This window comes from Tetrao urogallus, assembly GCF_951394365.1.
Source record: "Tetrao urogallus genome assembly, chromosome: 8".
Classification (NCBI taxonomy): Eukaryota; Metazoa; Chordata; class Aves; order Galliformes; family Phasianidae; genus Tetrao; species Tetrao urogallus.
In genome coordinates, this window is record NC_136821.1 from 35,497,538 (window position 1) to 35,568,842 (window position 71,305).

At 44.6% G+C, this 71,305-nt stretch overlaps 2 protein-coding genes across 2 annotated transcripts in view; both read left to right on the top strand.

Moving 5' to 3' along the window:
- Positions 1-8,926: 8,926 nt before the first annotated feature.
- Positions 8,927-45,860, top strand: TRAF3IP1 (TRAF3 interacting protein 1; the record flags this gene model as incomplete). Its single annotated transcript, XM_079539107.1, has 15 exons — positions 8,927-9,079; positions 9,386-9,454; positions 12,829-12,990; positions 13,789-13,929; positions 14,073-14,543; positions 15,156-15,233; positions 22,566-22,641; positions 27,726-27,824; positions 30,300-30,390; positions 31,404-31,490; positions 31,982-32,102; positions 32,250-32,286; positions 32,894-32,970; positions 43,287-43,510; positions 45,695-45,860. Exons 1-15 carry the CDS (start codon positions 8,957-8,959, stop codon positions 45,858-45,860), a joined length of 2,022 nt encoding a protein of 673 aa, XP_079395233.1. The 5' UTR covers positions 8,927-8,956.
- Positions 45,861-70,346: 24,486 nt separating this feature from the next.
- Positions 70,347-71,305, top strand: part of ASB1 (ankyrin repeat and SOCS box containing 1) — a gene marked incomplete at both ends in the record, with an annotated part of 9,835 nt that continues 8,876 nt past the window's right edge. Inside the window, 2 exons of the mRNA XM_079539304.1 lie at positions 70,347-70,428; positions 70,550-70,691. Of these exons, the coding sequence (XP_079395430.1) occupies positions 70,347-70,428; positions 70,550-70,691 (224 nt within the window). The remainder of the gene's footprint in view (positions 70,429-70,549; positions 70,692-71,305) is intronic.

Sequence of the window (71,305 nt, forward strand, 5' to 3'; positions counted from 1 at the left end):
AGTGCTCGTAAGAATGGACCTCGTAGCTGATGGGAGACCTGCCTCTCTTACCCCTGGGGCTGGGAATCAGGGTTTGTCAAGAGCAGATGTTTCAGCACCTTGAGATAAACTGTAGTGCTCACAGTACTTAGGCTGTGTTTCCCCACTGCATGTGCGTATTCGTTACCCAATTTCTCATCAGGTTCAGAATGTTTGTTGAGTACAACTAGTGCTGACAAACTCACCAGAATTCTTAATGGAGTTCATTGGTTGTAATCAAATTCTAAGCATATTTTCAATGATGAGGTGAAGGTGGAATAGTGGAAGGTTAACAGAAGCCTTTCCACGCAGTAGTGGAGAGCTCGTGGTGTGCGGTGTGCTTGCCTTGCACTGCTGGAAATCTCTGCAAATTGACTGCTGTATGAATGAAATCTGCCATGAGACTCTATGAAGCCTTGCTGAACTGCACAAATGTCTGGAAAGCTGTTTTGAGATGAGCAAAGCAGTGTTCAAATGTAACTACTGAACACAGCCTGAAGTATCCTTAATTAAAACTGTGATAATGAGGGAACAAATGCAGTTCATCTGGGGGCACTGCTGTGCTTGATCTGTTATCTGTGTGGAGAGGATTTCGAAGAAGTTGCCAAAACAGCAAGCTGCTAAAATTTGGGCTAATGTGAGAAGGTCTTCTGATTTACTTTTTGTAGATTAACAGGATTCTGGTATTGAGGACAATTTAAAGACAAAAACTGATGTTCTTAGTTATGAACAAAAGCAAGCAAAAAAAGTCAAAACCACATGCATTAGTCTTCATTTTTCTTAGGTATCTTTGAAATTCAGCAGATGCTTCTGGGCTTTCTTAGGCTGTTTCCACCCAGGAGCTATTTTAATTTTAACTTTCCCCCTCATTTCTGGTTGTAGGTATGCTGTACTCGAATCTTGAAATCCTTGTTTTGATAGATTTCTTTTTTCTGATTGAGATGAGAGCAGCCATTTTATTTCCTTTCCAGCTCTGCTTGCTTGCCCTAACTTACTTTGCAGAGCCTTCTTCCGTATCAACAAGCATTCTTCTGAGCCAGGTTTACAAGAAATTATGACTATGCTGATTACAAAGGTAAAGGAGAAAGCGTTATGTCTGCAGGCTGTTCCATTGCAATGCACCTACTTTGCTGTCACTTTAACTCCTCCAGTTCCACGCTGGACAGCTGTTTTGAGCTTAACCTGACTGCTTTGTAATAACTCTGATCTGCTCTTGAAGATGTGAGCTTTGGAGAAAGTCAGATAGGGGTTACAAAGTATGGACGTGGGAATCCTAGTATGTGCCTTTGTTGAAGTGTGATGTAGCAGCTCCTGCACTGAACCAATCTTGAGTTATTTCTAACGTTGCCTCAAAATGCACATTTTTTTTCCTTAAAACTGTTGTGGATTGCTCCACAACGGAAGAGTTAATTGAAAAGAGGGTGGGGAAAGGGAACACCTTTTAAAAATGGAGTTTTTGTGATTCCGCGCTTTGTGATGGTTATATTCCAAAGCCTGGAAAAACTTCCGTCTTTATTTTTCAAGTGATCTTTGCAAAATAAAGAGTGACTTACAGATGTCTGTTTGACTTGACTCTTTTTGTTTCACTGATACAAACACCAAGAAGGAAGAAAGGTCACAAAGGCACTTACTTAGAAAGCCAGCAGTTGAACTGTTCTTGTTTTTGCTGACCAAAACGTGGTCAGTAGTGAATGGGCAGAACAGCTCTGCATGCTGGTGAATGCAAAGGATGCAGGCCTTGTCAGGGATCTTTATCATTACTGTATTGCAGCCTTTCGTGAATATTCAACTCTTTTTTTTTTTTCCCAGAAGATGCTTGTCCTGGACTTCTTTGATGTTCATAAAGTGCTGGGAGCAGATTTTACTACAGAAATAGATCCAGTATTTCCCAAAAGTCTCTTAGCAGCTGTCCTTTACCCATGTTTGCTTTATATAAACCTGAGATGGTTTAAAAAAAAAAATCAGTGAAGTGCCTGTTTTACTTACGGATCAAAACATCTTCTGGTTTGTAAGCATGTATCCTGTTCCCATATTTGCTGCTTAGATCAGCTCAAACTGGCATAGAAGGATCTTGAGAGGAAAAAACAGAAGAATTTAGCAGCTCAGCATTTGTGATGTGAGGCAATAGCAAATAATGGCGAACAGTTCTGCAGGGTGGCCTTTTAAAATGGCGTTGATTTGCCTTTCTGTGGGTGGAAAGTTCACCTTGAGGCATCAGACTCTCAGCAGTAACTTTATGAAGAAAATCCACTTCTGAAGCCCCTGTATGGATGAGCCTGGTGTGGTGGCTCAGAAGAATTGTCCCGTTTGTTTGTGGCAGTTTGATGATAAGCTTAACTTTGTACAGTTACAGGTCACAGCTGGTGATGGGCCTTTCCTCTGCCCTTGGGCAGTGTCTGTCATTGAGCTGAGCGCAGGCCATAGCAGTGTATTCAGGTGTGGCTGTTCATTTCCACCACTGGAATGAAGCTGTCCTCCTTTGAAAAGAGATGGAAGTGGTTTTGGATGTCCAACTGCAGTTCTGGTTGCCATACAAGTACTCTGCAATAATAATTGGGGTTTCTCTTCATAAGCTGTTCTTGGAAGTCTGGGTATTAACTGTGGTTACTTTCTGTACCGATAAGTGTGTGTATGGAAGCCTTGCCGACAGTTAAGCCACTGAGTAGCCCCAGGATCATATTTATGTTGCCAGGAGCAATAGCAACCAAGCAGGAAGACGCAAACAGTCACAAACCGAGGAAGCAGATCAGTGAGAAGGTAATGCTGGAGGCACAGGAGCAGTTGAACAGACAACACCCTCAGATCTGACCCACAAAGGGGGGCTGTGCTCTTTGTGCTGCGCTCAGCTGACTGCACTTATGTCCATTGAAGGAGGGAAAAGTGAGGCACTGCACAAGGCCATAGCCCACCCCTCTCTCCCTCTACTTTTGTTATGGATGTTGAAGTCAAGGGAGGAAATGATTTCCTGTAATTTGACCAGGAGTTCTTTGTGGCTTGTAAGCTCTTACCAGTGTGGCTAATAGGGAAGCAAGCTAGAAAAGATTTGGAGAGCAGGGTGAGACTGGATCCTAAAAGATGCTTATCTCTCAGAAGGTGAGCTCCCACCAAAGTCTTGTTCAGCATCTGTACCATACAGGTAAACACTGCTTACAAAGCACAACGTGCAGTCCGAGCATCGTGCTGCAGCACTGCTTTGTTCTGTGCATTCCCAGAATTGAGGATTACCTGTGTTTTGATCATGCTGGACGTTCTTCATATGTCTGCACTCAATGTCATCTGCCCAGCCTGCTGAGAAGGCTTTTAATTTACTGCTCAGTATGGGTTCTGAATGGGCAGCTGGAGCCACGTGTACTCACGTCCCACAAACTGCACACCTGCATAACCCAAAGAAAAACCCAGGAGAAGGAGGATGTTCCCAAGCACGTGGTGTGAGGACTTCTCTCCTTTTGAGCACAATGCTGCTCTTAGCCATGATAGAAATCTTACCTGTGAAAGGCAGCTGTGGGCTCCTGCTTCTGCCTGGTAACACGAAGGCATGCAGCCACTGATCTCAGACTATAAATGGGTACAAATGAGCCAACGAGGAAAATAAGGCCAAGCTCTTGTTTTACCATCCCTCGGTAGAGCTGATCCAGGATCTTCATGGCCTCCTCAGTGCAAAAGGAAGGGCTGTAATCACTACAAGAGATGGAAAAAGAGAGATCCTTTCTTCACTTTGATTTTTCTTCTGTTCTCTCGTTTTCACCGAGCCAGTGAGCCCAGTCCCAGGTGTGGAAGGTTGCACATACACTCACATACATCATCAGTGGTTTTCTGCTCCCTCCAGTTCACTTATCAGACGTGGAACGTCACAAAGCAAGTTCAGGAGCACAGCCTGGACTTCACGCAGTGTTTCCACCACCAGCAGCTTACAGCACAGTGATAGACTGAGGCAGAGGATTACAGGAAATAGGGAGCTGGTGAAAGGTGTAAATATTAGACGTTTTCTTGAACCAGAGGGGTACTGTGTGACATCTGGATATAAGTTACATAGGGAAGTTGAATTGTGCAGAAGAAGGGGTGTGTGTGCATCCAGAGAATGAAGGGACACTGTTGAGAATCAGCTCTCATCAAAGTTACTGCTTTCAATTCTAATTATGGCAGGGCAGCTAGAACAGAACCGCATGATAATTGCAACCATGTGAGGCCACTGCTTCAACAGACTGAGAAGGAACTATTTCAGCTGATAAAACATGCCTGAATGTTTAATATATGGCGATTAATTGCAAAATTCATTTTATTTGATTTAGCAAAGAAAGCAAACAAGCCTTGCCATTAACGCTCAATGGAGCAAACTAGCTGCATCTGGCAGGCTTCCTATTGTGATTCGGGTCTTATTGGGTCTTCTTATTGGGTTTTGGTCAATAGACCAAACTGGACAAACCAAACCTCTGCTAGAGTTCTGAATAGAGCCTCCATTAAATATCCTAGGCAGGTAAAGATAAGAAAAACAAAGTATCTTAAAAAGTTCTGCGCGCACTCTGTACTGAAATGATTGAAAAAGGCAGGAGGGATTTATCTCTATCTAGTTACACAAAAAGTGTTTAAGGCTTGTTGCTTTCATACCTGAAAAAATAACTCCCAAAGGCAATTCGCCTCCTTGCTCTCTACAGCCAGCCCTCCTAAGTCACAGCATTTTTGGGTCACCTCAAGCAGGCAGTGAGGTGGCTGCTGGATGGCAGAGGCAGGGCAGCAGAGCCTCTAGAGATGGAAGCCCTATCCACATGTCCCATGGCAAGTAAAAAGTTGATTCCCTCTTTTTTACAATCTCCTAAATACTGCAAGGCTGTCATTGAAGTCTCCTTGCAGCCTTCTCTTTCAGATCAAGATGTCCACACTGAGGGCCACGACTTGAGAGTGGTTTTGTGTCTCACCATTTCCTGCTGGCATTCAGAAGCAAACTGTCATCACGGTGGTTCGAACTCCACATTTGATCTTTATTTACCTGATAGGCTGGGAGTAATTTCAAGAGTTGACAGGAATCTGAGATGTGTGAGATTACTGGTCCAAATTCTACCCTGAGTAGTAGCTCAAAAGGCAAAACGTGACTTTGAGGGGTGGTAGTAATTTAAAAAGCAAACAAACTCACAGCTGCTTAAAAGAGAAGGAATTAAAGAGTTTGAGAGAATGTTCAGAGGAAGGCTGTTTCCCAAGCAAATGCTCTTGTCTCCACATCTGTTTTTCAGTGGACTTGGTTTGGTTGCTGTTCCCGATGTCAGGGTAAGGGATACTGCGTGCAGGTTTGTTTCTGCTTCAGGGACTGATTTTAGGGTAAACTTCCCAACTCCTTCCCATGGAGAACTCTGGAGAAACCCCCATTTGTTTTAGAATTCTGCACAACTGCAAACTGTTTGATTTCCAGTTGCCTTTTCAAAAAGACTTAAAACTGAGAGACCTGCAAATATATGTCATAGAGTCACCAGCAAAATCTACGAGGATTTCTGATTCCCAAATACCATGTCTGGATCTGTTTAACTTCAGCAATATTTAGTTGTTAGGAAATGGGAACACCAGCTCCCCATACGTTAAGAAGATATTGCAGGCCATCAGTCTGGTGCAGCAAAAACAGTGGGATCTTCTCCACCTCTCTAACAGGCAAAACCGGAACTATGCAGCAAAGACATTTTGAACTCTTATCTTCAAGAGACTGCACAAAGATTTGGACAGGAGAACCCCTGTTCTGCTGTCTGCCCTTACTTAAGGTGCTGCACATGTTAGAGGTCTGTGAATCCTTCCTCAAGCCATTTGACAAGCTGAATTGTCCCTTCTTGATACTATATGGCCAGCTGAATTTCTTACTGACATCTTTGGGAGCACTGAGATTCTGGGAGTCTGAGAGTCAGATTTGGGAGTCTGAGATTCTTAACGCAGCTATTTAAAGATGTGTAAGCAATCCTATGGCTTCCACAGGCCATCGCTGTGTCTGTGCTGGGTTTACTGAGTCTTAAGGTACTCCCTTTTTTGCCATGCGTGACCGGGTCTCAACTTGGTCAGCCTCAAATAATAATTCTAGTGCAAGGTCCTCAAAAGGACTGCATCTCCAGACTAAATTTCAAGCTATCTGTTTTGCAGTGTTAGGATACTTTTTAAAGTACCACAGGGACTCGTGGAGTCTTTGTGAGTTGCCAGCTTTTGATTCCTCAGTTAATTGTGCTGTGCTTCCTTGGGGTACCACCTCTCCAGCAAACCGAGCATGCCGAAGGTCAAGCTGAACAAAACCCTCAAGATTCATTCTCAGGCATTACAGACGCTTCATGCAGCTGGTGGCAGAAGTCCAGATAAACCATACGATTCCAAAATAAACAACCCTCTTCCCTAGAGCAGCTTCTTCCCAGTCTTCTCGTTTCCTGTGAGACTTCTTCTGATGCCCTTGGATGTAGAAGCTGTCAATACCTTTTCTTCTTCCCAGGATTACAAGGTCCTGTAGTCACAGCCTGTCTGGGAACCTCATCAATTTCTGAGTGTGTCAGGCTGGCGGAAGAGACAAATTGCTTCCATGCAACTTCCTCCTCGTGATCTACCTGTTCTCAGGAGCCTGAGTGCAATTAGTCTGTCAGTGTGGAAGCTGTCCACCTGTGTTCCTCTGCAGAACAACCTCTTTCCCCTGCACGAACTAATACCAGATACATCTGTTCTGCAATGTGCCTCTTCTTGTTCCTAAACCCGATTCATCTTTCTTACTCAGCATATACTTTGCTTTATTTGGCATCTGCAGCTGGAATGGGAGATCTTGTAACAATTCCATTTACGACCAAGGTAAGAAGCACAAATGCTGCTTTAGCAGATCAGGTGGGTTGCAGATTTGGGTTAAGAAATGGGTAGGCAATCACAACGCACAGCAACTGTGTGCACTTCTATCAAAGTTTCGATTTCAAACCTTCTTTGTCATGGCTGGCCAAGCAGAAAAGCAGTATTTTCTTTCTTAGGATTCCAAACATTCCAAACAACTGGTATTTGTTTGCACGAACACTGGAGAATAGCCAACTTTTTGCTTTTTGATAAGGACTGTAATGTGTCTAGGACAAAGGGGAGTATGTAGCATGCTACCTGGTGGGCAGACAGCGATGTCTCTCACCTGCAGGTGTGGGAGATGCTGTGTCTTTCCTTTATATCCTTGTACTGGCTTTGATAAGAGCGTGATGTGGGATCAGAGAATTCTGAAGTTGGCTTCTCTCCGATTCATCACTTTTCTGTTCTACTTTATTTAAAGAACAATAAATAAAAAAAAATCACCAAAAGACATTGTTAACTTAGCACTAGTGCTTCGTTGTTTGTTTGATAGTTATTAATATAACTGTGGGGTTTGACAGGTTGTATGGGATGAGATACATCTAGGGCTCATTTCTGAGACTCTTTCCCAGATTGTCCAGCTATTCTGAAACAGCTGGGAGAGAACACACACAGATCTTGGATTTTATCTGCTTAGCAAGCTCCTACACCTTTCCAGTTCCTGCACTATGCTTCTACTTTGTCATAGCACCTGCAGAGAAAGATGAGTTTTCACTGGCGTGTGAAGCAATATATTTTCCTTTTTTCCTTGGGTCACTAATAATTAAAACCATTAGACTGTTCTTGATTAGCTCACTTTCTCCTTGACCCTGCACTTTGTTATTGTTACTGAATAAACATATTCTCCCTTGCTACCTTAACCACCAAACAGCGCACCCTTCAAAACCGTCTCTCTCCAATTCAGAGACAGGGATAACTCTTTCTCTCTGGGGCAGCTTTTCAATGAGCTCCTCTCCCAGTCTGTATATATATCTGCAGTGCCCCAACCCAAGTGCAACACCTTGCACTTGGCCTTGCTGACCCTCATTTCAAGTCTGTCCAGGATGGCATCTCTCCCTTCTGTCAGATCAACTGCACCCCTCAGCTTGGTGTCTTCTGCAAACTTGTTGAGGGTGCACTGAATCCTATCATTTACATCACTGATAAAGATGAAGAGCACTGGTCCCAAGACAGAGCCCTTGGGGACAGCATTTGTCACTAGCCTCCACCTGGACACAGAGCCACTGACCACAATCCTCTGGCTGTGACCTTCCAACCAACTTCTTGTCCCAAAGTGATTAGTCCCAAATTCCTTCAAATCCATATCAAATCCATATTGCTCCAACTTAGAGATAAGGATGTGATACGGGACCATGTCAAAGACCTTGCACAAGTCCAGGTTGTGGACAACCTGACCGGTTGCATCTCCTTGGTTCACTGATGCCTTCACTCCATTTTGGAAGCACACCAGGTCGCTGAGACACAAACTGCTCTTGGTGAGGCTACACTGGATCAACACCTCATCTCTCATGTGCCCTAACACCTCTTGCAAGAGGATCCACTCCATGATCTTCACAGGCACAGAGGGAAGCTGCAGTTCCCCAGGTCTTCCTTTCTTGAAAACGGAAGTGATGTTTCCATTTTTTCCAGTCCCCAGGGACTCACGGCCATGATTTTTCACATATAATATCAGACTAGCAACCACATCTGCCAGTTCCTTCAGGACCCTGGGATGCATGTAGTCCTGCCTCGTGGACTTATACACATTCAGCCTTGTGAGGTGGTCTCTCACTCACTCTGCTCTCACGGTCAGAGGGATTTGCCCCTCGAGGTTCAGCGATGTGAGAGCTGTGGGAGGCAAAGGACTTGTGGAGAACCTCAGCCTTCTCCATGCCAGTTCTCCCTTCTCATTTATCAGTTTAAAATCACGCCGTATCTCCAGAGATCGCTCTGAGATCTAAGCGCCTAAGATGGCGGCGATGCCTGTTGCTAGGGCCTAAGGTTGCCTAGCAACCGCGTGCTGCGGCTCCGAGCATGCGCAGCGAGGCGCGCTGCGCCGCGGGGCAGGCTGGGAATGCTCACAGCCGGCGGCGGCGGCGGCGGCGGCCGCGGCGCCGGCCCCGCCGTCGCTATGAACGAGTCGGTGGTACGACGGACGCAGGAGTGCTTGGGACAAGTGATCCGCAAGCCGCCCTTGACGGATCGGCTGCTGAGTAAGCCGCCCTTCCGCTACCTGCACGACGTGATCACCGAGGTGGGCCGGGGACCGGCCTGCGGGCCCGCTCTGCTGTTGCTAGGCAACAGGGCCTCCTCCCCCCCCCCTCCGACCCCCTCGCCGGCTGGCCCTTGCGTGGCGAGGGCGCCCCATCACTGAGGGCGCCCCCTGGCGGCTGGGGGTGTAACCCCTCGTGGGTGGGGGGGGCTTGGAGTGTCATGGGGTGACAGCGGCGTTCTGCTTTAGTATTGTTATCAGTAATAACGCATGGTCTGTTGCTGCCAAACGCTGTTCTGCAGTAGCCTCCAAGCGCCCTTAACTCGGTCCTTTCCTTCTCTTCTCAAGGTGATCAGAGTGACAGGCTTCATGAAAGGGCTTTACACGGATTTTGAATTGAAATCAGATAATGTCAAGGTGGGTAAGAAGCTTCCTTATTTATTCAGCCTGAATAAAAATGGTCTCTGAAATGTGCTGCAAGGCACTTGTGGTCTTTTCTGCGTTCAGCTTCCATTGCTTCATTTGGGTGTTGTGTAGAAATAGTAGGAGGTTTTGCCTGTTGGTTTTGCAGTGCACAGAATCAGGATTGTTAGATTTGGAAGGAACCCTTAGAAGCTGTGTTGTCCAGCTCCCCTGCAGTGAACAGGGACACCTACAGTTCCATCAGGTGCTCAGAGCCCATCCTGCCTGACCTTGCATGTCTGCGGGGATGGGGCATCCACCCCCTCCCTGGGCAACCTGTGCCAGTGCTTCACTACTCTTACAGTAAAAAACTTTTTTCTTGGGTCCAACTAAATCTCTCCTGTTGTAGTTTGAAACTGTTTCCCCTTGTCCTATCACAACAGATCCTGCTAAAGAGTTTGTACCCTTCTTCCTTATAGCCCCCCCTTTTGATGTTGAAAAGCTGCTAGCAGACCTCCCTGGAACTTTCTCCAGGCTTATCCAATCTATTTGTGGATGCCTATAGATTGCATCTATGTATGTAGCTAAGGCTGTGGACACAAGCTATCGTGATTAAACAACTACTTCTGTACATGTCTCAAAACAATAAGGTCTGATTTACGAGTAGATCTAGATTTTCAAGATGCTGTTGTATTACAGGGTGTGGTGGTTTTTTGGTAGAATGTGTGTTTTTATATTTATTTCTTTGAAAAATTACCACCCAAACATAGGTGTATGTAGAGGTGTATCAGAATGTTTTGGGTTGGACGGGACCCCAAATCCCAACCCTGCTATGGGCAGGGACAGCTCCCACAGACCACGTTGCCCAAAGCCCCATCCAGCCTGGCTTTGAGCACTGATAGGGATAGAGCATCCATAGCTTCCCCAGGCAGCCTCACTGCTTTCTGAGCAAACATTTCCCCTTAACATATAAGCTAGATTTTCCCTCTTTTAGTTTAAAGCCATTCCCCCTCGTCCTGTCATTATCAGACTGTGAGTGAAGTTGGTCTCCCTGCTCCCTTCAAATATCAGAACACTGCTTGAATATCTCCCTGGTGCCTTCTCCAAGCTGAACAAACCCATATATATATATCTGTGTGCTTTATGCACATGTACAGAAAATATTATTGCTTAATAATGCATTCTTCTGTTATGTGTGTTATAGAATAGTCTTATTGCCATTACTACAGCCGTTATGAATGGCTGATTAATGAAAGTTGAGTTCAGTGCTATTGGTGAAAATGGTTTTCTTAAGTGCAAGGGTGACTTTAGGCTGTGTTTGCTTACATTCTAGTGCTGCCTCTTTGCTAAGCAATGCATGCTGCCTTCTCCCAATACCAACAAGGCTTAAAACTTGTCACTTATTCATGCAAATAATGCATGTTGTGTGTTGCTAGTTAAACAGCTACACCCACTGGTGATTGTTTAACATAGCAACTAAAACTATTGGCTTGCCATCTACACAGCTAGTTAAATGGATGGTTTATGCAATTCCCAAGGCTGATTATTGGTCTTGCTCTTATTTCTGTTACTGTTCTAACTGCTGCTGTGAAAACTAAAACCTAAATGAATTCTACAACGGATTGATTGATTTTGTTTATCCTTTCAGTGTTGAGGCATGTGGGTAGGTGCTGTGAAAAGTTGCTTAGCACGTGGTCTCTCTCATTTGGAGAACCCTGTCCATTTTATTTGTGGACCCAAAAAGCAGATTTCCTGGGCTGGAATTAGCCATGAACTGCATCAAACTGGCAGAGCATGCAGCTGCACCTCAGTGAGTTGTGCTGTGTGCATGCAAAGCAATTCATGTCGCAGAGATGGAAAGGGATCTGAGTGCATAAGGGAATGTAAGTAGGAGTTTTCTTGAACTTTGGGACTGTTCTGAAACAAATACACTTCTTGCTGCCAGCTGCACTGGAAGGTGTTGTTATCTTCATGTTTATCAGGAAGGTTTGTCTCCTTGGGGCTAATATAACATTGGTCTCTTAGAAATGGAAAAATGGAATATCGGGCTGTTAGGCTTTCCCATCAGCTTTATATTATGCATACATGAATCAGGTTGGATGGGGCCCTGGGCAGCCTGATGTGGTACCAGATCTGGAGGTTGGTGGCCCTGCCTCTGGCAGGAGGTGGAAGCTTCATGATCCTCGAGGTCCCTTCCAATCCAAGCCATCCTATGATTCTATGAGTCTACGATTATGTGCTCGACAGAATGTAACTTTTGCTGTGTGTTCTGTAAAGCTCTCAGCACTGTTTCAGATGTTTGTTTCTATTCCAATAGAACTTTATTTACTGACTCAAGTAGATAATGAAAATTTCTTGTTTGGACAGAAAACACTGATAACATAACTACTGAAATTGATTCACCTAGGAGGAACTTTTGAATCACTTCTGTTTGAAAACATTTGTGTTAGGACTGTCCTGCTTCCTTCCCTGAGTTAATAGATTGCATGTGTCCTTCAGAGGATGGACAGCTGTTTTAATAGGAGGTTGCAGCATTTCCTTCCTTTTTTTCTTTTTGGTTTGTTTTTAGTTTTTGAATGCAGGGAGCAATGGTGAGGGCGAAGTGGTCGTGATGTAAATGGAGACAATCTGGAAATCCTAGCTGTGTGGCAGTTGTTTGTTTTAATCTGTTTGGAAGAGCTGAAGAAGGGAAGAACCCTGACTCCAGAGCCTGCCTTCCCACGCATTTGTTCTTGTTTACGGAGCAGCTCTGGGACTTGAGACATCACTGCAAAGCTCCATTGCCACAGGAGTAGATAATGCTACAGATGGCCTTTAGAAGGAGTACTGGCCTTGCTCAGCTGAGAAGGCTTCTGTTGCTTTCCTTTCTGTTGGTATGTCTGTCAGATTAGATCCAGGTTCGTACTGGGTCTGTTGCTCCCAAGGCAGCCAGTCAGTCAGTGCCAAATCAGCTGTTTAAATGATTCTGTATAATCACCCAAAGCCATCATCTTTGCTGAAGGATGCTTAGGGAAAGTAGTTTGTAAAGTATAGTTATAAAACCAAATCACCCCTGGTAACCGTGGAGATAACATATGTGCCCGTATCCCTTTCACCACCATCCTTCTTATGTCTCCTTGACTCACTGTTCAGTCTGGTTTCTACAGTATATCAATATGTAAGCCCTTCACATCTGTTCTGGGAGATGTTCAGAGCAGGACAGATCCTGGTGCTTTGTCTCAGCAAGTGCAGCTGGGCCTTTGCTCCTGACAGTCCTGGCAACGCTTGCTTGTGAGCCGTGGTTCAGCTGCTCCAGTTGTGCAGTTGCAGTTATTCCTCCTGTCAGAGGTTTCCTAACCTTGAGTTATTTTAGAATCTCGTGGTTATTTCTGAATTGTTGTTTTTTTTAGGATAAAGATGCCAAAATCAGCTTCCTTCAGAAGGCCATCGATGCTGTTGTAATGGTAACGGGAGAGCCACTGTCAGTAAAACCAGCACGTGTTGTGGCTGGACACGAACCTGAGAAAACAAATGAGTTTCTGCAAGCCATTGGGAAGTGTTGCTTAAATAAGGTATGACATCACCACATTCATTTCATCTACATCGTTACGGAGATATGTACCTGTGTTATATATTATCAGAGCTCATTTGTGACAGAGTTTGACACTCATTAGCTATTTTGAATTACAGAAGATATACTGCCTTGGGATACCACTGTAATAACAGATGTATAGAATGTGGTTCATAGCAGAGTTTGAGCCAGGTCCCCACACAAATGCATTCTAGAAGTCTGTGTAAAAAACCTGTGAAGTGATGGGTGAGAAGAAGCTGTGCCTTTAACAGTGAAATACTACAGTATTCACAAACTGTGTGAAGGTTTTGTCTGGGTAATCTTTGTCCAGTAATCTGATCATTTACACTGCTGTTATTTCCTTTTAGTTAACTGAATGAGACACTCTTCTTCCTTACTAATTGCTTGAGATGGGGAAGGAGGAGCTGAAATGGGCTGAGATTGATGGCACAGCTTTGTAATAACCAAAGGCTGAAGTCTATCCATTCAAGCCAAGGTTATTAGCCCTGTGTCTTTACTGTGAAACATAAGCTGGATGTGCATTGTGGAAAAGGTTTGGGTTCTAACTAGCTTGATACCTAATTTTGCTACAGTAGATAAAAAGCACCATCTGTTTATATAAGCCTAATATGCATAATGAAATTATTGCAAGAGTTACAAAGAGATATTTAATTTAGAAGAGCAGAAATGTAAGCTGTATTTCAGAAGAAAGAAAAGAGTCACATTGACTACAGAGTTTGGAAGAAGGGAGATATTTAATAAAGTTGCTCAGTTCAGGAAATTTTTCTGTTTCTTGCAGCTGTCCAGTGATGTTGCTGTAAAAAAGATCTTAGCTGGGGAAAGAGCTGATGCTAAAGGAAAACCTCCATCCAGTAAACCTCGAGATACAGAAAGCAGGGAGTCCAAAACAGAAGAGCAAAAAAGCCGTAGGGATAAAGAGGTAGGAAACTTTGTTGGGTACAGTGGCTACCAGTGATTATTATGTTTTTAATTTCTCTCAGTGGGCATGTTACATGTAGAGAGTAACTACGTGATAGAGTTGACATGTATTGAAACTGAATATTACTTTTTAATTTCTTTTAGGGAAGAGGAGATACTGACATTAAAGACAGAAGCTCGAGCAGAGACAGAAAACACAAAGGAGATGTCAAAGAGAGCGAAGAAAGAGAAAAGGGAAGTGAAAAACAGAAGGATAATGAGGAGAGGCACAAAGACTCTGAAAGGGACAACTTTAAGGAAGGAGAAAAACAAGAAAGGGAAAGAAACAAAAGCAGAACGACCAAGCAGGGAAGAGAAACAGAAAAAAGCAAGGGAAAAAGAGACGTAGAACGAGAAGATAACATTGAATGGAATAAAGTACAGGAAAGGGAGAAAAAAAATGAAGGAGGAAGAGAAACAGACAGACTGAAAGGAAGAGACAAAGATAGGACCAGGGAGAGAGAACGAGAGAAGGACAGAGAGAAGGGAAAAGACCGTGAAAGGGACAGACAGAGAGACAGAGGGAGAGATGGAGAGCATGTACAAGAGCACGGAAAGGATAAAGCAGAGAAAAAGGTAACTGAAATCTTACTTCAGAGCAGTGCTCTTCTGTTAAGCACTTTGTATAACAGCGCTTGCTTTCCCAAAGTGAAAGTTGTTGGTTTTTTTGTGTATGGATTTAATCTGTTAAGGATGTGGCCGAGGTTGTGCGTGCACCTTCCTGTCTGTGAGCAATCAGACTCATCTGACTGTGCTTCCTGAACGTCTGTTAAGCAGTTTATTTTCTGAACTGTGCTTGTTTGAATTCTCCTCATCGCGTTAGATTCGGTTTGATAGAGTGGAGTGGCAGCAATTGTTGGAATTTATCTCTGTCATGCATCTTGCCAGTAATGCATGCTGTTGCTTCAGCCTTAGCTCTTGGGAAAGGTGGGGGTTAAAGAGAGTTTCTTTCAGCCATTGCTGGTTGCTTGTCTCACTCTTGAGCCTACTTTTTCCATAGAGGGATCAGTTGAGCAGTGATTCTTGCTCTGTTAGGCTTCCAGGAGAGCCAGGCAGGTTGAGGAAAGCAGGTAGGTGGCTAAGAATGCTGTTGTAACGCGCCCAGTTCCACTGTACGCTCATTTCCCACTTCATATATTTCAGGCTGTTACTCAGCACGTAGAATCTAAAACAAATATTTCCTTTTAGTCTTTAGATTCTGAGGAATCCAAACTTGGAAAACTGCAGAGGCCAACTAAAGCCAGCAAGTGCCAGCCAGATGATGAGGTTAATGATATAGAAGATCTGGGAAGGCAGATTTTGAAAAGTGTTCCATTTTAGAATGGTTTGGAAATCTGCATTAAGGAAATTAAGATTGAAAGTTAAGGAGATGCCAAGTTTTAGGGCTCTAAAATAGGTTGTCTGGTTTTTGCTTGTTTTTAAATTTCTTATAGCTTGGACGAAAAAAGCCTACTCAGTTTGTTTCAGTTTCCAGACTTCTAGTTCTATTTCTTGATATGTTGACTACTTCAGAAAAATGTTTATTTGTTCAAAGGTTTCTCCTTTTTTTCCTCTCCAGTCTTTCCTGGAATGCTGCTATTTGTTTGTTTGATCAGGCAGCTCAGCACGATCCAGCTGCTCATTTGCTCCCCCAGCAGTGGGCTGGAGGAGAGAACTGAGAAAGTTAAAAGTGCAAAAACGTGGGGGTTGAGATAAAGAGTGTTTAATTAGACAAAAAAAAAAAAAAGAAAAGGAAAAAAAGAAACACACAAAGAAAAGAAAAACAAACCAACCAACAGCGTAAAACTCATTTGTTCACCACCAGCTGACTGATGCCCAGCAACGGAGTCCTGGCCATCTCACGATGATGCCGTATGTATGGGATATCCTTCTGGCCAGCTTAGGTGAGCTGTCCTGGTTTTGTCCCCTCCCATCTCTTTGTGCACCCCAGTTCCTTGTTGCCAGCCAGCTCAAGAAGCTGAAAAGTTCCTGGCTGAGTGTAAGCACTCGTTAGCAACAATTGGTGTGTTATCAACATTGTTCGTACCCTAAATCCAAGCCACAGCACCATGCCAGCTGCTAGGATTTAGGACAGGTGTTTTAATAGCAGTTGCTGTGTTGAATGGAGAATAAATCCAGTCTTTTGTTGCAGCCTGTGTTTTGCAGCTGGATGATGGTAGGGTGGAATAGGAACTTGCTGACTGCTTCTGAACGGTAGCTGTTGTTTGAGATAGCTTTGTGTCTGCATCTGCTGCTTCTTGATGACCTGAGGCAATTTGGGGAATTAAGGACCCATATGGCTAAATGTTTAAAAGTGAGCCTTCAATAAATTAGCCTGAAGTAGTTCATGCTAGAAAGAAATAGGCAGCATCCCAAGTCCAGCAGGAGTCTCTGTTGGAAGTCTGTGGGCCACTGACATCATCGTGTCTTCTACATGAGATGACAAATTTATAGCTGTTCTTTGACTGAAATCCAACCAAAGTTTTTAAATTATTGGCACTTGGAGGGAGAGCTTATAAAATAGTTTTTAGCCTGAAGCAAACGTTCTTGGCCAAGTTAAACTTCCTGCAAATTGGGTCTCTAATGGAAATTCTGAGCCTCATCCTAAGCTATCGTAGTGCTCTTGGGCACCACTATAATATGCTAGGGCAGTAAAGTTTCATTTCCCGTCTTAAGTGCTTTTGGGAGTGATTCCAAGGCATGTTGGTTTACTACCTTAAATCTAGATAACATGCTTTTCCTTTACTTGCTTGCGTAACAGCAGGCACTGCTTTGCTTTTAGGTGTTGAAAACAGACACTTTAGAGCAGTGCGTGACAAATGGTCGCTTTACTAAGACTGTGGAAGAGAGGAATGGAATGAAAAGGCTCCCAATGAATCTTTTAAAGCTGGAGAGCTGGGATAGCTGTGTAAAGTGATTTAGAGAAAACTGCATCGTGAGATAGTTGAGAAGTGCACCTTGATGGACTGGGGTTGATCTTACTTTCCTCCCAGTAGTTTCACAGCTGGATAATGCCTTCATATCCAGGGATTTACCCTGACTTAAACTGCTGTGGTACCATTTCAGTCATGTGAAACAAATGTATTAAAAACAGAGGAAACCATTTCTGTATTTATGCCTACAAGGAGTATTTGACTGTATTATTTGGTAGTGCGTGCTGCGTGAGTATATCTTAAGCATCCATTTCTCAGCTTTTTAAAAATACGCAGCAAGTGAAGCAAGTTAAAGCAACCCCCCTTCCAAGCTGTGTCTGATATGCCACTGCCTGATGTGTTGCCTGCTTTCTTCTGCCCCAAGGACTGATCTCGGGTTTGTTCCTGTTGGGTTCAGTTGCACAGCACTGGCTTACTGTAGAGCCATCGAATGACTGAAGTTAGAAGGGACCTTAATGACCATCCAGTTCCAATCCCCTGCCACAGGCAGGGTTGTCAGCCACCAGCTCAGGATGCTCAGAGCTCCATCCAAACTGGTCTCGAATGCCTCCAGAGGTAGGGCACCCACAGCTTTCTGGGCAGCCTGTGCCAGTGCCACACCACCTTCTGAGTAAAGATCTTCTTCCCTACATTTAACCTAAATTTCCTCTCTTTTAGTTTACAACCATCCCCTCTTATCACTATTAGACCATGTAAAAAGTTGGTCCCTCTCCTGCTTATAAGCTCCCTTTAAGTGCTGGAAGGCAGTGAGGTCTCCCCACGGCCTTCTCTTCCCCAGGCTGAACAAGCCCAACTTTCTCAACCTTTCTTCATAGGAGAGATGCTCCAGCTCTCTGATCACCTTCAGTGCCCTGCTCTGGGCCCACTCCAACAGCTCCATGTCTTTCTCATGTTGGGGCCCCCAGGCTTGGATGCAGTACTCCAGCTGGGGCCTCACAAAGGCAGTGCAGATGGGGACAATCTCCTCCCTTCCCTGCTGCCACCCGACTCTTGATGCAGCCCAGCATGCTGTTGGCCTCTAGTCCTTGTCTCTGCCATCACGCTCCTAGTCACAGCTTCTCTTTCTTCCCAAGCATAATCTTCCCTGCCTTTACATTGCAACGTGCTTCTTGTTTTCCACTTGATTTTTGTCTTGTTTCCACCATGTTTCACATAGGTCCTTTCATCAGACATACTGCCTGCTTCGCAGCATAATGGTGTGGGAGAACTGGGAGAAGGGGGGACTTTTATTCAGTTTGAGATGTCCATGGAATTTCAGACTAAGTGGATTCTGTGCTGCATTCAAATTCCTTTGGGTTTTTTAATATTGTCCTCATACAGCAAAGTTACCATGTAAAGTTTAGTCATTGGTATGGCTCCTTTGAGATCAGGAACCTAGATAAGATTCTCTCATTATTCATCAAAATTTTCATTTTCTTGCTGCTAATTTTCTGAGGCCAGCCTTAAAATACTATTTCAATTTTCACAGCTTGATTTTTTTTTTCATGTATTTTTTCTTGAACTGAAGAACCTGGATGTTACCAGGCATGTAATAGCCACCACGTGGGTATCTATAATTTTCTGGAACAAAAAAAAGCAAATATAAGTAAGAATTAAGGAGAAACATTTGGCCAACACGTGGCAATCAGGAGACTCCTTTCTGATTGAAGGCTGTTGCGTACCACGTTGTTTCTGATCAGAGCAAGCCAGGTTGTGTTCTGTTCACTCAGCCCAGCTCAGGTAGAAACTTTGTTTGGAACAGACACTTAGAAGCTCAATCTGTCATGCTACAAAATACTACTACTAATAATAAAACAACTTTGTCTTTTGACAAGAGGTGATTCGAGCTGTAGATCTTCTGAGTGTATGGTGCTGCTCATATGAAAGTGTCTGCAGAGCAGGTATGTCATTTAGCCCTGTGGCAAAACACATTGGAAAAGTCTCTTCCATTTTACAGATGGCTGCTGAAACTTTTGGCTGAAGCTTTTTGTAATATCCTGTAACTTTTGGCCACTTTTGTAACGACCTTTATTTTTGCTGTACAAACCATATTGCTCTGGAATGGGACGTTTGAATCAGCCTCTAAAGTCCTATCTAACGAACTTCTGTTGGAACTCATCTATACTGAATGAAAAATGACATAACTGCCCTTGAAGCAGCAGAAAGAATTGTTCCATGGAAATCTCCTAAACATGGCTTAGATAATTTTGTTCCAGTGCTGTGAGCTGGAATGCTGTTTGCTGTCAGTTATTCATAATTGACTCACGTAATAGAAGTCCAGCGTTCACATTTATGTTGTAAGAAATAGCTATTTTTTTCCTAATAACTCTGTGTTTGAGGGGTTTTAATTAGCAGAAACTGACAGCAATAGACCATCATCTTCTGAGCATCTCTCAAGAAAAGGTAATTGATCAGTATAATCCTAGTGTCATTGCCACACAGTCAAATGGATCTTTCCACGTTGCTGTTACACGCTAATAAATTATGCCTATTAATAACAGTGGCTATTTAGGAATAGATACAAGAAACAGAGGCAGTTTAAGGAAAAGAGCAATGAAAGTCTTCGAGCCTTAGAACTGAGCTGTATTTATGTGACAGTATTCATGGTACACAAAAACAGAAAGTGTGTTTCATAGAATTGCCTGGGTTGCAAAGGAGCACGGTGCTCATCCAGTTCCAACCCCCTGCTGTGTGCAGGTCACCAACCGGCAGCCCAGGCTGCCCAGAGCCACGTCCAGCCTGGCCTTGAATGCCTGCAGGGATGGGGCATCCACAGCCTCCTTGGGTTTACACATGTAATATTGTTTTATTGTTACATCTATGTACGTGTTACTGACAGTACACATGTAAATGTAGCTCCTCCACCATGGATCTAATTAGCAAAGTCATCCACAACAGACAGAGGATTGAGTTAGATTCCTATTCACAGTTGTAATTATTGTTGGTGAACTCTCAGTGGACCTGATGAGTTAGAGGAAGGAATTCACAGTGGTTTATACGGTGAGCTGTTCACCTCCCTTGCTTGGGTAGGAGTGGCTTTTCTCCACGTGACTGCTGATGCATGGAGTGGCCATGGCAGGAGGAGATGTATGGAAGCAAGTGGGCACGGAGATGATGTGTTGGCACTTGGGCTAGATGATCTTAGAGGTCTTTTCCAAGCTCTATGATTCTTTGCCCGGAATTAGTTAGGAGGGAAGAAACTGTCCAACTACTGCTGTGTGCATACAGCCATTACGCAAACAGCATGGCTATAATAGAGGAGAAAAGTCTGACCTCCTGTGTGTGCTGCCTGCTGCTCATATTCAGTACCAGTCATTAGTGGGACTGTCAGTAAGTTCTGCTCACAGAATCAGAGCACATGGAGCTCGAAGGTCCCTGTGTAAAAGTTATTGACAGAATCTGTTTATGAGATCCTTTTGTGAATGTGGAGGTCGATTATTGCATGGAAGGAAAGGGATATTAACAGTTTGGCAGGATTTCCTTTCAGACCATGTTCTTCTTGACCAGCTGAAACATTACAAATCATTACTTTCTGATGTCTCAGGGTGAAAATCAGCCTATTTAAATAGATTAACAATAAAACAGCCAATTGGATGGTTTATAGGAGACTACTGTGTCCTCTCCAAATAGGAACGTAATTACTCAAAACTGGGAAGCGTGTACATCCATCTAGGATCCCACTTAAATAATTTTCTTTCTGTATGGTATGAAATGAAGTGTAAGATTACTTTTTAATGACTTCACTTACTGCTTTTCCAAGTTTTGGAGCTTTGGAATTTGTAAGAAGAAGGAGGACCTATTTTATCTCCCTTTGGAAAGACTCAAGTCATAAATATCGTGGGCTTTATGTATTTGTATGCTACCATAGTGATTAAATGTTAGTGTTTTACTTTGCACCTGTTGCCAGCGTGCACATCTGGCACTACAGAAGTGTTAAGCAGCCTTTGCAGTCACTACCTGACATAAATAAATGACTGAATCTGCTCCTCTAGAAGCCCCAGCACCTACTCTCAGCTCCTTCCCCACCTGTGCTAATAATTACATCACCCAAATTGCAGCTAAATGGTGAGTGTACCAGATGCAGCTTGCAGGTCTGTAGAACCAGACTGTGAGGCTGTGGGGAGCTCAACTTTTGCCCCTTGTCACTGTGAAAAGCAGTAGTAATTGAGATGAACCACCTCAGTATTAACTGTGCAGTTTGACCTTCTGTCTTTGATTTGCTTGAAACGCGTCAGCATCTTGTGGAAGGAGTCTGTGGAATACAGTGTTAACAGAGAAATGGAGGAAGCTGTAATTCTCATTTATGTTGTGGATGTGGGCATTATTTGTGGAGTTAGCAAGTAACTCTCGCTTGCAAACTTTGTGAGTTATTATTTCACACAAATTGCAAAATAAGGAGAAAATCCTGTGAAGTGCTGATGGTCTTCACGGCCCTCCTCCAGACCTGCTCCAACAGCTCCTCATCCTCCTTGTGCTGGGGGCCCAGGTTTGGGTGCAGTCCTTCTGATGGGCCTCACAAGGGCAGCTTGGCTTGTTACTGGGGCAGTAATGTGAGGGGTGAGAAGCTGTGAGCACCTGCTGGGCCAGATTCCCTTGCTGGCTGCATCCTTTAGTCTGTGTGTAACCAGAAGCCTTCTCTGCCAGTGCTGAGGTTGTTCTGCCTGCATGAGTGGCAGTCGTGCCTGCCTTCAGACCTTCTGCTGCCCAAGGCTGGGGCATAAGGGGATGCAGGGCCTCCGTTCTGCCCCCATCTGTACCCACAAGCTGTACAGGGCCAGCAGGAGCTCTCCTTTACATCTTGCCCTTTCCCTGGAGGCATATGGCCACTGGATGCTTAACACAGGGCCTTTGCAGGAAGTATTGCCAGTCAGCTGTTCTTAACTTCAGGCAGTGAAAGCTGTATCCAGAGAAAACAAAATAATCATGCTTTTGTGTGCTTTCCTGCCTTCATTTCCTGGCCTCTTTGAATTGCTTGTGGGCTTAGGACAGAGTCCTCATAAAAAGTCCTGATTTTTCCTTCAGTTTTAACTTTTTCACTTATGGATTGCTATCATCACCCTTTCTGTTCCAGCTGTACCTTCACATCACCCACTGCTTCTTCGATGGCCTTTCTGATAGGACCCATGTCTCAGTTTGTCCATGTTTGACTTAAGGACTATGTGTGCCTAGTGCCAGAATTTTTTAGCGTCTACTTCTGTTTCAGAAGGAAATTCAAAACACTTCCCGGACAATGGAAGAGAAACTGTGTGTGCAGTGTGGCTGAAACATGGAGGGGACTCTGAGATTAATCTTAACCCTTTGGATAGCCCACTAGTAGCAAAGCATTCTATTCCTAGACCAGTTATGGCATCGCACATGCACTGCACGTTTTGCAAGAACTCTGCTTTGGATGTGCTTAGATCACCTTTGGAAGTTGCCTTTACAGTAGTGAAATATGATCATATTTCAAGTTCATTAAAAAAAAAAAAAGATAGCTACCACACATCCAGCAAAACATCTGCAAACTCTGAGGAAAATAGATTCTAGGTATTTTTCCTGTGTGTGCATCAGTTTTGTAAGTATTTTTTAATGTATAATAAATGTAGACCAAAAAAATCAACACATGTAATTCAAATTTAATTTTGAATATATGATTTTTTTTTTATGTGAAGACATATAGATTTGTGCTTTTTTTTTTTTTTTCCTCTTTGTTTTTTTTTTTTTTAAGAGTGAAAGTCCTGCAGGAATATCAAGGCAGCCTTCAACAAAAGGATCAAGGCAACGCGCCAAACCCAGAGGAGAAGGTAACCAGGAGGATGATATTTTTTCTATTAAATATGCTGGAGGGTTGTTATCCTGGAACAGAATAAAATCCTAAACATCCTTGCTTATTATTTTGGGTGCTTGTTTTTTACCCAGTTTGCATTTATGAATCCAGTGGGCTGTTCTGCATAGGTTTGGTACCTGGAGAGTGGTACTTAATTCAGTTTGGTTTCATTCTTCATGCAAAACTGCAGATGTAAATTCAACTTCTCATGATAATTACAGTTTTCTTTCTGAATGGACTTCACGATAGGTCTAAAACTATTTCTTTGTCTATTAGTTTCACAGAAACTGTTTCTTTGCTTCATAATCTGGCAAAATTAGACACAAATGACTTCAAAAACTTTAAGAGACTTAGTTTTTGTCTCATTTCTGTTACTGAGGGTAAGTAGGTAGTGTATCTCAAATGATTAAATGTTGCACATTACTGTACAAAAAGGAACACTGAAGGTTCCTCAAATACTTTGACCAGATCAATATTCAGCACAGTGTTTTAGTTTAAATAAGATTCAAGATGTGGCGTTTTAGTAAGATTAAAGACATTTGTGATGCAAGATATGCTTTCCTGTAGGTATTAATTATACAAATGCTAACCCTGAGATATTTAACTTCATCACTTACTAACATTTGGGAAGTGTGTACTTCCTAGATTTATCTTTTCAATTTTTTTAATCCTTTCTCAAGGATTTGAAGGCCTTGGGTATTGGATTTCTTTAGGAATTATGGGATTGTAAATGAAAAGGTTACATTTGCCATAAAAAAGAAGGGGAAAAAAAGCCATGTTCTGTGAGACTGACTCATTAATGCCCAGTGCAACAAGGAATTTCCCTGGGTATTCGTTTGGTAGGCAATACATTAAACAGTCCACATTTGTGTTCAACTTTCTGGGTTTTTTTAATCAAAAAGATGGTTGGTTGAATTTGAGACTAGCAAAACCTTTTATAATGATTTACATAACTGGAGACACTTGTCGTAGTCCAGGTGTAACCTGGAGAGCAGATGAAAAGGAGTTGTTCACCAAAACTCCTGGCTTGTAGCCCCTTCGATTAGAGGGTTTTGAAGCAACCCTGTGTGTTTGTAGGTCTTTGGCTTCCAACAATGTCATTACAGCTGTGATCAACTGTGCGTGGTCAGCATCAGTCAATGCCTACCTGTGGGACCTGCTGTAGGGAGCCTGCTTTAGCAGAGGGGCTGGACTTGATGGTCCCTTCCAACCCCTACAGTTCTGTGATGCTGCATTGTACCTGCACTTATGTCAGGATAGGACCGTGTGGCTTGAGTCTGAGCAGGGCAGGTTCTCTGGATATCGTCAGCACTGAATCTGTATCCCAGATCATCTTCCTCAGTAGCCTAGCCAGATACCATGAGCCAAACTCTGTGGCATTTCTGCTGGGAGCACTGAGGAAGGAAGGCCAGGTATTTATTTGTTACCCACAGATTATCAGCAGGAAATGAGAAGCTGTTAGAGGCCCATCTTGTGCCCCATAAGAGTTGTCCATGCTGAATTTGTGGCTGAAGCCTCTGTCTGGTGTACAGTGCTGCAGCCTCTGCTCCCAGGTAGCAGTGATAGGACAAGAGGTAATGGCTTTAAGTTGCTCCAGGGGAGGTTCAGGTTGGATATTAAGAAAAAGTGACTCTCAGAAAGAATTATAATGCTTTGGAACAGGCTGCCTGGGGAACTGGAGTCACCATCTCAGGAGGTGTTTCAGAACAGCGCAGATGTGGCACTGAGGGATGTGGGCAGTGGGCATGGCGGGGTGGGTTGGGGTTGGATTTGGGGATCTTAGAGATCTTTTCCAATAGGATTGATTGTATGATTGTATGATATAAACAACCCCTTTATTTTGGAGCTTAAGTCACATTAGCGCTTACTGAAGATTTTACATCACGTCTCATTTACTTACAGGCTGTGAGGTTTTATTAATTTTGTTGCTGAAAAATATAATCTGGATTCCATTAAATGAAGCTTTATTTTATTTCATAGTGATCAACAGCTGGCCCTACCACTTTATTTAGAATTTTTATTTAAAAAAAATAAATTTGAATATTTGCTTTATAGCCTGGACAGGTCCTAAACTACAGTGACCAGACATGGCACGTTTTATAGGATCACCCAATCTTGAAAATCAGCAGCCATTATTCTGATAAATGTGTTTTACCTTTTATCCACTGTTTTGGCTTCAAATTCAGTATTTTAAAATACTCTTTTCAGGATGCAGCAGACCAGTGCACTCAAGGTTACCTATGTTACACCCTTTTTTTCCCTAATGTGAGAGAGTTACAGTAAGTAAACAAGGCTCCTAAATGCCCCAAGATGGAATCCTGAGGGTGGTAAAACCTTCTGTAGGTGTACTGAAGCCTGCAGTGTATCGTTGTCTGCAGCAACTGATGATGATATTCAGACCTTTCTGTATTTTCTAACATTAAATGGAGACAAATAAATGTGCAGCAGTAGAACAGAAAGGAGTTTGTGTCAAGGCTGAACTGGTGAATGCGAATTCAGCTATTATGAAAAACAAAACTAAGTGGTAAATGAAGGAGTAGTTAAGCAATTACAGGTATGTTTTCTCTCCTGGTAATGAAACCAAGTTATAACAGCATTTGCTCACTTCTGTATATTAAAAACAAATTAATAGTGGCATTGAAGCAAAAGGGTTTTATTTTTCTATAGTTACTATTACTCATACCATAATTACTTTCATAGTTCCAACATGCCTTACAGCAAAACCGGTTTCACATGGTATTTTTTCTAATTTAGAAGTTGATCTGTAAATTGAATGTACTTTTTTAAACTTACAGTTGCTTTGAAAATAATTAACCCTTCTTTCGTGGAGGTGATGCACTGTGTGTGCGTGTGTTCACACAAATGTGTGTGTGTTGGAAGAGAACTGCCCACGAACTTGCACCTGAATACTAAAACCTGCTTCTATGATAAGGATTAATGTTGCAGAAGAGAATGAGGTGAAAACCAGCATAATTTACTGCAAACCCATTTTCTGGATGGGGTGGAAGAGCTCTTGGTTTGCAGTCCGTGACACATGTACTGGTTTCTCAGGGGTATGGTGTTGCACATGCAGGAGGGAAGCAATCTGGGACTTCTCGTTGAGACAGTAAAAAGAACTAATTTGGGGAATAACGCTTTGGCAGGCTGTGAAAGGGTTGAGTGCAACTCTTTTTGAGTGCAACCATCCAACCAGTTCCTCACCCACTGACTGCTCCATTCACCAAATCCAGGTCTTGCTGAGTTAAAGGCAAGGATTTTGTGTGGGGTAGCATCAAATGCTTTGCACAAGACCACGTAGAGTTGACCTCTATAGTAAGAGCCAGGAAAGGGAAAGCAATGCTTGCCATGTCAGTCTGATCTAATTGTCTGGATAATTGGAAACTGTCAAAACCTGATGTATGAATTTCCCTGGGAAATGCCGTTAGTCATCTGTCTAGCCCAATCTCTGTCTCTGATAGGCAATTCCCATACTGCTGGTAGCTGTTTTTCTCTGGTGGAGTATCTTTAGCAATGGATGACCTAGTAATCATTTTAGTACATAGGATTATGTCATTACAGGATTATGTCATTAAATTCTATAAATGAAACCTTTCCTTTATGATGGAGTGAAGCACTTTCTGCTCTTGGTATGGTTTTTCAGCAAAGGTTCAGACCTTGTGGGTACCTTGTAGCACAGCTGTATGGATTGGTGATGAGCTTTTTAAATGCCTTTTTCAAAGTTTTGTTAAGTAGCTCTTCATCCTGGCTTTTGTCAGCAATGGTAAATGAAAGGAGAGGGCTACAGTGTCAAAATCCTCAAAGCTAACAGAACTCAACTATAATTCCATGGGTGGGCATGGTGGTGATGGCTTGGTGGTTGGTTTTTATGGTGTTGGAGGTCTTTTCCAACCTTCACAATTCTAAGATTCTAACATTGCTGCTGGAGTGGAGTGTGTAACTTATGGACACACCCGATGGCAAAGGTGGATGGGAGATCCCCTGCTGTTGGTCCTGAAAGCTGCAGCTTTACGCTGCAGGCAGCAATTTCATCTCTTGTTCTGCAAGCGTTGGACACTTCAACCTCTGGTGTTAGTTGGGTTTATATCTGCTAAATCTTTTCCTGAGCATTCCAAACTGCTGATTTGTTGTGGTGGTGGAAATTTGGTCGCCATAGCATAGGAACCCCGTGGATCTGTTCTTTACATTTATATTACAGTCACTCAATTTGCAGAAGCACTCAATTCAGTTCTTGTCTATTATTTTCAGGACTTTTCTTTACCTTTCTTTCTGTGTCTGCAGATCTCTTCCATATCTTTCTGTGTCTTCCTATTTCTGCTCCTGCTGTATTTTGAGGAATGTAAAAACTGAACACATTGCAAGTGAGGTTAAGGCTGTGTGTGTGTGTACTTTTCATATGGCAAAACCAACAGGATGTATAATCTGACAAACTGTAAAAGTAGGATTGTGGGTTTTTTTGTTTGTTGGTTTGTTTTTAATGCTGAGTTTTGTTTTCAGGAATTATATGCAAATGGTGCTGAATTGTTCCTCCTTTGTCTCTCTTTGCCCTCAGTGTCACAGAATTTAAGAATCAGTGTACTTCAAAACCTCAGCTTTCTTCTTTCAGTGTTCAAATTGTGGGGTTCATGTACTGAAAATAAGCTTTTCTTACTTGAAACTTTTTAATGGCTTTAGTATGAAATGCTTTTACAGGAAAACCCTTCCCTTTTGGAACAAACCAAAGTGCATTCCAAGTGGCACACTAACAATATTGTTTATTTTAGTACTTACTTAGGCTTTATTTGTTAAATATTGTCTTGCTAGCTTTGAGGCTTATAAATAATATCTCTAACTCACTTCTGAATTGAAGAAATTGCCTTAGTTTGCAGTAATATAAGGAGTTCAGTCAGTAGATCTTTTAAAAAGTATTTGTGAACTTTAAATGTTATTTATTTGCGCTCAAGATGGCTTGTGAACCTAAGGTAGCTCTTAAAGATATATTAAATGTAACAGGCATTTAGCATGGTGGTTTTTTTTTAATTTAAAATTGTAATTGTATCATTTAATTATCAACTTCTGTTATAGGAACGGTAGAAATGAAGAGTGTGGCAGATGGGATTTCAGAGGACAGTGCTGCTAAATTGCAGGAGAAAGCTGAACCAGGACTTGTAGTAAAACAGAAAGGTAGGTGGAATAAGAGCTTGGCTGCCTTGGAAAAGCTGAGTGCCATGCGGTCAGCCTTGAATCCGTGCAGTTTCTTGAAGGTAAGGAAGGATAAAGGTAAGGAATTCTTGCATAAAGGTAAGGAAGGGGAGAAGAGGACAAGTTTCCATGGCCTGTCCCAGGGAAAATGCTCCTGAATCCCTTGGTGACTTGTTTTGTGTAACTGCATGTTGCCTTTTTGTGCAGGTGTTTGGAAGTGTCACTTGGTGTTTGTGTTTTGGAGGAATTTTGAGGCAAATTCCATCTCTGCCTTCTTATTTCTCCCTTAAAAAAGATAAAAAAGTAAAAAGTTGTATATGGCTCCCTAGACATGCACTGTTAATGAGGTATTTGTATCCAGATACAGCATACATGGCATCAGAGAAACAAAATGTAGGAAGAAGAACTGAGAGTGAAGCAAAAAACCGTGGTTTTATTCTCTCCAGATCCAGACACATGAACAAGTTGGGGGAGTTGATGCCACTGTCTTAGTTTCAGCTGGGACAGTTTCCTTCAAAATTGCCTGCTATGATGCTGTGTTTTGGTTCTAGGAAAAAAACTGTGTTGATAACACACTGATGTTTATAGTTAAGCATGTTGTGCAGAGCCAAGGCCCTTTGCAGCAAAAGGCCCGAGGAGTTGGGAGGGAACAGAGTTAGGACAGCTGACTTAAACTGGCCAAAGGGATATTCCAGGCCACATGACATTGTGCAGAACGAGTTTGAAAGGGATGGGAGTTCATCTGGTTCTCTTCCCCTGCTTGTGGGCTACCTGGGATATCAGTTGAGGGTGGTGAGCAATTGCTTGTGCATCACTGGTGATATACATTCACATATATATGCAATAACTGTTATCCTTTTCCTTTTCTCTGTCTTAATAAATAGTTTTATCTCTACCCATGAATTCTACTTTGGGGGAATGAGACTTTGTGGTGCTGGGCTGCCTGCCAGGTTAAACCGCAACAGTCAAACCAGTGACCAATGTGGGGCTTGAAGGGCTGAGATAACAGCAGATCTGACCAGACCGTGTTAACACAGGGTGTTGGGATAGTTTAGTAATTGCTGCTCATTATGTTGATTTATCCTTATTTATGGAGCCCTTTCGGAGTCTTCCCTATATTCCTTCTTTCCCTAAAGATCAAAAGCTAGTTACAGTAGCTCTTGAGATCTCTGAATATCCCTGGCGTGTTCATAGCTCCTATTGCTGTGTCTTGAATGTATTTCAGGTTATGTTTAAACAATTATTTCAGCATGTCACTCCTCATCTGCCCCAAGGTGGGATAGTTGAGTGGCACCAATGGCTTGTACCAACTGGGACTCCTCATATCATAGAATGGTTACAGTGGTTGCTATGTGTGTGGGATATCAAAGGCTGTTTCCCACTCCACCTGTGGCCTTCAGGGCCTCATAGCTGTGTAGTCCAAGGAAATGTAGAAAGTCAGCCAATATATTTGTGTGACCTTACACAACTGGGAGAAATTCCACCCTGCTGCCTTTAGCACTCAAGTGTGGGTTGCTGGAAACAGTCACTTGTGTTTGTCCCTGCTCTCCTGGCATTGGCAGTAGTTCTCAGCAAGAGAACTTTTGTGACTTTTCTGAAAAACCAATGTGTTTACTATTTCCAGATGAATTTGCCAGTGACTTTGTAGTGACAGAAGACCAGCATTGAATATACCAGGGATAGCTAAAAACTTCTGTTAGAAATAAAACAGTGCTTTTTAATAAATAAAGCACTTCTGCAATTTAGTGAGTTTTTTTTTTTTCTCTTATGCTATATACTAAAGATTAAAAAAAGAAACAAAAAGCCTGTAATTTGGTTGCGTTTGCATGCTTTGAGTAGACTTTATTCAGGTAGTTTGTAGTTGAAAGAATACAAAAAAGCAATCCATGAAAGTGCTTTGTAATTCAGGTTAAGTGCTTTCCAAAGGGGAGAGAAACCCAACAGCATAAAGTGGTCATAAACTGTTACTTTTTTTTTTTAACTTGAAAATAAGCAGATCCTATGGGGAATTTCTTGCAATATGTTACAGGTAGTTACTGCAACAACCACTTCAATAAAACCTGTAGTTTCCATTTTGTTAATGCCTGCACACAATGTTTTTTCCCTCCCATTACTTGTATTTGTGGGTTCTGCTCATAACAAAAGTTAAAGCGATCCACAAAGCCTTCCCTACAGCAGCGGGTAACTGGGGCAGTGATGAATAGGGAGGGTGGAATTCTCCTTTCTATCTTGTAAGCAACGTGTGTGACAGATGTCAAGATGCAGGGAGAGCCGAAATCAGCTGAGACCTTGGATATATAAAGCTTATAGAGTTGTATTTAGTTTGTAATACAATGCATTTCATTAACACATTAAAGTATAGTGCTGATAAGGCTTGAAATACTGTTGTAAAGAATTAGATTTGCATTGCCAACATGACAGGTACGACACTATTACACTTTTTTTTTCATTGAATAGAAGAAGAAGCAGAGAACCTTGATCCTGAAAAGCCTAAAGTATCTGAAAATGGTGAAGTACCCAATGATCTTCCACCTCAGGCTATCCAAAGGTTTGTTCCTGTTCTTTATTCTGACTGACTGAAGCACTGAATGGTGTCTGGAGGTAATACAGTTGCAGTGGAAATGCTGAGTCGTGGCCTGAAGCAGAGATTGAGCACCTGCTGGAAGGCAGGGCCAACCCAGAGGAGCTCAGATGGATGCAGTGTACCTGAGTGACTGCAAGGGGTGAAGCCCGGATCCACCCCTTCCCAGATCTCATTTAAGGGTTAGCAGTGGAGGTGAGGGCATCTCTTGCTGGAGATCCCTGTGTTTTTGAGGCCTTTCAAAGCAGCTCTTTTCCTTCATTTTTGCATGTGGCTGCTGTGTTTGAGCTTGTTCTCATTTGCTGCAGCCAAACACTTTGGCCACCCTGCTATTATCACAGTACTTTCCAGCCCATTATAGCATTACAACTATCAATTGGAAAATAGCAAGGGAACGTTGGGCAGTTTGTGCCTGTGGCACTCAATAATGAATATTATCCCTTGTATGGTTCATTTTAGTTGTTTTCCTTCTATGAAGAAAACTTTGAATCTTGAATGTACGTTCTTAATCCAAAGAGTGCTTTGATGTAATCTTACTAAATTAAAAGTGATCTGTGAGGAGTCTCTTGAGTCTATTGCATCACAAGCACTTCAGAAGTGTGGTGTTATGGGTGAGATGAACTTGCCTTTCAAACCCCAGTTTACTTTTTCTTTGCCCAGAAGAAGGCTACTGTAAATGTATCACTTATGGAAATACATTTATTCCTTTTGCTGTATCCAGATTATTTTTTAGTGAGACAAACTAAGAGTTGGTTTTTCCCCAAAATGATATTATTCTTGTTGAAGGTCACACTTGCTAGGTTTTCCCAGACTCCTCATAGGACAGAAGGCATTGCAATATAGGACTGTACAGTGGGGATGTTACATTGGTTTTATGCATTGGCAAAGTTACTAGATTCATCTGGATATGCACGTCTGCTCCTTTGGGGGACACGTGAGCTTCCTTTTACAATATAGCTGAGAAGTCTTTTTTCTTGCAGACGTATTCCCCGTCCTAGCAGTGCAAGGCCAGCACCACCCCGAGTAGTAAAACGCCAAGAGAGCACAGAGGCCTTGCTTCCAGAAAGGTGAGGAGTGTGGGAGATGCAGAAAAGACGTTGCTAGTTCTTATGCCACACTATTTTAAGATTTTATGTGCACCCTATGCGAGTGAATAGCATCAGGCTAGTTGGTTTGGGCAGGAAAACTTGAGCCTTTCTGCAAATCCAATGTATGACTTAGAAGTTACAGTTGGTGGCCACATCAGGAAGTTCAAAGGTAGATGCAACTTAATTTTTTTTGCCACTTTGAAACAGATAAACCCAGGACCTTTAATCTTAACTACCAGAAGAAGAGATCTGTAAGGCATGCAGTGTATCTCGTGCACAGAAAAGGCTGAAACAGCCCCTTGAATTTATGGCCAAAATGTCTTGCAGGTGATATCAAATGAGTGCCAAGCACTAAAGCAGTGTATCCAGAAGTAATGGCAGTGAAGGAATTTGGTGTGCTGCTTTGTTTTATGGAAGGAGGTGATGGAATGGGACCTAATAGGTTTCCATGTTTGTTTTATCTCTTTCAGGAACGGTAGTAGTAAAGCAGTCTCAAATGTGATCATAGACCAGCAGGCTTCTGATGATGATGACGACCAGTTTGTGGTGGAGGCAGCCTTGCCAGTGCCCGAAATGCCAGAGCTGGAAATGGTCTGTTAATGTTACAAATTATAGAACCTTTCCCACCCTTTGTAACTTGCTTGTTTAAGTAGCTTCTAGCTGGACACGCTGTTGAATAGTTTTGTATCATAGCAATGCCAAATATTTGCAACTAAAGCTCTCTCCCTGCACGTGTAGGAGCCAGAAGTGGATCTGGAGGAGGATGAAAAGCATGGTATGTTTGCTTTTGTATATATTTGTATGCATATACATATAGAATAAAACACCACATTTAAACCTAGAGCTAAGCACTTAAAATGAGGAATACAGCAGCAAAGTATCTCTTGAGGGAGCGGAACCTTCTTGCAACTTTGCAAGAAAAAGGCAAATATTTCTCAAATGAAGTCTTGCACAGTTGAGCATTGGGATTTACAGCTGATGTCAGATACCTACTGTACGTCTCTCTGAGATAGGTGAAGGGGTTGGCAGGTCAAGGCAAGTTATAGGAAGCCTCCTAGGCAAATGGATGGTCTGGTTCTTAACAGTGTTTATGCTTGTGACCTCAGATATCTGATTCAGGGCCTTCCGTCCATTATGGCCACATTGCATATTATTTAGGTGGGCTTAGTTCTCTGTGTCAAAAAATTACTAACAAATTGCTATCTGTGTATAAACATGTGTATGGAGATAAGACACTGGAAAAATAGATTTAAAATATCTTGTATCTCAGTAACTGAAATATAATGGGACACTGTTCATGTTGGTTTTGATGTTACTGTCCGGAATGTTTAGAATAATATTTTTGTAACAACAGTGCTGAGACATATCCTCATTTTATCCAGGTGGACTTGTAAAAAGAATCCTAGAAACAAAAAAGGATTATGAAGCATCACAAAAATCATCAAAGACAACAGAGAAGGTAAGATGGAAATGGCCTGCAAGAAATTATGACTATTAAATATTGTAATCATGACCTTTTCTTCTCCTTTAGGTTTTTTTTTTTTTTCCATTTTTTGATCAAACTCCTCTTTTGTATGTTATACTTACCTGCATTAGTCCTTCAGTCCTCTACATTCTCTGTGTTGTGCTTTCTTTCTTGTGCTTTTAGCTTCATACAGCATTTAGTAGTCTTCCTTAGCCTGTTTGTTTTCCAGAACAGTCCGATTTCAGCCTTGCCATAGATGCAATAGGACACACTCTACATTTATGTGACTGCATAATTGTTGTTTCAATCTTAATTGTCCTCTGGTCCTATCAACCATCAGTCATTACCTGTAAAAAGTAGGGATCTCTGCAGTTAACCATGCACAGTAAGTATTTCCATATCACCAGATGTTATCTTAGTAAAATCCAGCATACTTGAGCTTTCTAGACTGAATTGAGAAAGTGATTTCATTTCATTTCCCCATCCAGAAATTGGGATAGGGAAATGGGAGAGAGGGAGGTCTGGAGAGATTCTAGGAGCAATCACAAACCAGAAGCAAAACGTTGAAGCCCCCTGATATTCATGTATTCCTTCCATCACTGGGCAGCTCTTGCTCTTTTAGCCTTGCACAGCTCGTGTTGCGAGAAGGCACAAAAGGCAGAACGCTTTGGATCATTGGTCCTTTGGGAACATTTTAGGTAAGAAATGCAGTTCAGAGTGCTTTTACAAAAATACAAACAGGTACACAGCATTTTGGAGAGGCAGGTGCTTTTCATGTGCTCTTAAATCTTCAGTTCTACCTGCATCTCTCTTCTTACATTTACTCAGTATTAGGGATAGATGTAGTGTAGCATTCTGCACTTTTAGTAGGTGCTGCAACTCAGATCTTAAGAACTAAGCTTTTAACAAAACTCTTTCAAATACCTTTCTGAAACTGGGGGAAACTTTTGAAACATAGAGCACTTTTTGGCCTCCTGTTACTTTAATGAATGTAGTTCTTGGCAACGAGTTATGACATTGTGATAGGTTATGAGTAAAGTGCACAGCTGGAAAAAACAAGTCCCTGAAGGACTAAAACTCATGATAGACAGTAGACTTTTTTTTTTTTAAAAAAAGGATTTTTATCTAGAACTTGTATGCTTTCATAATCATTTCTGGCAATCTGCAGCAAAAATGACACAACTTGTTAGGATTGTGATTTTTGGGAGGGTGAAATCAACAAATCTCTTAAATAGGGATACTCCCAAATGCTTTAGTGGTAGTGAGTTATACTGTCATGCCAGACCAGCCTTTTTGTTCCTTCCCCAGCACATGGAGGAAATGAGGAAGGTGGATGGGGGAGCACCTTCCTATCTCAGGTTTGGGGTTGCCTGAGATCCAGGCTTGCTTTGCAGACCAAAAATTCCTTTCATGTATTGCATGGGCTGAGATTAAAGAAGAAAAATAATTCTCAAAATGGGAAAGCCTTCATTTTCTGCTCATAACCCATTTTGAGTAAATACAGCTTTTTCCAGCTTGCTGAATTGAATTACAAACTATTTATTATGAAGGCGCACCTTGTATTGCCTACGTAGTGATCATTTAAATGCTCTTGGCTATTTCAAGTTCTGCCTTTATAGAGCTGTTTGGAGAAAGGGAGGAGTTAGAGATAATATTGCTCTGTTTATGCAGTAGCTCTAAAGCTCATTACTGAAGTGTGTGTTGAGCTGGCAGTTGTGAGAACAAGAGATACAGCTGTTCCTGTTCCTAGTTTTATAACTAGGTGGTGCTGTTCAATCATCAATCTCCAGGCTAAGTTTTGGAATGGCAGTAGCAGTCAAATTAGACTTTTTTTTTTCCTGCCAGTACGTAATTGTATTGCAGGCTATATTGTGCTGTATTGTGTCCTGTCAAGTGAACACTTGGCACAGAAAGGAACAATGGGGAGCATTTACAAAACCTCATGGGTTTCATGTTCTGGAAGTTTCCTCTGGGAATTGTACTAAGTTTCCCCTTTTTTTCCTTTTTCTGCCCTGAATACATGTAACTCACTAAATAAAACAATTCCCTTTTAACCCCTTCAATTCTTTTTAAATGCACATCAGGCCTCTGTGTCTTTGTGCAATCATCGTTTAGTCCCACTGCCTATTTTCAGTCTCTAAAAAACTCATTCTGTCCTTGTTTGCCTTTTGTTGCTTCTTTTGAAGCACTGATCTGCGTTAGCAGCACTGATAATGGACAACTAATTCTGGAAAAGCAAACCTGCTGACTTCCATCACGTGAAAATTTGCATGCAGCAGTAAGCTCCTGAATATCATCTGTTCTATATCCAAGCAGCTGGCTGCTGCTGCTACGGCTTTTTAAATTAAATCACAGGATGGCCTGGGTTGAAAAGGAGCACAGTGCTCATCTAGTTTCAAACCCCTGCTGCACCAACCAGCAGCCAGGCTGCCCAGAGCCACATCCAGCCTGGCCTTGAATGCCTGCAGGGCTGGGGCATCCACAGCCTCCTTGGGCAACCTGTTCCAGTGCCTCACCACCCTCTGGGTGAAAAACTTCCTCCTAATATCCAACCTAAACCTCCCTGTCTCAGTTTAAAACCATTCCCCCTTTCCCTATCACTATCCACCATTATAAGCTGAAGCTGTTGTGATACAGAGAGGAGAAGCACAGTTTTCCTGACAGCAAAGCAAAAACTCAATGGAAAAGATGATTAAAAGTGTTCAGAGTTAGTGACTGGGACTTGACAGATGAAGCCCAAAAAACATGAGTTTGAGAGACTGCTGAATTCTTCTGACAGAAGACAGTGATAGGCTGTATAATCAATGATTATTAAGATACTATAAATACAAAATAAACAAGAGAGTTAGGCAAAGCAGATAACGGTAACAAAAAGAGACTAGATAGAAAGCTTACCCCTATCCTGGGCTCACTTACAAAACTCCAGCAGAGCAGATCTCCAGAAGAGATCCTTCCCTACTGGTAGCCAGCTCTTAAGTAGGTCTGGGAGAGATGGAGCCAGGCTCCACAGGTGAATTGCCTTCACCTGTGCTCCTCTGGCTGACTCAAGGCTCACCTCAGGTGATCAATCAGAGGTTCAGGCCGTGACTCAGCAGTTCCCATACAGAGGCATACCTCACATGAGACCCCAGACCAGCAGTTTGGGAAAGAACAGTGACTGGTCCGTGGGATCTCATTGGGAAGATGCAGTAAAAGTAATTAAAAAGAAAGAAGAGTTTCAGGCAGTTTATTCCCGCTGAGTGCTCTCTGCTTGCGAGTGTAACCAAGTCCTGTTCTGTCGATGGGACTGTGAGAATGGCTCTGTGAGTGCTGGCCAACATGTTGTGTTAAATAGCTGTGGGTTTTGTGCCAGGTCTGGCTGTGCAGTCTGCTGGGAGCAGCATCAGTCTGAGACCTGACTGTTTCTCCCCAGCCTCTCAGCTCTTTCATTTAATTGGTTTTCCATCAAACTCTCCAGGAGAAATATCTTCTCCATCAGCATGCAACAGTATTCCAAAATGTGTTTTGCAATGGGGAGTAAAATGTGATTCTTGTATTTCGGAGTAAGATAATCACAAGTCCAGCGAAAATTTGAAAGAATAATTCCTTGGGAAATTATACCTGAGGTTGATCTGTGTGTCTGTCAGTGAGAATGTTTGTCTGCCCTGGTTTTATTAAACCATTCAATGCATGTAAAATAAATGAAATATTCTCTCAGCTATATTCACTACTCCTTAAAGCCGTGTCTTTCTGCCAGAAGATGAAGAGGGAAGTGGAGATAATCTGAGCACTGGATCTTTTGGCTGATGCTTTACAGCATCTAATGCAGCAATTACCTGATCAGTGGCTCTACCTGAATTACTGTGGATTAATCAATTAGAAATTAGCAGAAGCTGATGAAGTAATAATGGAAATGTAGCACTCATGGGCTCTTGGGGATGTTCCATACCTTTACTTGTAACTGCTGATTGCAGAAGAGTATTGCTTGTGTTAAAGGCATTTGCCTGAAACCTTCATTGTGCTTTTTAAGAAGTTTTAATAAAGAAAAAGACAAGAAAATCAAGAAAGACAGGGACTTTCATCATGTAGGTTTTGCATGTGCAGAAACTTAAAATAATATACACAATTTTCAGGTCAAACAAAAAGGTCAGTCTGGAAATACACAAGGTTTCTGCTGCCTTGATTAGCTGTGTTCAGCCTAACAAATTCCTAAAAAGACTTCCTAAATGTATTTGTTTAGAGTCTAATCCTCTTACGTTAAACAGAGAAAGAAACAGATGGTACGTTTTGTATTCCACTTCATTTATTTGATGTGTGGAAAGCGTAGGCAGGTTATTAAATAGTTGAAGCAAGTGGGATCACAGAATTCCCATCTTTCCCAAATATAGGCTTTGGAGAAGAAACAGATTCGAGGTTTGTGCTAGTAACAAGTGATATTAAAATAGCTTAGCACCTGGATAATATTAACTTCAATTACAAGTGCTGTAAATCAAGTAGGTACTTCTAAGCTCAGAGCAAATACAATCAATGCTGATTCTGTTTGTTCAGAGTTCTTCAGGTCATTGATTTTGTGCGTTAACCCACCAGCTGCACAGCACTGTGTCCACATCCAATGAGTACAGGCAGTAATGTGACGTTTAGTTAACCATTTGTATTCACATCTCCCATCATGTCAGTGTTTCAAAGGGGCTCACAGTTTCTCAGCATCCTACCAGGTCACAGAATCACAGAATGGCACAGGTTGGAAGGGACCTCAAGGATCATGAATCTTCAACCCTTCTGTAACATGCAGGACCACCAACCTCCACATTTCGTAGCAGCCCAGGCTGCCCAGGGCCCCATCCAACCTGGCCTTGAACACCTCCAGGGATGGATGGGGCATCACAGCCTCTCTGGGCAGCTGTTCCAGCACCTCACCATTCTCACAGCAAAGAACTTCCCCCTGGCATCCAACCTCAGTCTTCCCTCCCTCAACTTCAAACCATTTCCCTTTGTCCTGCTGTTATCTACCCTTTCGAAGAGTTGATTCCCCTCCTGTTTATAGGCTCCCTTTAGGTACTGAAAGGCTGCAATGAGGTCACATGTTGTAAGAAGTGCTGAGAGTGAGATTTGATAGGAATTACCTGCACAAGGGCTTTTGTCTTTGTCTAACAGCTCTGTCTGTGGTGATGTGATGTTAGCTGAATGGTTATGGAGTAAAGGTGCAGGGAGAAACGTACCAGAACTGTACCATGCAGTTTGCTGGTGGCCAGGTGTTGCTGGAGTTTGAACTGAGTAAATTAATGCTTGAGTTTCCCTGCTTATTACCAGGAGGAAAAAAAAAAAAAAAAAAAAAAAAGTGGTCCTCAATTAATTGTCTTACAAGCAGTGAAGGTAGGAATGGAACTTTTGTCACTCTTGTGATATTCTTGGTGTAATGGCTGCTGTGCTGTGGCCTTTGCATACTACACAAAATGTTCGCTCCTGTGGATATATATATAAATAAAAAAAGAGACAGCAGATGGATGTGTTAAACAGAAAGTATATGTAGAATTGCAGTGAGACAACTGTGCTTTCCATCCCCAGGAAAGGATGCTGTGCTAGCAGCTGTTGTGGGAGAGCTACAGGTGATGTTCATACATTTCAAGAAGGTTATCAGTGGATCTGGCCGAGACATTCTGCTGGGCCATACTCTGGTGTGAAAGCAGTTGGCTAACTCAAGGAACACGTGTTACAATTCATTCTGAATGGAAAAGGGGCTGCTGTTTCAACAGAGAAAACCACGGACCCACAGAGTGAGCAGAGAGAGAAAGCAGGGCAGGACTGGCACCCAGTGTGCCGTTTCAGATGAGCTGATACTGGAGTTGTATCTTGGTGTGTGTGTGGTCAGACACGTAGGATTCTGCTCAGCATGGTGAATAGCAAACTGACTTCTCTGCAGCAAGGCGAGCCAGCTCAAGGAGCTGAGGTGGGACGTTTACATACGTCTGAAAATTCCATCCTATTTTTTGTGTCTTGCAGCTCTGAAACAGGTCAGACTCTGGTAAGTCTAATGGTACAGAACATGGTGTCTCTGCTGCCTTGGCCTGCTGCTGAACTCGATACCTGGCATAAGCAGAAAAAGCATCCTGTTCATTTGAAATGATTTAACATTTACTGTTTTCCCCTCTGTTACTGTGGAGGACTTTCTTACAGTGATCCCTAGTGGATAGTTACCATATACTTAAAATGCAGGCTCTGTAAAAACCAGGAAAAGAAAACACCCTTTATGATCAAAAAATATTTTGTACAGTAAAAAAGCCCACGCTGTTATTTTTGCATTGAATGTATCAAAATTACTTGTCCAAAATGAAGTTTCTGTCCTATCCTAACTGTAGTAAGAGGTGGAAGGGAAATGGTATAGCTCCATAAAACTATGATTACTGGGGTCTGTTTCCATAATGGGACATAATACAATAGTTAAAAGGGGCTGTAGAAACTATTAACTGCTTGATGGATGCATGTTGTAATTTGTTTCATATTTAAAAACTGTTAATTTAAAGAATGGAAACAAAGGAGAAGCTATATAAAAGTAATCAAATGCTGTTCCTGGAAGTGAAGTTTTCAAGCAGGGTGAGTGGGGGGAAGCCATGCCACCTCTTTAACTCCATGGATGCCAGGCATTTCCCATACCCTCAGCAGCACGGATGCTGGAAGTGAATGTCTTGTGAAGGATCCACATTTGTGCTAATTGCTTTAACGAGGCTAAATTCAAGACAGGTAACATTCTGGCTGTTTCTGGCACCCCGTTGATAATTTTCCCTTCATCGTTTAAGGAGAAAATTTCTGCTTTTTAATTTCTTCAGTCCCTGCATTCGAGTCCACGCTGTGTTCCGTTCAGGTTGAGGTAATGGGAAAGGCAGACTGTTTCCCAGGAATCCAAAATAAACATTTATCTTGGTGCCTTACGAAAAACATGAAGGAAAGGAAGCGTGTTGGGCCTACAGAAGTGATACAGTCTTTTTACACGGAGATAATTTATTGATTCTTGGGCTTTTGTGAAAGGAGAGTTCATTGAGGTGTGTGACCTAATTAAATAGGCTGGAACAATTGTGATTCTGGCATTTTTCTTAAAGCTGAATATATCCTGTTACGTGTTTGTGCAGAACGAGCAAAGGTGGCATTCAGGACTCCAACCACCCACGTTGCTTGTTGTAATAAACCATCTGCCATAATTCTTAGTAATTTCAGGGGTGACCTGTGCAGATTTTAACCCATAACTGTAACTATTAAACAGAACAGACAGCACGGAGCTTGATTTTTTTTCCCCCCTAACTGCCTTTAATCAGTGATATCTGGTGAAGCTTGAGTACTTCAGCTGTCTGTAGGCTGCGCCAAGTGTAGTGTGAAAAGAAAGAAAGGATTGATCATCATCTGTCCCTCCTCAAGCTAATGGTGGTGTGCCAGGTGAGTTACTGTGCCCTCAGGTGTTGGGGAGGTTTTTGGGAGCTTGGAGTTTAAGTGCTCTTCCTTGAAAGGAGGACACACCAAAATACTTTTGTGTGTTCCTACATCGCTTGTATCGTGTGGTTTTGTGTCTCAGAGTTGCAGAGTTTTCTAACCACCCTGCTGATGTGCCTTCTAAAGACTGAATAGTATTTAATAGACTTCCAGTGCTTGTGTATTTGGACACTTGAAACTGCTTAGGAATAGGGGAAGGGAAGAGGGAAGTTTTGTTGCACATAGGGTGGAAAACAGGGCAGCAGAACTTCTTCCTGGGAAGCTCTTGAATAACATACAGCCCTGCCATGCTTTTGAACTGAAGGTGGGTTTTTTTTGATGGGCTTGGGTTGTTCCAGCTCCAGTTTTCTTTATAGATAACCTCCCGGTTTGATGTGGAAAATAGGGTCCCATAGCCTAAGCCTTCTCTGTGGCTTTGGGGAAGCACGTGTAGCAAGAACTCGTCTGGAAAAAATGAGCTACAATAGAGAGCGTGCAGTGCGAGAGGGTGCAGAGCCATTCATATACTGTTACAAGGTAAGGAGGAAACAAAATATTTCCAGGAAAGAAAGTCTTACCAGTGTCCAATGTACACCGTGCCCAAGGAAAGGTGCCCTGTGATCTGTGCCTTCAGGGACAAGGCATAAAGGGAAAGGAGTCTGACAGAGCCAACTGGGATGCTGTTGGCATTGTGTTTAGAGGTTTGCTAAGGAAGAGACTGAAAGTATCCCCTCAACCCTGGGTGGCTGTGCTCTGAAGGTGGGTACTCACCAGCTCTCAGCATTAAATGAGTCAAAAACCAGTGCTTTCATCTGCGTGCTGTGAGGGACAGCAAGCACACGGATGGCTGTGGGAAGTGACAGAACAACGAGTTTTATGTAATGCAGCATAATGAAACACCTGCTTCTGTGAGAGAGGCACGGGTCGAGTGAGAAGGAATTAAGATGAGTGTTATTTTTAACAGCTTAGCCAGCACTCACGAATTGACTTAGGAAGCAAAGGCCACGAGTTCACCAGCAGTTGTCACTTCAGGCCAGTTCCTTATTAAACAACTTCAACATTATAAAATCACAGTAAACTCAGAAGCCCTGCAGTTTCCATGTGCTGTGTGTGTGGTAAAACGCAAGCATCAGACGCAAGTAAATCTCAGCCTTCAAATCTTTAGAAGTATTTTTCTAGAATAATATATATCTGAGTTCATCAGTAAGCAGAGGGCTGCTGAAATGTGTTTGGCAGTGGTCCCTGCTGCCTCCAAACACAGCTGAACAAACAGCCTGCAGCTCACACAGGAAGGCAGGCAGTTGGGTAGGAGGGCAGTAAGGGACAGCATGGTAGGCATGGTGTCCTAGCAAGGCACAAGCATACTGTCAGCTCTGTGCTCATAGAGCTGCTAGGAACTGTGCTTAGAAGGTGGTTATCCTATGGTTGGGGTGAAAGAAAGACCCTTCTAGTTTTCTGGCACACGTTAGATGACTGAAATGACTTGAAGTAAACTTAATGCACAGGACCAGATTAGTTTCAATTAGTGCAGTTGACTGAGGGCACACCTGCAGCCTGCGTGGTTTTACAAATACTGTTAACTTCAAGGTATGGAGTAACTGCCATTTATTTTAGCTGTGTGGTGTGAAATGCTGTGACTAGGGCCAGCATTAGGAGCAGAGACTTCAGATACAGCCAGAGGTGAGAGAGAAGTATCTCAAAGGGAGTGATTTGGAGAACTGCACTGGAAAGTGGCTATGGAGCATCCAGTGCAGCTCCCAGGCAGCAGCAAAATCCTGTGTTGAGCAGCTCCGATGGGTGCTTTTGGTGCAGAACATCATGAGAAGGGATGCTTCTGCTTCTCCAGCTTTTCACAGAGACCATAATCTCAGTTCAGAGGCTATAATCATTACCCTCTGGAATTTTACGTGACCTTTTTTCAGTGTGGTGGGTTGGGATTTGCAGCAATATTGAGTTAACACCAATCCACAATGTCCTTGTGCCAGGCACTGGAGTGATGCAGGGGCAGTCCAGCTGTGCCCCGTAGAGTACACAGCTGGAGCATGCAGGGAGAGGATGGGTAGATGGATGTGTGATTTATGGGGTGGACATAGAATCATTGGATGATAGAATCATAGAATGGCCTGGGTTGAAAAGGACCACAATGCTCATCTAGTTTCAAACCCCTGCTATGTGCAGGGTCACCAACCAGCAGCCCAGGCTGCCCAGAGCCACATCCAGCCTGGCCTTGAATGCCTGCAGGGCTGGGGCATCCACAGCCTCCTTGGGCAACCTGTTCCAGTGCCTCACCACCCTCTGGGTGAAAAACTTCCTCCTAATATCCAACCTAAACCTCCCCTGTCTCAGTTGGCAGCCAGTGCCAGCAGCAGGTTGATAACAAAAGTGGTGTCATTATTATGTGAGGTTGTGTTTAATGGTGCCACGTTAAACCACTTACCTTTCAATATATAGAAACACACTGAAGTAAAACATGGCAGAACGAGGAGGAGGTCTCCCTCGAATACTCCCTTTGCACCCACTCTCTGGGAAAGATCTTGATGAGAACATCAGGATGACGAGGTCATTTATGGAATCAAATACTAGGTTTAACTTGGAGAGCTCCTGATCTGAAAAGCAACTGAATATTGCCAACGTTATTGTAGTTTTGTAGCAGTTCTCCTTAGCAGTGGTGGCTTGGATATGATTCTCATTCTGCCCACCTGATTCTAAATAGTTGCTTCATTCTTCTCCCTTTCATTTCAAACTGTGAACACTATGTAAAGATTTCTCCTTGTGGCTAGCAGTGTCTAAAGCATTCTTTGTTTGACACCTTGTGTACAACAAACGTTTTTCCTCTTCTTGATGCTTTTCTCCTTATCCATCCTTTCTGTCAGGAGAAGCCTTTTGTATCAGAAGCAGCGAGGAAGAAAGAGAGAGAGTTGGTAGCCAAAGAAATGGAGAAGTTTCGGGACTCTATTCAGACTCTGTGCCGCAGTGCCTTTACGCTTGGCAGGATCATGGACTACGTTCAAGAAGACATGGATGCCATGAAGAACGAGTTGCAGATGTGGCGGCATGAGAACAGACAGCATGCAGAAGCTCTGCAGAAAGAGCAGAGGTGAGCGTGGTCAGGGAAAGTCTGCTTTATCTCTCGAGACAGATCTGTTCTAGCAGAGGGGAGAGTTTCATTCACTACAAAATGCAAATTTAGCATCAGTCTCTGCTGTGCTTCGGGGAATTTTCTTTGCAGTCAGAATTGTTTTTTGAAGTGTTAAAATCTTTCCAGCTCATGTCATGCGATGTACACGGCAGCAGCTATGCACATGTTGAGATGAGATGGGAAGGTTTAACGTTCTGCTTTATTTTTTCTTATCACGAATACACGTGGAGTAATGGGGAGGAACAGGTTAGTAGGCCTGGTAGGATCTGAGTTCCTAAATCACAAACTGCTTTCTTTGTGCCACTGAAATCTGTGTGTTCTGCAGCAGTGTCAGTAACAGCTGTTGTCTGTGCATGGTTTGAAACTAACATCAGAAAGCCAGGAGAATGAAGGTAATATCCCCAAGGAGGTCAAGCCAAGGAAGGGATGCTTCAGCCTTACTTGCCTCACTAGTATGTCTTTTTATTCTCCTTGCAAACAGAAGTACCATCCCAATTCCATGTAATCTGATCTTAAAAGTGATCTCAGATACTGAAGATTGATTTTTATCTTCATGGATTCCAATGTAGGTAACTTTGCTGCTCCATGAATTTAATTCCTGCAGAAGCAAGTATGCCACTGAGTGGTATTTTTAGCTGAGTTTTATCTGGGTAGGTAGCAGTGTGTTAATTGTTGGAAGTTTTACAGCTGCTGGCTTAGTGGGGCTGGGGTAGGAATTAGGATTTGGGTTCACATATAAAGCTTAATGATGTTAATTCCTTGCACTTACATAGCACCTTCTTAAACTGTAGTTGGGCTTAGAATGCAGTACCTCTGCAAAGAGAAAGGAAATGGCACTGGGCTTTATTTTACAGCTGGAGAAACTGAGGCACTGATCTGCTTGCCTTTCCCCAGGCACAGGGAGCAAACCAGCATCACTCCAGCAGAGCCACTCAGCTCCCTTTCACTGCTGCAACATATTACAGCTCTTAGCAGGGATTGCTGTGAGATCCTCATCAGATCAGTGTAGTGCTACGGCTTGTCAGAGCCTTCAGGGAAGAATTACGCAGTATCTGACATGAAGAAGGGAATGCTTCCCATATGTAGTGGAATTTGGATGCATTTTTGTGTTTTTGTTGTTTGGTTTGTTTGTTTTTTTTTTTTTGCTTCTGTGAAAGACAATTGAAGGATCCCATTAGGGAAATGTTAGAATTTCTAGTGATATTTTTTGTGATTTATGCCAGTGGTGTAGAAAGGAGGAGAAATCTAAATAATTATGAGATGCAGACTGTAGCTGGTGAGTCCTCACAGTGACTGGGTAATTCAGAATGGCAGCAGGCTAGTTCTGTCCATCAGCTCCCTGGCTGCTAAGCATTATGGAAAGGGGCACGCTGGTTTTAGAGCCAAACAGTCCCATTCCCTTCAGATATATCAATGTGCTAGTGGTGTTATTAGCATCTAGTTCCTGTTTATTACATTTCCTGTTCTTGTGGGATTGCCTGCCCTTGCCAGCAGCTATTGAGGGGCCAGTTTTCTTGTACCTTACCTCTTAGATGTCTACTTGCTGCAGCTTGGTGCTGCTGGCAGGCAGTGCTGTGCTGCTGGCTCATTGTAGGAAATAGCTGGTATCAGGCCATCAGCCCCCACAGCAATTGTATTTGTTCCTCTGCAGTGTGCCTCTCTCCCCTTTGAAGCCTGTTGTGAGGCCTGGAGGGATGGCTTTGCCATGTGCATCATGGTAAGATACAGGAGCCCCAGTAAAAAGTGGGTGTTGTTCTTATGCTCTGTCCTACACAACCAAGTCCCACTTTGTCCCTGAGCCAGGCACTTGCAGCTCTTGGCTGGTAAGTAAAAGAAGTGCTTGACACACACTCGTGATGGAGCAGAATAACTGCATAGCACAGAGATTTTAACAGAAAAGCTTGGTTAGACAAGAGATTATTGTTTGCTGTTGAACTGTGGGGTGTTTTTTCCTGAACAGTGTTCTTCTCTGTGGTGTTAGCTTTGTCTTTGTGCTTCTCATCCTAAACATTCTTTCAGGAGGGGCGAGCACAGCTCAAATTCTATGCAAACTTTTAAGTATTGAATGCACGTTCTTGGAGGCTTAAGAAACCTGAAGCAGCATCATGTTTCTGATAACACAACACTTTGTGTCTCTTTCAGCATCACGGACAGTGCTGTAGAACCACTAAAAGCTGAACTGGCTGAGCTGGACCAGCTGATTGAAGATCAGCAAGACAAGATTCGTGCTGTTAAAGCTAATGTTTTAAAGAATGAGGACAAAATCCGGAGGATGGTACTTAGCATAAACCTGTCTTCAAGAAGGTGAAGAAGGGAGGGACAAAAAAAAGCCTTGGGACTGATAGACTGATATTCCTACCAAATAAAAATTCTTACCAAATAGTGGAGAAAAGATATGCCTTGTTGGGATGTAAAGTGGCTAGGGACTGGGAGCCTGAGAGTTATATAAAATACCATTGATCTTTAGGTGTTGATATTACTGTGGATAAAATGATGTCCATTTGAATGCTCAAGGTGCAGAGCTATTAAAATAACTTGTTTGTTTAAATGTGAACTGCTGTTACTCACTTGCCAGGTCTTCACTGCCCCTCTTTCCCTCCGTGGCCTGTTGAGCACTGTTTCTGAGCCAGTTCTCTATGCATCTCCTTCCTCCCTTCGTGTCCACTGAGGTTACTTTTCAACATGCTGTCGTGAGCAGGTCAGGGGATTCCTGAATCTTGCAAAGTAAGCTACAAAAGAATGCCACAAGACCAAGAGATAAAGCCTTGTGTCACTTGCAGTTCCTTGCATCGTTACAGAGATGATGTCATGTTTTCAGAGCTATCAGGAATCTTATTAGGAAGGACTGAAAATGCAATACAAGCATCACCGTGTCAGGGAGCAGAAGTACTTTATCTGCACAGGTGTTAATGCCATTTTTATTGTGTGCGTTCATTTGGAAAGGATTAATTTAAGTACCTGTTTCCTCCCAAATGCATGTTCCTGCAACTTTTTGTATGTGAATAATAATTCCTCTGTTTTTTTTTTTTATTTATTTAACTGCAGGTGTCTGTACTGTTTTCCTAATGACCTCTTGTTTGTAGTTTTTCCTTATTCCTAAATCTGCAAAGTGTGTGTTAGCATAGACACAACTGTATGACACTGCCCTGAGCACAGAATGCTTTGGTCCCCTGCAAGGCTGTTCCCTTAAGATTTTTACAGTGTGTGAGTACATCCACTCCCATGTTGTTTGGATTATGTATGAAGTGGCAGTGTCCTCTTTTTCCTTCTTTTGTTGGCAAAACTAGTTCTGGGTTGTTTTTTTTCCTTTCTTATTGATATCTGGGCCTCAAAAAAATCTACCAAAAGGATAACCACCAAATAATGTATTTAATACTCAAATATGAATGTTTTAAAGGGTTTTACGTGTTTGTTTAAGTAAGTTAGTGGGGAAGATTTTATTTTCCTTCCTGGGTAATCACCTGTGGTTACACCTAGAGGTAGTCTGCCCCAGAACTTGGACTGTGACAGGAATTCAGTGCTTTGTGGATGAAAAGTGACTCATTTTCTAAGCTCAAAGTAATCAACAGCACACTGCACCTAGGAGTTGCATCCTAGCTTTAGTCACTGTAAGGGCAGGATGCTTTGCTGCATGAGGTTTTGGTCAGATTGGAGAGCAAGCAGGGAACTGTGAGAGAGTATGTGAAGTGTCTGTTCCCTTCTGAACAGTACACAGCACTGTGCTCTGTGCTTTTGAATTGTCATCTCAATTTTTAATTTGGTGAAGCAGTATCTCTACAGTAAAAAAGGAGACAGACTCTTTAGCGGGGTCTGTGGTGATAGAACAAGGGGAAATGGTTTGAGAGAGAGGAGATTGAGGTTAGATATAACTGGAACAGATTGCCCAGTGTTGTGGTTGATGCCCTGCCCCTGGAGACTTTCAAAGCGAGGCTGGATCAGGCCCTGGGCACCCTGATCTGGCTGTGGCGTCCCTGTGCACTGCAGGGGAGATGGACTGGATAGTCCTCAAAGGTCCCTTCCAACTCTAAGGATTCTGTGATCCTATTCTATGTAGAGGCCAGAAAAGCAAGACTCCTGCTGGGAGCTTTTTGTTGCCACCTCCAGCAACTGTGCATTGATTATCACCCAAGTTTGGAGCCTGTCCGCTGTCTTTCAGGTCTGATCACAGCCAAAGGTGTTCATGATGCCCACCACAAACCCCAGAGCTCAGGACTGGTGATGCAGTTTCTCCATGCAGGATAAACGTTGCCTCAGCAGTGCTGGGACTGCAGTGGTGTGACCAGGCTGTGTCCAGCCCCGCACAGTCTTGACATGGAGAATTTCTTGACCACTGATGACTTCCAGTTCTGAGGTCTGTGCTTTGGGCTTTGTAGCTCAAATAAACATCTGTGCTTCGTGAAGGGGAAGGGAGACACTGTGAGAATAGATATGGATGAGTGTGTCTGCGCAGCTGCTTGTGACTCTTGCACATGCTATACTGCCTATGCCTTGAGCTTGCCTTTCAGCTGTGGGTGGCTCATTAGCAAGGAGACTTTGCTAGTGCAGTGGTTTGGGATTTAAAAAACCCTTACACTGTTAGGCCCCTTTAGAGCTAATGGAGCCTGACAGGTCTGGGAAGCAGGACTTGTACTTCATGACATGCCTAACATTCCTCTCTCTTGTGTGGGTCAGGAGGTGGCTGCCAACCCTTCTGGTTTAGGATTGGGGAGTGTTTCTCAGCCAGAAAGGTTCAGCTGTTGGCTGGACCCTACTGGAAGGCTGCAGTGAGGTCTTCTCTTGGCTGAACAACAAGCCCAGCTCCCTCAGCCTGTCTCCACAGCAGAGATGCTCTAGCTCTCTCATCATCCTCATGGCCCTCCTCTGGATCCACTCCGTGTTTATAGTGCACTGCAGGTCGGGTTATTGGTGTCAGAACTTATGTGTGATTTGTCTCACTCACTCATGAACTAGGAGTCCTTCAGTCTTAAACTCTGCACTTTAGCTACAGGAACACCTCTTCCATCCACTAAAGGCCCTCTGGTTTCTCACCCAGCATGAAGGTAGATGCTCTGGATAGCAGACTTTACATGCTCCTTTTCCCCCAAAATGTCAGACCTCATTGGCACTTTCCAAGTGCAGTTTCTCTAACTCAACCTGCTTGATCAGTGGCAGAATTTCAGTCTAGTTTTGGCTCTGTTGGCATACTGTCCTGCTTGGAAGTACACAGATGTGTAATTAAGTTTTGCAAATGAATGGCTCTTGCCAGATCTGGCACTCAAATGCTTGTGTTTCAGGCTTTGTGGTAAATGCTCAGTGGTTTGACTGTTTCCAAATGTGAACTTCAGGCTGCCTGCTGATTCAGGAAGACAGTGCTACCATTGCTCATGTCTCATTATCCTCACACCCTGGGAAAAAGGAACACCAGCAGTGTTGTTGTTCAGCTTAGAAGTCTGGAATTTCTACTCACTTGTGTGTAATGTAGAATACCCCATCTCCAATGGAGCTGTGGAGCACACATCCCTGAGTCAGATTTGGTTTTTTCTCCATTGACCTGCTTGCCTGATCTTGCTATAGCTACCTCTGGTTTGGCTCAGCAGTGCTGTGTTGCCATGCTGCAGATCTGAAGACCAGATGGAAACTCCTTTTGGCACAGAGTGCTTGCTAAGCCGGGAGGACTGAGAGAGGGACACGTTGTTGCTTCCTCCATAGCATGCTCTTTCTTTCAGCTGTCTCCTTGCTGCAATTTGCTGTATAGGATTTCTTCCTCCATGAAGTCAGAACAGAACAGAGCAGTGAGGCCTCAAAGATGCTCTCTTGCCTCTCGGCTTACTTCCCTTGAGCACATCTTGAAACATAAGAGGGAAAAATGCCAATTACTTTTAAATGCATTAGAATTGCAAAGCTCTGGTATCCTGTGTCTGTAGAGCAAAGCCTGGCATTTGTGAAACCAGCCAACCTGTACGTGATTGAGGGGATGCAGCCCACTGAAAGCTAATTGAAAATTAGCTCCTAAGCAGCTTCACTGCAAAAATTAGAAAGAATCAGTGCTTTTATTTCTCCTCAGCAAGTGTGAAGGTGAGTGCATCTAGTATTCCTAGTGGATTGGGTTGCTGCTGGACATGGAGCGATCTCCAGCTCTCAGGAAGCCCCCCACGGTGCCCAGAGAGCTGCCCACCTGGCCAAGGCACTCCTCTTCTAACACATTTCCTGCCCTGTTTGGTGAGAAAATACGAAAGAAATAACATATCCGTTTTCCAGCGAGAAATTTAATTAGAAGGAATTAAAAGGTGTAGTTTATAGTTTAATTTAACGCGATGAAAAAAAGGATTGGTTTCCTCCCCCTACTGCCCAAATCCCAAGCTGAGTCGATGGCAGCCAGGCCTCGAATTGCATCCGACGGCCACAGAAGTGAAATGCTTACCGAGAAGAAAAGAGAGAGAGCTTCCACTTCAGATTTATGACTTGTGAAGCAGAGGTTGCACGGGTTAGCGTTAATTTATGTCGCACCGTGTCCCACAGACTTGACTTTGTTGTGTGCCCGGGAATGGGCTGAAAAACTGATTTTGTTGGCTGCTTTTACAGGTCACATGCGTGCTTTAGGTTCTATTTTGGGCCACTGAGGCTCTCGGTTTTGTATACACAGTGAAATGTGTGTTCAGACATGGGGAGTGTGTGCCTGTCCCTGCGAGGCAGGGTTCTCCCGCCCAGGTCGTTTCCCCTTTTTGGTGTTTGTTTGGATTGCGGCAGCAGTCGAGGAGCATCAGGAAGAAAATGAATGCGTGGGGCCTGTTGGTACTGTAGAGTTTTCCCCCTGGTTGAAGTCAGTTCAGCAGCAAATTGTGGTGCTGGGCTCTGTAGGGGAGCCCCTTTGCATGGTGGCCCTCCCTCAAGTGCTTCTGTCATGACTTTTCCAAAGCCACCACTTGCTGTTGAGGTTGAGAACCCAGATGTGGCTTCTTAAGGATCTCTCAGCCTCACGGTAGGCTGATGCAGAGCAGCTTTCCTCACACTCACAGTTCCAGTGTCTTTGTCCAAAAGAAACCTTTGGGGAATCCTTACACATCTCGGGCCTTTAGCAGAGCCATTGAGTAGCAGTAATAGTTGAGCTGGTTATTTCTCTTCGAGGTGAGAAGTGGGGAAGCCAGGGCCAGTGCACTCACCTTCCTGAGCTTCTGCCATCTGACAGAAGAGCCACTTCCAGTCAACCAGATACAAATGGGAAGGACTTTTATGAATTTAATGGAAAAAGGCATATTTTAACAGAGCTCTTTCTGTTTCAGAAGGCTGACTTGGTCTAAAAGGAAATGGATGGGAAATGGTAAAGGCAAGCAGCGTGAAGGAGCTGCACAGTATCTCTCAATTCCTGGGCTGGCAGCCTAGCCACAGGGACGACTTTCTGGCTAGCAGCTTTACGTTGGATTAGAGGTGCTTAATTTCTTCTGTGCTTTCAGGTTTCTCTGTTTTTGGAACAGTGTCTGCTGGTGCTGGAGACCAAGAGTCGGCTGTGCTTGGGAGGAGCTGGGGATACACAGTGCAGAGCAGAGCTGTCTGCGAAGGAGGAGCTGTTTGGATAAGAAACAGTTGCTTTGAGCAGGGGATTCAGAGCGGCTCTGGCTTTATGCTAGAGAGAAAGGAAGTCTACCTGTCCAATTTAAATAATCTCGGTGGTATTTGCAGCGCACGTTACAAAGCCAGAAGCTGGAATCAACCTGAGGTAAGTCCTGAGTCAGCATCAGTGCGTGGAGCACAGGGACAGGTAAGAACCAGAAGCAACTCTGACAGCTTGTGAGTGAGCAGTCATGATGGGAATCCTCCTCACACTCTCCTGTGGGCAGACAAGAACCCTTTTAACTGTTTGCACTGTTCTTTATTTCTTTATTTATTTTTCTGCAGAGACAGTAGTGGCAAGAGAGCCTGAGATGCTTCTCTCTGCAGCAACTCAAGTTGGTCCACTGACCATCACAGTAATGCTTCACTTTAATGTAGCTGCTGTAAGCAGAGATGGGAAAGAAAGGAAAGAGCTGCTCTGATAAGAAATGTCTAAGGATTAAGTGGTTTCACATGTATATTGACCTGAAAATAATTGCTACAATTGAGCATTTTAACTTTATGCCAACATGTCAGAAATAGCTGAAGACCTTGTCACCTCAAGACTTTATCACTCCCAAGACCGTGGGACTTGGGAAAGTCCCAAGACATGCTGATAAATGATGGCTCTGCCTTTAGGAAAACTGTAAAGCTATGGGCAAGGGTGAGGTTGGGAAGCTCTTCACAGGCATATCTAACTCCAGCCTCTGCTGGAGCAAGCTGAGACCTCATTTCTCCTGGCATTGTTTTTATAGCCACTTTGGTTCATGGCCACCCATAACCCTATGCTGACCAGCTTACTGCTTAGCACAACGAGCACATCTACACTACTCAAGTTGTTCAAGGCCAGGTTGGATGGGGCTCTGGGCAGCCTGGTGTAGAATTAGATATGGAGGTTGGTGGCCCTGCATGCGGCAGGGGGGTTGGAGCTTGATGATCGTTGAGGTCCCTTCCAACCCATGCCACTCTGTGATTCTTCAGGTTTCTTATGACTCATGCCTGCCTCTTTGTGCACTGAGGTTTGGGAGAAGGACAGAGAGGGCAGGGAAGAAAAAATGTTGCTCCCTTTTTATATGCTAGTAAAGATCTGGAATTCTTTGGCAGCTGATGCAGAGGTTGTCTTTCTTTCAAGAAGACTTGTGTTATATTTCACTGTACAACCCAGTTGTGTTTGGTCTTTGCTCTGCAATTCTTGCAGGAGGGATTTTCTTCCTGTCGTCTGCAAGTTTTACTCTCCTGTGCTCCCTTCTTGCAGGCCATTCTCTTCCATGAATGTTACTCTCAGAGAAGGGAGGAGAAGAGGGCTGCAAGGAGGGATAGCTATTGTTTAGCTTGGCCAAAGATGCACAGCCCTTTCCAGGGTGTGCAGCTTGATGTAGCAGGAAGGTTTATTTTTTCTGGTCACGCTCAGAGTTTTATTCATGCTTCTTGTTGCTCCTGGCAAGGCAGGAACTGAACAAAAGTACCTCTCTATCTCAGCATGCTGGGCCTTCACTAGTCCAAACAAAAGGATCCTGACAGGCAAAGGGACAGCTGCACCAAGAGACTGACATTTAAAGTGCCTGATCCCGAGCAACCTGGATGCAGTGAAGTGGCTGAGCAGAAAAGAGCCAGGCAGGATTTTTTGACAGCAGCAGGTTTTCAGCATTACGGCTGTGGCCACACTCAAATGGCATGGGAGAAGGCAGAGGAGAGCAGGGATGCCCTCTGGGTGGCCCCAGCATCCTGTGGGGTCCTGGTAGCTGCAGGGGCAGCTCGGCTGAGGAGCGGCTTGTGCCTGAGGCCAGCCTCGCAGCCAGGAGGAATTCACGGCCCCACACAGTGGCTGTGGTTTGCATGTAGGCCTGTGCTGATCAGGGAGGAAGGAGTGGTGTTCTCCTCCAGTTTTAGTGCTCCCTGGGTCTCAGCTTTTCATTCCTGTCCACAGAAGTGTCAAGAAAGGGCTGGTTTTATGTTTAACTCTGTTAGACCGAGGGCTGTAAACTCAAAACCCATGTTAATAGGATACTTGTCTTTAGGAGCCAAGCGGAGGGTGAGAGACCAGGGTCTCTTGCAGCTAAATACTGTTCTATTGTGCTGTGTTTTATATCTGCTGGTAGGAGCGATCAGAAGCTGTGTGGGAACGCGTGTTAAATGTGTTATTACGTTAAAATGTCACTTTCTCAAGTATCATGTGCTGTATTTGCACGGGGCTTGCGGGCTCGCAGTATGCAACTGAGGAGAGCAACTGGAGCGCAACAGGATCACCCGAAGGCATCCAGCTGCCTCCAGTGCGGGGCCACGGTGGGGAGACAGCAGCCCAAAAAGGAAAGGAGCATGAACCTCCTCTGCAGGCCTCGGCCTCCATGTCTGCTGCCATCCAAGCCCTGCCACGGGGTGGCTTTGTGGCCACGCGGAGCCGGGTCCCAGCCACCTGCTGGCACTTGTGCAGAAACAGCCAGGGGGAGTGGGAGGCTTCATCGCACTGTTAAAAGGCCACACTGACTTTGGCAAGCGTTGGGTTATGAAGTGCGGATTTCAGTGTCCCATTAAGGATGAAATTTGCTGAGAGGTGGGTTGTGGGAGGTGTCTGCTGGCTGCTGGCGTTCGCTTCCAGCTCGCTCTCATAGCCTGCTCAGAAAATTGGTCCTTAGGTGTTTTGTGCAAGTGCAAAGCGCCCTTTCTCGTGTCCAATATTTAAGTTGCATTCCTACTGTCTCTGCCTCCCTTACTTTGGACACCCATAACTCTGTATACTTACAGTATTTGCTCTGGCTGTCTCCTGGAGCTTGGCTCTTTTTTTGACACCCTTTCTCATTGTTGAAGCTGCAGACATAACTGGGAAAGCCACAAGGGCAAGCAGGCATTTTTGTTGGACAAGAAGCTCAACTTCTGATTCAACGGCTCAGTGACAGTCCTGTTTCTTGTGCTGAAGTTTCCAGGTGGTAAAGACCACTGTGAGATTGTCATACTGCTGCAGCTCTTTAATAAGTGTCCTCTTCTGAGCTGCCTTCTCCAAAGCTTTGGGAGATGGAAACAGCCACTCCGAGCGTGTTTCCAGGCTCAAAAGCAGGCATTAATCAGCACTGACACATACATTTGTATGTAATTGGCTCTCATTCCTGTGTAGGCCATTGCCTTAGAAGCCTTGAGGCTTTTTTTGCTGTAATAAAGGGGAAAAAAAGAAAGAAGGTGTTGGAAATGACACTGGGTTTTGTCTGGCCGGGCAGATAAACAGTTCTGCTAAAATCCAAAAAAGCAGGCAAGCAAAATCTCAGGATTTGAAAGGGAGTCTTACCACTGGACTCGAAGGAGGAAATCCTGAATTGGCTCTAGGTTGGAGGCTGTTCAATGACCCCAGCCTTGCACAACAGAAAAGGCATCAAAATAGCAAAGCTGCTTGAAAAGGAGATGGTGGAAAACTGCTGTTGAGTCACAGGACTCGAGGCATCATCTAGCAGACTGGCTAAGCTGCTTACTAATTGTTGAGTGCAGCTTTTGCAGTTAGCCAGAAGGCAGAGTGCCCCAGAGAGCCTCGCAGTTGAAGGAGAGGTGGTCAGGCAGGATGGTCAGGAGCCTTACATATAGCCCATCTCTGTGTCCCAGCCTCAGCCTCTCCATTCTTCATATACAATGGTGGTAACAGATCTCCTTTTCTCCCATGCCCCTTTCTCCTATCTTCTTGCAGCTGCAGGCTGGACATCTGGGCTTCCAAGCCAGGGCTCAAAATGAGAAGAGTCTTGTGCCACCAGAAATTCATCTGTGGAGGCGATGAGCGAGACAGCTCTCCTGGAAAGCCTTCACAGGACAGAAGGAGCAATAATTTGGAGGCAGCTTTGGGATTGGGACTGTTCTCTTTGCCATGTCTGAGACCCCAGAGGCAGCTTGGAACCGGAGTGCTCTGGTAATAGAAATGAGGACAGATTCAAATAAGACAAGTGATATGTTACCTTTAACACTGGGGAAAACAGAAATGGCTCAGCAAAGCTGAGACAACATTTCTGGAGCAAAGCAAGGTTTTTTTAAACAATTTCCTGATTACTTTGACTGCTTGATCTTACAGCACGAGTATTGCCCTGATGTTATTTTTTTGCATTTCATTTCCTAAGACGTCCTGAAGAGCAGGGAGTGAAAACTAAAATAAAACTTGGCATGTATTTTACAAGCTGTGCTGGCTTCTCCCAGAGTCCCCATCAACCCTTTGAACCACAGCTGCTCAGATAGCTGAGGTCACTGGAAAGGCTTCTACTGACTTCTTATGGGCTGGATTTGAAACTCCTGCAGTGGTGTAGTTGCAAGCTTGCCCAAAAGACCATTTTGATAGAAAAGCTCCCACAGGCTGCAGTAGATGTCAGGCAAGGCCTGGAAAGGATGGTCAGTTGTCTTCTAAGAGTGCTTGCAGCAGCTCCCAAGCTTTGCTTTCTCCTTCAAGCTCAACAAGAAGAAATGTGGTTAGAATTTTTTATTTTTTTATTTTTTAATGGGGAAAGTTGCTTGCCTCAGGCCAAGCAGAAAAAATGTGGAATGGAATTGGATCAAACTTTTTTTTTTTTTTTTTTTTTTTTTTAACTTTTGGAATTTTATTTAAAGAAATAATAGTGCCTTGGGCAAGAGCTGAAGCATGGAAAAATTTATCCCAAAAGGTGAATGCTTTGTGAAATTATAAGCGTGTGAAAACAGGTGGTTAAACTGAAATGGTTTTACAGATTGAAGTACAGAAGGTGCTACCAAAAACCTGTTATAAATCCTGAATTGAACTCTTCTTGAAAGGCCGAGGTAGAAGAACAGGCCATCAGCAAGTAACCTGAACCACTACCAAACCCACAGGCGACTCAAGAACCAGTAAAGACGCCAAGCAAAATGAGAAGAGGCTTTCTGAAAGGTCAGCAAGGGAGCCAAGTCCAGGCCCAGGCTTCAGTATATAAACTCAGTCTCAAAAACTACACCCTAGTGACCGACGTCTGGCTGGGACAAATTTTACATACAGCACCTGATCCAAAGTCAGTGGCAAGTGCTTTGCGATCTCCTCAGCGTTGGATCAGGGCTTTAAACGTGCAGCCAGGAAGAAAAACATACAAGCACTGTGTTTCAGCACGCTGAAGGGTAGACAAAGAGCAAGAGCCAAAATCACAGTGCCTTTTGCCGTGAGAAGTGGTGGACGTATTGCTGAGGGTGGAAACACTGAGAGGAGCCCTGTCTGTTCTATTCTTGGTCTGCACAGTAGTTGACTGAATGGTTTCCAAGCACAACGTGAGGCTCTCACTGTCCTCTTTACTATGAACCAAGTTCCTACTGAAGCCCAGCACCTCAGGAGCACGTCTTCTGGACAGATTCACCTAAAATAAATAAGAAAATTCAATTAGTGAAATGTTATGTGAGTGAAAGCTCCTTTCTCTTCAGATGAACATGCCTCTGTGTGTGTGTGCGTGTATGTTCCAAAGGATGCTTGACTCCATAGTCTATACTGGGAGACTGTCTATTGCTCTGTCCGTTCTTCACATGTCCTAGCAGAAATGAAGGCCATCCCCATTTATGCCTGACTCCCCTGAGCTCAGCTTTGTCTCAGTGAGGTCCTCCCAGAGGGCACAGCAGCCAGGGGCAGTGGGGCTGCAGCCCCACACTTTGCTCCCAGCTCCGTTATTAATGTGTGTTGGTGCAGTGCTTTCAGGCTCGCCAGGTCGCCAGGAATGAGCTGATTGCTGTCGTGTTACTAAAATGTAAGTGTGATTATGAAGTGTTATGATATATGGTCTGCAGAGTTTTACAGCTGTGTCTTAAAAGGCTCATAACATGAGGGGGAAAAAAAAAAGAGTGGGAAGGGGAGGGCTTAAACTAGAAGACAGAAATACAGTCAAATTAAGGAATACAATGGCATTGCTAATTAAAACCCCTTGGAGAGAAGGGAGGAAGGAAATGACCTAACTCCCAGGGCTGACACAGGGTGGTTATTGCCCAGGGACAAAGTGAAGGAAAGGCAAGCCAGAGGCTGGAGGTGAGACCTGGGTGATAGGAGATAAGGCCTTAAGCTCTTTTTCCACTGCCATAGAGAAAGATGGAACCAACCACGGAGACTTCACCAGTTGTCCAAACCCTTTGGTGAGTGCAAAGCAGTAATGAGGACTTCAACCAAGGCAGAGAGTTGCAACCTCAGTGCCGGCTGTGTGCACCTCACTTTGGTACAGAATAGTGTGCTGGCATCGTCCTGGAATGACAGTGTGCTCCATGAGAGCCTTGCAAGGGCTTCCACCAGACCTTGTGTACAGACAGGGTTACCAAATTACAGATTGTTTTGCTGTGTAGCAGTGGAAAAAGAGTTTGGAAAGACAAATCATGAAAAAATTCATAAATGAACATGATGCTCATCGAAGCCAAACCTGGACAGTTGTTTTCATCAGTACAAAAGAAGTTTAAGTTTGCCTTTTTCCTGAAGTAAGTTGTTTTTCTATGCACTTGTGAGATAAAAATAATCTGAATTTGTCCTGTTGTCTTATCCTTTCTTCAGATATCCACCACAGAAGTGCAGGACCCTATGACTGTGCTTTGAGTCCTACAACTTTGTCTTCTGTCCCTTCAAAGCAGGATGAGTCTTGAGGTCTCCTCACCAGCCTCTCCAAGCAGGACCTTATTCTGCCACCTGGTATCAGAGCAGCACCTCTCATTCCAGGCAACAGTGGCACATCACCTGTTGGGCAAGTAACTGTTCAACCAGTCAGCCTTCCTCTTTGTGTGTCCAAGCCTGGTGAAATGGTGAAGTGAGGATGGTGAGGCCCTGGCACAGCCTTACCTGGAGAAACTGTGTCTGCCCCATCTCTGGCAGTGCTCAAGGCCAGGCTGGATGGGACTTTGGGCAGCCTGGCCTGTAGGAGGTGTCCTTGCCCATCGCAGGGGTTAGGGCTGGGTGGGCTTTAAGGTCCCTTCCAACCCAAACCGAGTCTATGAAGAAAAATAAAAGCTTTCCCAGAAAGCATGAGCATGACATGTCAGTGTGAATCGTGCTGCGAGGGGACAGGATGCACTGTTTCAGCCTTTGGCCTTGCTTCCAGAGAGGGGACTCCAAAGAGCTCCATGCCATTTATTCTTGCCTTGGCTCTGATCTTGGCTTTTTCCTTCAAAGCAATCCAACTGGAAAGTGTGTAGGAACTGCTAGTCTTCCTGTTCTCCATTTTATCCATTCAACAGAGTCTCTTCCACTCTCTTTGGATTTTAGTAGTTAATTAGGTGAGTCAGTACTTCCTGGTCATAGCCATGACTTCAGCACCTGATGTGTAAGGTTCAGAGCCTTCCAAGATGACTTCAGTCCACCATCCAGATTTTCTTAGAGCTAAGTATGCATAGATGAGCCTTTTTTTTTACATGCAGCCTTAGAGCTGTTGGATTACACAGCTCCATACAGGTTGGTCCAAAATCCAGATAAATTTAGATCAGACATCAAGTCCTGCCAAAGACTTACAGATCAAAGCAAGAAGAGTGCTGGCATGGGAACGCAATAGCATTCACTACATTGGCTTCCTCTCCAGCTCAGCAATGGATCTCTTTCAGTTTGAGGCAGGCCACCTCCTTTCCATTGCTTGGTTTAAATGGCTTTGTACATCATCTTTGTACACTGTTTGCAGCAGTGGAGCAATGATGCAAACAGAGATCAATAATAATAGCAGAGAAGAATTAACAGGGGCTAATAATGACTTTGTCAGTTGGAGATTTGCTTTCTTATGAGACTGTCTTTCCCTCCCTGTGTTACTCACCTACAGCACTTTCTGAATGTTTCTTAAGTGTACTTGGCAGAATGAAATGCCATTTCCACATGTTGTGGCATTGATAGACTCCTTTTACTGAAGTTAAAAAATGGTCCTTACAGACTCATTTGTGGTACTGCTAATGCACTGTCTCAAGTGAGCAGTGAAAATTACGTGTCACCACAAGGCATAAGTAACCAGGACAGGTTTTTAAAGCAGGCAAAGCTGATCTGCCTTACCTGCTCGTGGGAAAGCTAATTTTTCTGTACTTTACTGAATTTTTCCTACATCTAAAATGACACCAACTCTTTCCCCCTGTGTTCTGGAAGGATGTAATTTTTGAGATGGATGAAACCTGACAGCAGTGGGAGCGGAAGTACACAGCACTGATCAAAATCTGCTTTCAGCAATCCACACTGCGTTTACTTCTCTTTGTCTAATGATGGAAAGGAAAAGGAAGAGGACATTTCTGATACAGGATCTGTCAGCACAGCATGTTTGGCCTCAATTGGTGCCAGGGGAGATTCAGGTGGGACATGAGGAAAAATTTAACCTCTGAAAAGAGCGGTCAGGTGCTGGAATGGGCTGCCCAGGGAGGTGGTGGCATCACCATCCCTGTGGGTGCTCAAGAAATGTTTGGATGTTGAACTGAGGGACATGGTTTAGTAGGAAATATTGGTGGTAGGTGGACGGTTGGGCTGGGTGATCTTGGAGGTCTTTTCCAACCTTGGTGATTCTCTGTAAGCTGTGGTCAATTTCAAGCCAGAAGCCAGTCAGCCTAAGATAATTAGGACAAAAGATGTTGTGGAATGTGATGATCTCAAATGATACTGTCTTCCTGTAAGCTGAAAGTCTATCACTTATTAAGGCAACTCTTAACGTCAGAAACTTTCAACCTCATAAACTTTTCTTTGAGGACCACGCACAAACCTGGAACAAGGTTCCAGCCATGTAACTGGTCACTCTTCTGCAGCCCAGAGTCTGGAAAGGACAACTGCCTCTTCTCTCATTTAACTTGAGCCTAATTACGTGTTGCATGTCACTGTCACGACTCCTAGTGCATCCCTTTTGCTGTAGAACTGGCCTCCGGGTCCTCGGGGAAAGAACAGGCTTTCCCTTGGCCAAGGAATGAAACCTTGCTAACTGCTAACTCCTGAAGATCAGGATGAAGTTAGAAAGTGAAACGATACTTCCAAGTCCCAGAAATGAGGAGTTTAAGGGTGAGAAAGGGGCTGTGTGCTGGAGTTTCCAGCTGTCTCTGTCACTTCCGAGGGGAAAGAAAGAAACTCACAAGCCTGACCAAAGCCTTTCCTGGAGGATCTGTTCCCTGGGAATTCTCACTTTGATGGCTGTGAAATCCATAAAGTTTTTCTTCTTGTATGTGGGAAACTGAAGTTAAGATCCAGTGGGGCTGTCCTTGGTTAAAGAAATGATGGTAAATATAACTTGCAAATGCAACACCAAACGTGGGCACATAAATCAACACCTGAAGTGCCCGTTTATATAGGCTGCCTCCTTCCTGGGGGGCTGTGGAGGAGTCATCCTGCAAGCAAAACCCCATCGAGCAGGAGGAGGCAAAGTCCCATCAAGATATGACTTCACAAATCCATCAGCAATTTCATTTCAGAAGAGATACAAGGATTTAATACAGCTGTCAGCAGCATTCTTCAGGTCGCACTGCTGCATGAAAGAGAGTGTTAGAACCTGGGACTTAAACTAAACAGATTTCCTATAGGAAACACACACAAAATTACATTGCTTCTAAAGTTACTTTTATAGACATTTTCCCTGAGAAGTATTTCTCCCTGGAAAAATAAATTCACAGGATGTAATTAAAACAGCTATATGTGTACACTGGAGTGGCCCCCTTTAAGTGCTTCACCAAATGCACCACTAAATAAAGGAATGAAAGCCAGCTTTGTTTAAATCTATTAATAACAATATGTATTAATTATAAAATGAGACATTGTTCTCTTAGTTTATGGTTATGAAAATAGCCTTTAATACGGCTGAGAGTGGAGTACTCAGCTTTGCAGTTGTCTGCACTGTTAGCAAGGCTTTGAAAATCTGCCACAATCTGCTTCTTTTCCTTGTCACACCCTGACCTGATAAAGGCAATAGGTATCAGATTCCATGCCCTTTAGATTCTGGTAGTAACTGGGTGTTGGTGAGTTTGTTTTCATCTGCTTTTCTTGCCCTTTTCTCTGTTTTTAGCTCCTTTTTTTTTTTTCTTTCATTTTCTTGAAAAAGTATTAAACTCTAACACACTGCATTCTGTTACAGTTTGACTTGGAGCTCTGGGGAATGACCGCTGAAGAGGTTTGTAGTGATCCATCTCCACTCTGAGAGGGAGCGTTGCTGCTGCTCAGTGCACCTAGATAATGAAGGATAATAATTAGCTTGCCCCTGTGCCCCAGTCCAGCACAGCTACTCTGCCTCCCTTGCCATTACTCCACCAGCAGGACTGTATAACAGGACGCTGCTGACCTGAGGAAGGGATGCTGATGGTACTCAAATCAGGCGCAAGTAGCTGGATGGCTTAGAGATGCTTTTCATGTTTTGGCATCTTGTGGGGTTACCTGTCATCTCCCATAGCCCTTGCTGATGCAGGATCATTGCTCTGCCATTTTGGGGAGCAATTCAGCTGGCCTCATCTGCTGGAGGGAATTGGTGCAGTGCAAAGGAACATCCCAGCTGCTACTCTGCTCTTCTGTGTAGGTCAACTCTTGCTTTGCTATACCTGGTTGGATACCTTTTATTTTTTCTTATAGTGTCAATTTGAGTTGGAAAGGACCTTTAAAGGCCATCTGGTTCAACTACCATGCAATGAACAGAGACATCTACAGCTGCATCAGGTGCTCAGAGCCCCGTCCAGCCCGGCCTTGAATGTCGCCAGGGATGGGGCAATTCTTCCATTACCTAGTTTCAACCTTCATCCTTTCCTACTAGCAATACAAGCTAGAAGTCAAAGAGTAGAGTGGCACCTGTAAAATGTTTTGTATTTGCTATACTGCTGTCCTGATCCCCTACAAAGCATTTCCATGTCTTTCAGGCAGGAATGGCTGCGTTCTGTGTCTTTCTCAGTCGGAGCAGAGAGATGTTTCTAATGCATCACCAGTGCTGGACCCCTTTGCAAAGGGCCAGGTAAGAACTTGGGGTCATTTGTTAGAAGAAATGTTGCATCACTGTTAAGCCTAGAGAAGGAGACACTGTAAGAAGGATTATCAGAACAGCCAATGTGCTTTCTTTACTGGAAGTTTTGGTAGCTGAGGCATTTTAAATAGCCTCCCCAGAGCTCCTTCCAGTTGGGGAAAAAAACAAAACAACAAAAACCAAAAAGAGACAAAAGGAGCACAGCAAAAATGAACAGAGATTGATCTGAAGTGCCTTGCAATAGAAACCTCTTCCCCGGGAAGGATGGGAGCAGGGAAAGGAGCTGAGAGTTCATTTTCATTTTCTAATTAGCCCTGAGCTGCCTCTCCCTGCCACGACCAGCCAAAGCTGGGCCAGGGAGCCACTTTGGAGCTGTGCAGCATCACTGAATGGGAGTGGGGAAAACAACTGGGGAAATGTTTTATGTTCACGCTGTACCTCGGAGGTGGGCCCGTGTCCAGAGCGTACGGTAAAACACGCAGGAATGCCGCTGGTCAGAAACACGCTCGTAATTCTTATGCCCCTCTTTCCAAAAGACACCTTTCTTCATTTAATTGTTTTAAAACCGCAGCATGTTCGCATTACCCTCTGCGGAAATTACATCTAAGAATGACTTTGTAGTTTCTTTTTTTAGTGTTGCGAGTGGAGCAGGGGGTTGTTCTTGCTTTGTTTAGTTTCCCCAAATCCCTCTCACCGTAACAGCCAGAGGCTTCTTTTTCCCTTTTATTCTCCTAGGACTCAATTCAATAAATATACATCCGGCTCCTTCCCAGGCATCGTCTGGCTTAATGAAATTGTGCTAGGCACTTCCAAGACAAGGATGTTTATTTTTCTCTGCTGATTTGGTTAGGCTGGCCTCGGCCCCGCGTGCCCGCAGAGCTGCTCCATAAAGAGACCCTTGTGATTGCACGGGGATGCTGTGTCAGCCGGTGAGCGCCTGCACTCACTCAACACGGGGATTCTTTTACTTCGGAGCCGGAGTTGGGCGGGCGGCTGTATTTTCTATATACAACACAGAGGGAAAAAAAAGCACGCCGAGAGCACGGTGTTAAGGTGCGAAAGTCAAGCACTCGCAAGGCAGATATGGCTAGAACTGTCTGGAGAGCAGGCTTAATTCATCTGTTTATGTGAGCACATTATGAAACTCTCCTATTTTTTGCCCAGTCCCGCGCTTGTCTTTAAGTTATGGCATTTTCCAGCTTTTGCCAGAACTTTCTACCTTCACAACCCAACACCCTGGCCTGTTCCTGGATGCTGTGGTGAGGTTAGAGGTGTAGACACTGCCACAGTGGACATGGGGAGCCATTTATCACTGACAGAATTATTCAGGTTGCAAAAGAGCCTTAAGATCACCAAGTCCAGCCATCACCGAACACTACCCAGCCCACCAATAAGCCACGCTCCTAAGCATCATGTCCATACATCTCTTAAATGACTCCAGGGATGGGGATGGGGACTCCCTGGGCAGCCTTTTCCAATGCCTGACTACTTTTTCCATGAAGAATTTCTTCCCGATATCCAATCTAAGACCCTCCTTGATGATGTTTCCTCACATCCTACACGTTATCAGTGTCCCACAAGTTTGTTCTCCAGTGCTGGCAGCAAACCTCATTTTAGACAGGGTCTGCATTCTAAGTCACTGGCCGCTGAACCTTCAGCCCTAGGTCATGCCTACTAGTTGGCAGCCCTGCACATAGCAGGGGGCTTGGAACTGGATGATCTTTGAGGTCCTTTTCAACCCACGCTATTCTATGATTCTGTGATTTTGCAACTGCCTGAAATGTCTCAGAGTTCCTTGGCGATGGCATGAGCTGCTCAGAGAAAAGGATGTTTTGCTGTTTTCCTTCTGTGGCTTCTCCTCAGCTCAGCCCAGGCTGTTTTATAGGCTCCATCCCACTGGCACACTTCAGTTCCAGCTGTCAAGACAACCTTATAGAGAAGGTCTATGTCACAAAGCCATCCCTCTTCTTTGGATGTCCATCTCTTGAGCAGAGGTAGGCCTCCCTCCGCAGTAGGCTGGAGAATGTTGGAGGGATAGGCCATAGGAGCCATCACTCATCAATAGGGAAGGCCAGAAAACACCTCCTGCTTATATCCTGCCCACCTCTCCTGAAGCCTCACATTTGGAGGGCTGAGTTTGGCTGTGCTGATGTCACTGAACACCCTGCTGCACCCATAAAATACCCGTGCTTGGACATTTCCTGAGCCACCAACACCAGTGCCATAAGGCTCCTCAGCAAAGCTGTCAGCTGTCTCCAGACAAGTTCAAACACTTCAGGCTGCAAGTCAGAGTTTCAGCCGACAGATATGAAGTACGATCTCTCTTTGTGTCAGGAGACAGTCAGTGCTTTGAGACGTTCTGCATCTTTCCATGCAATAAATAATAAAAGCTTGGCCAATTGCCATTTGGACGAACCGATGCAGAAAAGCCAGGTGCATTCAAATGCCAGTAGTTCAGGGTGATTCCTGTTCTCTTCGGCTCTGCTGGCGGTCACTCACAGAACAAACCATTTTCTTTGCCTGAGAAACCTTCGATCAAAGCCACGAGGGAGTTTGGAAATCTCCATTTTCATATTCAGAGGGAGATGGTTGCTCAGGGAGCATCAGCGACCTGCCTGAGGTCATGTAGTGAGGGGCAGGAGTGGGAAACCTGCATTGTATTAGTGGCGTATCCCGCTTTCCTCCTATTTACACTGTCCTCAACTTGTTCAACTACAGCCTTGCTTTGAAAAGAGCTGGTCTTGCTGCTTTCAGTTAGATTCGCTTCCTAGTTTGCTCATGATGAAATGTTTGATGGCTATCAATAAATGTGATTTCTTTCATGTTAGGCTCTCCTCTTTTTAGTTCTGCGAAACTACCAAATATTTCAATTAGGGCAGTTTCTCTATTCAGCTGAGGATGGAAGCAGCACAGCAAATTCCAGTCTACCAAAAGAGTGGGTGAAACCAATGGACTAACTGTAACTTTGAACAAACTTTTGACATTTTTTGCCTAGGAGCTTACCTACATTTTCAATGCTTTCAGCAAAGTGAAGGACAAATATTCCCATTCCCAGCAAAATTGCATCATGGTCTCTTTTTTCCTCTGTATGGGGATTAAGTCTGGTCACATTTGAGCCAAAGCAAGGGGAAGGTTCAGCTCCCAGTGACGAGGGAAGTGTTTTGCACGTGTGCTGGGCATTAGAAATGAAATTTTCTGTTCCCCCATCTCTTAGAGTGGCTTTCTTCCTGCTCTCGCTTTTCTTTCAGGTACTTCTGCTACACAGTCATGAAAGAAGTTTTCCAAAGGACAAAGAAGAGAAGAAAAAAAAAGAAAAAAGAAGAAAAAAAGATTTCTAGTTTGATTTTCCTATCAAAATCGGAGCACTTTTGTCTTCAAAGTCCCTAGTGAGAGCGTGGGAAGTTTGACTGAGTTGTTCCTGCGTGACTCATTTCTCAGCAGCTCTTTGCTGTCAATGGAAACTTGTCCTCAACAGATTTTATGTTATTTTCTAATCTGCCTGCAAGGAGGTGTTTTGCTTGTTGACTGAGGTGAAGGAGGTGCCTGTTTCTCCTTTGGATATTCCCACATCTACCGTCAGAGGAAGGCTCTAGATGGCAATTTCTCCCAGCAAATCGTGATGTTGGTGTTTCCACCTGCCATCTCCTGCTCAGATGTGGCCTGCAGTTGCTGCTGCTGATGGCCTGATCAGAGTAATGATACCCACCAGCATGCCTGCCCCAAGCACCTGATGGAAGGTCAAAATGCATAAAAATACAGCTGATGCATTGGTCTTCTCCATGAAGACAGTCATATTAATGTATGTTAAGACAGATGCACAGCACTATTAGCTTTCTGCACTTCTATAAATTCATTCCAGGAGCTTAACAGGCACCCAGGTGGGACCTGATGACTTCTTTGTGATTACAGCTCCAATCCAAATGGCAATCCTGGATGCTATAATTAAGATCTCCTCTCATTTCTCATTGCTGGTTTCTGTTGCAGCCACTTATTAATATACACCTTCATGTCCACTACAGAAACTACATAAACACCACAGAAAACTGTTGAGCTCTGCAAAAAGAGGGAAAGAGGGGATTTCCCCCCTCCCTTCCCCACAGATGCATTTATCACCAGGGCAACTTGACTTTAGCATTCACTAAAAATTGAAGTTGTTGGCTTAGATCCAGGAAGAGAGAAGTTTTGTAGACTGAGCTAAGTGTGAATTACAGTAACAGCAATGACTCCTTTCCTTTCCTTCCCTTCCCTTCCCTTCCCTTCCCTTCCCTTCCCTTCCCTTCCCTTCCCTTCCCTTCCCTTCCCTTCCCTTCCCTTCCCTTCCCTTCCCTTCCCTTCCCTTCCCTTCCCTTCCCTTCCCTTCCCTTCCCTTCCCTTCCCTTCCCTTCCCTTCCCTTCCCTTCCCTTCCCTTCCCTTCCCTTCCCTTCCCTTCCCTTCCCTTCCCTCCCCTCCCCTCCCCTCCCCTCCCCTCCCCTCCCCTCCCCTCCCCTCCCCTCCCCTCCCCTCCCCTCCCCTCCCCTCCCCTCCCCTCCCCTCCCCTCCCCTCCCCTCCCCTCCCCTCCCCTCCCCATTAGGGAGACATTTTTTAGTTTCAGTGTCAGGAGCTGGAGAAAAGCCTTGTCTAATGATCCAGGCGTGTGTCTGCTGTGCTGGATTGGTATTTTTAGATCCTGGAAGCTGTCCTTGAGAAAGCAACAGGTCCCAGTTGCTGGGTGGATCTGGTTTCAAATGGCCTGGGATCAGTGCAGTGATGCAAAATGGTGCCCACAGAGAATGAATTGCCAGACTGCCAGCCATGGAGCAAAGGTGGGGGAAGGGAGCTTGTGCCCTGGGTGCCAGTAGGCCTGGCCATGGCAGGTTTCAAGAAGTTACATGCCCCAAGAGAGCGAGCTAGCAAAGCCTGACTCCAAAGGAGCTACTCAGTCCAGTGACTTTTGCAGCCTTGCACCTCAGGAGCACAGCTGGAAAGCAGACACTCTAGCATGCTCTGATGGTGAATGTTGTGATAGGAAGTCCTACACTCTGCTTCTCCACTGGCATCTTCCCTTTCAAGCTGCTGACCATGCTGCAGGCTCCCAGCTATGTACTGGGAATAGAAGATAACTGTGTATATGCTTGAGCTCTGGAGCTGGGCTTATCCAGCCTCCTGGTGCGACAGGCTGGAAGAGCAGCCAGGGTGCCCACTGCTTATCCCTTCAGCTTTTAACAGATACATCTGGTCAGAGTAGTCAGCTATTCTGGATTTAAAATTATTTCTCCAACCTTGGAAAAGGCATTTCTTAGGTCTTGTACCAATGCTAACATATTTGCAGAAGGTACATTTTTCCATTGCACTCATTTAGTGATACAGATTTACATCAGCTTGTATTTCTGCACAGCAGTTTGGCAAGGCACCTACAGGTTCCCTGTACTGGCCATCCCCAAGACTGGGCAGCAATTACAGTGACCCCCTTTCTACTACCTCCCAATGAGAACCAGTTAGGTCTTCTTGGGATGGGTTGGATTTCATGTAAATACATAAAACCATATATAAATATGTGGATATGAGAGAAGTGAATGGTTAAACAGGAAGCATTTTCTGCAAGAACTGAGAGCCCAGAATCATGAGCAGACCAGACACTTCCTTTCCAGCTTTGCCTGTTCTATTTACCAGCCACTCTGTGCTTCTGTGAGGCTCTGCTTTGCCCATGGGGACAACATACTGCAAGTAAACACTGCTGTGCCCTCTGCTTCCTTTTATTTCCTGTCTACACTGTACCCATGACAGAAGAGGAAAAAGCTCCAAATGACACAGCCAAAAAATAAATCTCTAAAGTAAAGTTGTGCTGACAAGGCCTCTCCTTACGTGCCTTGAAAGGTGGCATCATGTTCTTGATAGGAAGACACTGAAGTACCAAGGTTTCTGTCCCTTGCAGTAACTATTCCCTTGTGCACACACTGTTACAGCTTTTGGACTGAGGCCGTGCATATGAAAGCCTACGGACTGATGTGCCTTTTTGCTCTGGATGGGACCCCACCTTGGCCAGCAGTCCAGCACAATGGTCTGTAGCTGGGGAGCTCGTTAAATCTAGCCCCATCAAATCTGTGGTGACAGCAAACATGACAGCTAGCATGCTGCTCTGGTCTGTCTTGTGCTATTATCAGGCATAGCTATAGGGAACTGAGATGTACATCTAAGGTGGATTTTGAGCTCCACCTAGCCCTAGTGTCTGGTTTCCAGATCTCATCCCTTTGACTCAAGGAGATCCCAGCAGGCGTTGAGTCACATTTCCAGACCAGCAGCCAATTAATTCTAGGGATGTTCCTTGGCCTCACATCTGTCTTGTCTAATGGCATAAGGACTGCAGCAGGGGAAGGTGGCAGTACTGGCCAGCATCACTGGCTTCTGAAAATCCCATCCATTCCTTTCCCCTTTGGATCTTTTACTAGGCAAGGCAAACTGGTTTGATTTGCAGATTGCACATCTCTCCCCTACATTATTCCTGCCCATATAGTAACGGTTACAGGAAACCTTATTTGCAGCCAGTCTGGCATTTGTGGACTGATGCCCTGTCACAGAGAAGCAGGAGTGGAACTCGAGGAAAGCCAGAGGGATTACCACCACTCCCTCTAGCACTGGGAATTCAGATGTACAGGCAGATGCGTTTCCAGCACTCAGAGAGTGGCTGCGGTCCACAAGGAGTTGCTCCAACAACTGCCCTCGAAGGAAGCTGGTCTTGATGAGAGCCACATTCCTTGCAAACCTTTTGCACCTCTGCATATCTTGCTATATCAACTGCACTTCCAAAGTGCTGTGCCTGTATGGGCACCCTACAAGCCCTCTGCTCCCTTCTAAGGGTGCACCTTTGAGCTCTGTACTTGCAAATACCTGGAGGGCGGGGGTTACAACAGTAGCAGATTTTTGGTCAGAGCCTGTTCCTGCAGATTTCCTGGTCACGTCTTCATGGCTTGCCTTTTTGCTGACAGCCAGCTCCATCCATCCTCAGCACAGCTCCTCTCTCCCCAACAGCAGGAGACACAGGGAGCCATGCTGCGGGGAAAAACGGGGAAATATGATTGCACAGAACTCTCTCTGCAGTTTGAGTGATGGGTAGACCTTGTTTAACCTAAGAAAGATCCTGCAGCCCACCAGAGCAGCTTCTACCCCCTGAGCTGCGGGTGGTGGCTAAGGGCTGAACAGTGATGGCACTGCCTGTTTCCAGCACATCTCTTCTGGAAGTAGGAGTGCCCAGATCCGTGCACCAACAAATGAGCTCTGTGCTTTTGGAAAGAAACTTGAGAAGCAACCAGGGCTTGGATCCATGGTGCTGTGGGGAATGGACCAAAGTACATTTTGGCTGATGATGATGAGCTGGCAGAAGACAAACCTCACAGACTCCCTCAGCCCAGAGCTTCGTCCTGCTGAGCTCCTCACAGCCAATCACGGAATTGTTTGAATTGGAAGGGACCTTTACATATTATCTGGCTCAAATCCCCTGTGATGAACAGGGACAGCTACAGCACAATCAGGTGCTCAGAGCCCATCCAGTCCGATCTTGGGTGCCTCCAAGAACAGGGCATCCACCAGCTCTCTGGGCAACCTGTGCCAGTGCTTTACTACCCTTACTATAAAAAATTTCTTCCTTATATCCAGTCCATATCTCCCCTCTTTTAGTTTGAAGCCATTTTCCGGTCACAACAGACCCAGCTAAAGAGTCTGTCTCCTTCTTTCCTGTAGCTCCCCTTTAGATACCGAAAGACCTCTCAGGTCTCTTCGCAGCTTCTCTTCTCCATGCTGAACAGCCAACAGCTCTCTCAGCCTGTGCTCGGAGGCAAAGTGGAGCATTTCTGTGGCCCTTCCCCGGACACGCTCTAACAGATGCACATCTCTCCTGTACTCAGGGCTCCCCATCTGGACGCAGTGCTCCAGGTGAGGTCTCACAGCACAGAGGGGCAGATCCCCTCCCTCCACACTGCTTTTGATGCCGCCAGGCATCACGATGCATAGACATGATGCAAACCAGGCTGGCTTTGCGCTGTGAGGGCACAGCGGTGGCTCACGTCCAGCTGCCGTCCACCAGCACCCCCAGGTCCATTTCGGCAGGGCCGCGCTCCATCCTTACACCCCCCAGCTTGCACCGATGCCACGACCCAGGTGCAATACGCGGCGCAGCTCCACCAGGAGCTCCGGATTGCCGGCCGGGCCGAGCCGAGCGCTTCTGAAGGAGGAATCGCTCGCTGAGAGCCGCCTCCTCCGGCCGGGGAAAACCACCTTAACGCTGAGGCAGGAAGCGGCGGCGGGCACCAATCAGGCCGGGCTGGGGAAGGGAGGGCCGCGGCGGCGGCGGAGAGGAGGCCGCGATGTGAGCCGGCTGCCTGCGGGCGGATGGCCGAGGGCAGTCCTGCCGGCGGCGGGGCCGCCCCGGGGGAAGCGGCGGGCGCCCTCCGCGCCCCGGGCGGGCCCGCAGGTAACGTGAGGCGGGGGAGAGCCGCGGGGCGGCCGCGGGGAAGCTCGGAAGCTGCGTGGGTCCGGGATCCGAGCAGCCGCCCGCCGCGGCGCTCAGCCCAACGCCCCTCTCTCCAGCGCAGGTCGGAATCTGAAGGAGTGGCTGCGGGAGCAGTTCTGCGACCACCCCCTGGAGCACTGCGAGGACACCCGGCTCCACGATGCAGCCTACGTGGGGGATCTGCCCACGCTGAAGAGCTTGCTGGAGGAGGAGAGCTTCCAGAGGTGAGGAGGTGCTGAGGGAAAGACGCTGAGACCTGGAGCGTGCACAGAGAAGGGCAACGGAGCTGTGATGGTCTGCAGCACGGGTCTGATGGGGAGCGGCTGAGGGAACTGGGGTTGTTCAGTGTGGAGGAGAGGAGGCTCAGGGGAGACCTCATCGCTCTGCAACTGCCTGCAAAGAGGTTGTGCTGAGCTGGGGTCGGCCTCTTCTCCCAGATAGCAGTGGTAGGAGGAGAGCTGGTGGCCTCAAGTTGCTCCAGAGGAGGTTCAGTTTGGATATTAGGAACAGTTTCTTCACAGCTGCCCACGAAGGCAATGGGGTTGCTGTCCATGGAGGTGTTCCAGACCTGTGGGGGTGTGGCACTGAGACACGTAGTTAGTGGGCATGGTGGGTTGGACTTGGTGATCTTAGAGGTCTTTTCCGACATGAATGATTCTACGATTCTATGACCCTCCTGGTCCTGCACTTTGGCCGCAACAAACCCAGGCAACGCTGCAGGCTTGGAGCAGACTGACTGGAAGACTGTGTAGAGGGAATGGGCCTGGGGGTATTGATTGATGCTCGGCTGAACATGAGCCAGCAGTGTGCCCAGGTGGCCAAGAAGGCCAATGGCATC